The sequence below is a fragment of the Coloeus monedula genome (genome assembly GCF_965178545.1).
Source record: "Coloeus monedula genome assembly, chromosome: 5".
NCBI lineage: Eukaryota > Metazoa > Chordata > Aves > Passeriformes > Corvidae > Coloeus > Coloeus monedula.
The window spans coordinates 72696255-72767505 of record NC_138785.1 but is presented as its reverse complement, the minus strand read 5'-3'; the positions used below and the strand labels follow the sequence as shown (position 1 = coordinate 72767505).

The 71251-nt window shown below is 47.7% G+C and overlaps 1 protein-coding gene across 1 annotated transcript; it reads left to right on the top strand.

Moving 5' to 3' along the window:
• Window positions 1–29237: 29237 nt before the first annotated feature.
• Window positions 29238–63434, top strand: DDRGK1 (DDRGK domain containing 1; the record flags this gene model as incomplete). The annotated part of the gene is given in 10 exon segments (XM_082281298.1): window positions 29238–29258; window positions 29260–29350; window positions 36160–36318; window positions 45322–45428; window positions 46992–47093; window positions 54304–54426; window positions 56471–56509; window positions 59634–59690; window positions 60370–60418; window positions 61915–63434. Coding segments are annotated over 10 exon segments (921 nt in total). The 3' UTR covers window positions 62088–63434.
• Between the last annotated feature and the right edge of the window lie 7817 nt (window positions 63435–71251).

Here is a 71251-nt window from a genome sequence, read left to right as displayed (position 1 = left end):
GAGGGTGCTGAGGCCCTGGCACAGGGTGCCCAGAGAAGCTGTGGCTGCCCCTGGATCCCTGGAAGGGTCCAAGGCCAGGTTGGACAGGGCTTGGAGCAGCCTGGGATAGTGGAAGGTGTCCCTGCCCATGGCAGGGAGTGGCTCTGGATGATCCTTAAGGTCCTTTCCACCCAAACCATTCTGTGATTCTCTTTCTCCCTTTGATGGGTTTTACAGGGAAATATTTGCCCTTTCCCCTGCTTGGTGCAAAGGAACTCAGGAACTAAAATTCATAATTTCTGGAAACCAAAAGCTACAAACTCTTCTGTTTATCCTTCATTATAATCTCCCATCTATTATCCTTTTTATCTACTGTCCATTTTCTTTAATATCCCTTTTTTCCCCTTTCCCACCATGATCCCAATTAGGAGCTCCTCCACTGATCCCAATTACCTGCTTCTCCAGAGGCACAAACCTCTCCCCAGACAAACAGCCTCCGTTTGGAGATTGGCTGGTTCCATTTCAAACCCCAACATTTACCCTAAAACCTGTCTGATTTCTTTCCCAGTTGGTTTAATAGAAGATTCTACCTCTACCTACAAACCTTGACCAGCAGAGAGAGATCTAAAAATCGGAAAAATTAGGGATTCTCCACGCTGCTGTCCAAGCTGAGCAATTCAAGATGAAAGCACTGAAATTCCCATCCTCCTCCACCCCAAACCTCACCCTAAAGCTTAAAGGCACATTTCAGGCCTGGAAGTGCCTCTGTGTGACCAGGGAGCAGCTGAGAACCAAGGGGAAGGTGCCAGGATCTCCTGCCAGTGGTGGCTTTATTTGCTCCATCATTCCCAGCTGCCATCCCACATCCCAACTCTCCAGGGCTGAATGAGCCCAGCTCTGGACTTTTGCATGCCCAGGCCAAAACATCATTTTCCTGTTTAAAAAGGCCTTGATTACATTAAAAGACCCTTTGAGGATGGAGACTCCCTAGGCAGGAGGGAGCCAGAATTCCCGGGTTCCTCTCTAATCACTGTGCAGTGCTAAATCAAGGTTTTCCAGCCTCTTGGAGAAATTTGTAGGCGAGGCACCGGAAAGGCTCCGGAGGCTGCCGTTGAATTTTGATGCTGTTCATCCATTATGGATGAAGAGGTTTATGTAAGAGTCTTTCCCTGGCGTTCATCTGAGGCCAGGCTGTCCCAGGCTGCAGATGGCAATTCACAGAGCACGGGAAGCAGGAGCAGGGACAGGAGGAGGGAGAAGGGACATGGAGCTGGGATCGCTGCTTTTCTCCTGACAATTGGGAGCACTCAGCTTCCCAGAAACATAAAAAACCCCTCCAGCACTTAATAAAACCTTGTCCTCCCTGCAAGGTACATCCTTCTGTGTGAAATATGCATAAAGCCTCTGTTTGGACATGCATCAGGCTGTGTTTTTTGGATGCAAGAACACCTCTCTCTGTCAGCTTTGCACCTGGTGGATAGAGGGACTTTCCATGGAAGTATTTCCCTGCCATCCTCTTGGATAATGCTCTGACCGCATTTCCCCTGTGGCTGACGAGCCAGCCAAGCCTTGCTTGCTCTGCTGTCTTTAAACAGAAGGATTAATTAAGCTGGAGAATTTGCTAATGCACTGTTAGATCTGTCCACAGACAAGGCAGGGAAATGAACCACAGTTAATGAGCAAAGGTATTATTAATAAAACAACCGGATCCGAACCCGCCTGGATGGATAATCTCTGACTCTCCCTCAGCTCAGCCCTAGAAAGCTCGTTAGAGTGACTTTGGACATCTCTTTTATTTTCTCCTCTTCACTCTGCTATCCAGCACGAAGGACTTCCACATATTTGTTCACTCTCCTGCAGGGACATCAAACAGACAAGGGAATGCTGACCATGCCCTGCTGACACCGTGCCTGTGTTTGCAGAGCCCACTCGGCCCGGCTGCTGGAGAGGCCGGCGTGTTTCCATGTCTCCATGCTTTTGGATAGGCCATGGGAAGTGTTCAAAGCCCTGGCAGGGTCTTCTCACTCTGCACAACTCCCTGACAGGAGGGTGGAGACAGGTGGGGGTTGGGCTCTGCTCCCAGGAAATGAGGGACAGGATGAGAGGGAATGGCCTCAAGTTGTGCCAGGGGAGGATTAGGTTGGATATTAGGGAAATTTCTTCATGGGAAGGGCTGTCCAGCCCTGGCACAGCTGCCCCTGGAGGGATTTAAAAGCCATGTGCATGTGGCACTTGGGGACATGGGTCAGTGGTGGCCTTGGCAGTGCTGGGGGAATGATTGTCTCTGATTCTACAGTGGGATGAGATGAGCCACAGAGAGAGAGGCCACTACTTTTTAGTGGATCTGCCCACAGACAAAGCCCTTCACAGTCAAAGAGCTTCAAAGTCAACAGGATGTCTCATCATCCTTAAAAAAGCCAAGAATTGGTATAAAACCACACAACAGGGGTGTCACTGCAAGGTATCCCCTGAGGAGCCCCATCACAGCTGGGCCAGATCACAGAGACTTTACACTCTCCTGGTGCTCAGTAATTCCCATCTCCAGCCTTCCTTCCTGTAACACCTCACCCATGCAGGAACAAGCCCTTTCCAGCCCCTCTAAAGCCCATTTCCATGGGAAGAATTATTATTCCAGGTGAAGCTGCCCCTCAGTGAGTAGAGGACCTTGTGCTGCCCGTCCTGTGCTCTGTGGCTGCTCCCTCATGCCACCACTGTGACTCTGAGCACTGCTGCAGATCAAAACATCTTCACTGTGCACAGCAGCAGCTGTGTCTTTGCCTTCCCTTCCCCCCTCAGAGCTTTCACTGCTTCCAGAAGTTCTCCATGGGTAGAAGTGTGTCAATTTGCATCACCTTCCACCCAATTTGAGGCTCCCAGCACATCTCTCAGAGTGGGTATTCCCAAAGTACGTGGCACTCACTGAAGCAAGAGCAAAGCAGACACGGCAGAACAGCTCCTGTGCTTTCCAGGATTTTCTCATCTTCCTCACAAATTTCACCAAGTGGCCTTGAAATATCACAAAACTGCAAATAAAAGAATTGAGGATGAAACCTCAGCCTAGGGAGAAAGTGGCTGCTCATTTCTCCTCCTCGTTTGCTCCTCCCATGAGTTGTTTTGTCTTTGCTCTGGGATTTCCTGTACTTTCCTGTATACAGGAATTTCCTGTACCAACCTATAGGTTTGTCTACGCCTTCTTCAGATTCCAGGACAGCCTGTTTATATCCACTGGGACATCCAAAAATTCAGCTGGAGTTTTAGCCCCCCTCAGCTAAGCTGAGTTTGTGTCTCAACATCCCCCTGACACCTCTGGGCAGGTAAACCTGACTTTTAACACTTCTGCTGTCTGAAAATTGTCCTGAATGCACAATGCCTTATTCATCCCAAGGGAACCCCAAGGGAATCTGGGGTAGCCAGAGTCAAAGGATCAAACTGCCAAAGGAAGGGACTGGCCCCACTGCATCCACGCTGCAGGCAGAGGAAAACAGGCAGAAGGGACCCCTGCAATTCCCTGCTCCTGGATTTTGCTCTTATCTGAGCATCTGCTCTTCCTTCCTCCCACACTGGTGTGAGGACCAGCCTGATATGGGAGGTGAGCTTCCTTAAAACCCACTCCAGGAAAAACTAACTCCTATCAGATAAGAAAGAGAAGGTGGGGAGCTTTGGGATGAGCTGCAGGACATGAGCAGGGTGGAGGTAGGGCCAAGGCAGTGATGGCAATAAAACCACAGAATTCCAGAATGGTTTGGGTTGGAACGGACCTTCAAGACATTCCAGTTCCAAGCCTCCTCTCCTTGGGCAGGGGCACCTTCCACTATCCCAGGTGGCTCCAGCCTGGCCTTAGACACTTCCAGGGATCCAGGGGCAGCCACAGCTTCTCTGTACCAGGGCCTCCCCACCCTCACAGGGAAGAATTCCATCCCAATATCCCATCTAACCCATTCTCTTTCAGTTTAAACCCAGACTGACTTCAGGACAGGACAGATCCGTGGTAAACATTCGAGATAATGTCAGTGTGTGATCAGAACTTGTTTTCTTGTACCTGTGGCTGTTTTCAGCATCCAGCACCTGCTGTCTGGCAAGATCCATGAGTCCAGGGAGCAGGGAAGGGAGAACCACCACGCAGGGAGACACATTCCCATCTGCTTGTCTCCAGCAACAGGCAGAAACAGGTGGAAGAAAGCAACATTTTTAGCTGAGGTGATGAGTTGTTTCGTAGGACATCACAACCAGGCACAGCCAGCTCTTCTGGGCTCAACCTCAACCAGCTCTTCTGCTCTGACCTCAACAAACTCCGTGGGGAAGTCACCAGAATCCCAGTGGAGAGGATGAAAGTTTATGGCTCGAGCGCTGCAGCCACTAAAGGACTCATGATCTCCCAGCTGGAGGATGAAGTCAGCCCAGGGATGGCAAAAAGAAGGTTAAAGATGCAATTCCCTGCAAGTCCTCTTCCTAGGTATTTACACAGCTGCTCTGCTCTGGTGCCTGGCAAGTTCAGAGGAACCTTTTCACCTCCAGGTGTGGAGCCTGCAATAAATAAATCTCCTGTTATTCCACGAGCGTGGAGCCACCCTCCAGCTTTGGAGAGTGTTTCCAGCAACAGTGTGAGCATTTAAAAATTCAATTTAAAAAATTTCAAATGGACTTTTAAAATGAACATCAAATTAAAATAAACATTTTGAAAATGAAAATAGGCATTAAGGTTTCAAGTGTGAAAAACCAGGGACACAAATGACTGTGATTGAGGTGTAATTACGCCACTGGTGAGAATCTTTTGGGTTGGAGGAGGCTCAGGTCCCCCAGCACAACACGGAGCATTGTCAGAAGTAGGCAGCTGGCAAGAGAGGCAGGTATTTTTTTTCCCCCTGTCACGAAGCCAGCAAGTCTCCTCTTCCACAGCAATTATTTGCCTCAGATGCCTAAAAATACAATGCTCTGGGATTTGGAAAACTTTTCTTTTTGAAAACAAAGGGAATGCTTTGAACTCTTTTGTCGTGAAGCAAATCAGAGCTTGCGTGGATTTCGTCTCAGCTCCATCCCAAAGCCCTGTTTCAGATTTAAGTCTGTTGTGGATTGTTTTAGGCAATCCCATCACTTTGGAGGTGTTAAATCCGAGTTTTTGTTAACCTTGGCTTTGCTGCCACCACATCCCGAGCACAGGTGACGAGGGAAGGGGAGGCAGCGGAGCCCCTGTGCTCACTGAACGCCACATCTCGACGCACTCACAGCCAGTCTCCACTTGTCACCGAAAATATCCCCGTGGCAGCAGCTGCAGAGCTCGTTTTAGCTCCAGGCATGCCTCCAGCCCACACGAGCCGATGCCTCTCGCAGGATGCAGGCTGGGTGCTCTCCTGCTGGGTGCTGACAGCAGGGCTAATGATCATTAATCCCCGCTTTATTATCATTTAATCTTTTTTATTTTCCGGGTTCCTAAGGGAAGGAGAGCTGTCTGTGTCACTCCCCTCTCCTCTGCTTTGATCTTCAGCACTTGTTGACCACTTTTCAATGGAATGGAGTGAAAATATCCAGCAAAGGGATGATCTTAAGGAGATCAGAGCCCTTTCAGGCATCACCACTTACAGGGGATGATCACTGTGAGCCAGACCCCACTTTATGAAGAGCATTCATGTTTCTCATGTTCCCCAGTGGAAGATTTACATTTTCCCCCTCAAAAGCCTCTCCAGCAATCAGAGAGTCACAGAATCATAAAATCATGGAGTCATGGAATGGTTTGGGTTGGAAGAGACTTTAAAGCTCATCTTGTTCCACTCCCCCTGCCATGGGCAGACACACCTTCCACTCTCCCAGGTTGCTCCAAGTCTCATCCAACCTGACCTGGAATGTTCCCAGAGATGGGAATTTCTCTGGGCAACCTGTGCCAGTGTTTTACCATCATCATTGTAAAAAATCTCATCCTAATATCTCATCTAAATCTCTCCTCTTCTTAGTTTAAAACCATCAGCCCTCATCCTATTGCTACAGACTCAGCTAAAGGTCTGTCCCCATCTTTGCCAGGAGCCCCCTTTAAGTGTTGAAAGGCCACAAAATTTGGTCTCCCCGGAGCCACCCTTCCTCTGCATTCACAGGTACCACGTGTCCCCAAGGAGGGAGGGGTGGCCACAGGTTTGTTTTTCGGTGTTGTTTGGAGATCCCAAAGCTTCGGATGCGTGAGTCATTCCCAGCACCAAACCCACCCGTGCCATTTCAGAAGCTCTTCCCCGGGAGTTTGTTCGGCTGCTTGGCTTCCAGCTCCCGATCCGCCGCTCCCAGGCATGTGCTCTGCAATCCGTGGGAGGAAATACTTTCCCAGATCCTCCTGGGTTTGCCCTGAACTCCTCAAGAAACTGGGAAAGGGATGAAACAGAGCATTTCCTGCCAGCAGAGGGGATTTGACCTGGCATTAAACCCATCGCCTGCAGAACAGTCGCTGGAGAGGAAAGAAAGGACAGAGGGGAAACGCACAAGTCCTTCTGCATTCTGTAAGCCCGGGCTCCCAGCGAGGAAACCCAGTGCCAATGAATTATACAAATGCTTATGCAATTAGAAGGAGCTACAGTCAGTCCTCCTGCAGCCAAAAATAGCTGTGTGCACCAGCAAAGGGCCTGCCTGCCTTCACATCTCGTTAGGAAGAGAAAACACTCGGGGCTGCTGAGTGGGAGAAGCTTCAGACAGAACAAAATATCCCTGGCTGGGAACACTGGAGGGCAACGAGACACAGGGGTGGAACACACAGCTGCCCCCACGTGTCCTCCTTCCCAACGGGTGTCTTGGAATCATGGAATCATGGAATGGCTTTGGTAGAAAGTGACCTTAAAGACCAACTAGTCCAACCCCCGCCATAGGCAGGGACACCTTCCACTAGCCCAGGCTGCTCCAAGCCCCATCCAACCTGGCCTTGGACACTTCTTTTCTGGGCACCCTGTGCCAGGGCCTCATCAACCTTAAATTCAGGTCACTGGATGATCTTTAATGTCCCTTCCAACCCAAACCACTCTGGGATTCCATGAGAGATGGCCCTGAAATTCTCCCCGAAGTATCTACACTCCCAAGTGGGAGAAGGTTTCCTCCAGCAATCAGACATGGAGGAAATGTGCACACTGATGGGAAAGGGGACACAGGATTGCCGTGGGACAGGACTGAACACAGCTCTAAGCCCTGCTGGCCTTTGGGCAGAAAGATGTGGAGGTTTAGCCTGAATCCACAGTAATCTTCAAACTGGGATTTGGAGACACCCACCCTGTGTGCTGGCCAGGGCATGGAGAGGAGCCTGAAGGAGAAGGGAAGCAGGAGTGCCATCTGGGCTTGGCAGAAATGCTCCTGAGATCCCTCTTCTTGGCAAATCCCAGCACTGCCAAGGCCTTCCAGGATAAAGTGGCAACAGACCAAAGATGCCAACTCAGCTGTACTTGGCCCAAGGTGCAGAGAGGGTGGAAGGGGGCCAGGAGTGCTCGGGGAGTCCATGGAAGTCACTGGAGATGTTATATCCTTCCTGGCAGCAGCGCTGCTGCCGGGGGGGAGGCAGATGGCTGCGAGTCCCAGAAATGCCACCGTGGCAGGAAGATGATGAGGTGGGAAGATGTTGAGGTGGTACACACCGTTCCTGAACAATTTTGTAGAAAAGAAGGTGGAAAGACAAGTGATCGGCAAGCTGGTCTTCTTCTGGTGGTCCATCCCAGGGTGGGAAATAACCCAGGGCCACACCTGCATCCACAGAGGCTGAAAATCACTGACTAAAAATTGGCCAACAGCAAGGCTTGGAGATGGCAACTGGGCCTGGATTTGCAATCAGAGCTGGAAACCTGCACTTTTCCCACCTGTGTCACACCTCACAGCCTGTCATATTCCTGAGGGCACCTCAGGTGGCTTCTGGCACAATGATCAGGCCACCAAACCACACCCCTGCACTGTGGACATTGGTGTGGGTGTCTCAACGTTGGTGAGACCCCGCACTGGTGATGGTGGCGGTGGTGACACTGAAAGAAACCACCCTGTCCCCAGAGCCTACACCAAAGAGGGACCACCAGGATTCCTGGGATTTATGGCACAGTCCAAGGGTGGTCACTTGGTGCAAGATTTCACATCTCAGTTTGTCTGGGAATGGCAGAGAGGCTCCAAGCCCTGTGTCTGGGAGCATGTTTACTATCTGGGAGCGGGAGGTGTTGCATGCAGCGGGACCTCTCCAGCCTGCCAGGGAATTGATGTCGAAGTTTTGCTCATGGAAAAAACACATTGGGGTAGATAATGTTCTTGCTGACAAGCCGGATGTCAAAACACGGCAGGATAATGTTACTGAAAGCCTCAGCTGCTCTAAAAGGGAAGGGAAGAGATGATTGTTGCTTCGTTAGACATCAAAATTTGATGGCATATCACTACGACTGAAAGGCTCATGAATGCTTAAAATAAAACAGGGCTGAAAGTTGCCTGGGATATCGGCTGGGGAGTTTCCTGCGAGAGGCTGACCACGTTTGGTCTCTCTTGTGTGCATGCTCAGAGCCAGGAGATTGGCAGGGCTGTTGGGAGCTCTGCGCACCTCTGGAAGAGCTGATCCACACCAGGCGGGTCCAGACAACAGAATCAGAGATTCATTTAGGCTGGAAAAGCCCTCTAAGATCATCCAGTCCAATCAGCACTGCCAAGGTCACCATTAAACCCTGTCCCCAAGTGCCACACCCTCACATCTTTTAAATCCCTCCAGGGACGGTGACTCCACCACTGCCCTGGACAGCCTGCACCTTTCCAGTGAAGAAGTTCTTCCTAATATCCAACCTAACCCTCCCCTGTGCAAACAAAGGTCTGTCTAAACCCATGGGGGACAGTAGCCCACAGTGGGTGGCTTCAGGACCATGTAAGAGCTGCAAAGTTTGGGGCAGTGACTTTCCCAGGACACACCACTGTGGTCACTCACTGGAGTTGCCACGGCAGAGCTCTCTCAGCCCACTTCTTGTCCTGTCCCCTGGGCTCCTGAATGTCCTCAAGGAAGGCTGGTGAGTAGCTTTGCTCATAGAAGGTCCCAGGGTGCCTCTAGAAGATGAATTTGACTTTGACACCAATTTTTTTTTGTTCCCAATATCTAATCTAAATCTTCCCTCTGTCAGTGTGAAGCCATTCCCCCTGTCCTGTCACTCCATGTCCTTGCCCAAAGTCCCTCTCTGGCTCTCTTGGAGTCCCTTTAGGTATCGGAAGGACCAACAGCAGCTCAGTCAAAGGAGTCACTGATTTTGTGACACCTCCATGACCCTGGTCCTGTGACAGAGCTGCTGTGCTGGGAGCACCAGAGAGCTCTGAATCATCAGCTGGATCATATCTTGCTGTCCTGCCAAGCTTGTAAGGAAGTGAGAATCCTGAAAAACATAAAAATTAGAGGGTTTGGGTTGGTTGTTGGCTTTTTTTCCCTGAACAAGCGTTGTACTATTTTAATTTTACACGCATGGAATCACGGAATGGTTTGGGTTGGAAGGGACATTAAAGACCACCCAGTTCCAACCCCTGCCACGGGCAGGGACACCTCCCACTATCCCAGGGTGCTCCAAGCCGTGTCTGACCTGGCCTTGGACACTTCCAGGGACACTTAGCAAGGATTTCACAAGGGAAGGTCTCCCACGTCCTTTGGTTAACAAACCTGTTTGCAAACCAAAACACAGAGGGTGCTGCAAGTTGATGGGAAGTTACTGGGAATGGAGGGAATTGCCCGCCTGCTTTGGCTGGGAGAATCCTTTGCTCTGTGCAAGTTCAAAGGCCTGGAAAGCCCAAGTCTGCTGCACAAGGTCGGTTGCCCTCTTGTGCCACGTCGCTCCTAGACTGGTGTCTGAACAAGCTCGATGGATCATACCAGGATAATACTGGACAGATGGACATAAACCTACTGAATCTTGCCCAAAACAACAGGCAGAAATATCTCCTATGATTTACAGGCAGAGCCCTGTAAATCCTGCCCACAGAGGGGCTCAGGTTAGATCAACACCAAGGACCAGGGGACGGCTGCCCAGTTGCCCATCATTTCCTGCCCACACCAATGTGCCAAACACCAGCCTGAGCCCTGCCATGGCAAATGCGACTCCGGGGTACCATCCAGAGGAATCACCATCTTCATTATGAGCCACAGGACAAGCAGAAACTGTTGAGGCTGCTTTTCAACTTTGCTGGTATCATTTATCGACATTCGGTGCTCCAAGCCCCATCTGTCTCGCAAAGATTTTCTCTTGACATCAGCTCTTCGTGGAATTTCTTTATCAACTTCACTGCATCTTTCAGCACAAAGGCAACCTGCCACGACTCTTCCAGGAGGCTTTGTAGCAAAACAAAATGGAAATGATCCTGTTCATAATGCTTTACCTACCTTGGGAGTGATTTATGTGTGTTGCTGAATGCACTCAGAGATAAATCTCAGTTGGTTACGCCTGGCTCATCTCCTCAACACCTTTGAAGTAAAGAAGGAGAAAAAGAATCCAAACATAAAACTACAGCAAAGACCAGCCCAGAAAAAAGGGGGATTCTTAGGGTAACACAGATCTGCAGGATCTCAAGACCTGTGAGGGAAGCTGTCGGTGCCATCTCCCCATTTTAGAGATAAGCAAACAGAGGAAATGCTGTTCCCACTTGTTTATGAAAGGGCTAATGGATTTGAATAAATAAATAAATAAATAAATAATAACGCTTGCTGCCACGTTTCCTCAGCGTTCGAAATTCCTTCACTCTGCAAAACCAAAAGCAACAGGACTGTGCACTTGGGTACAAGTTTCAGCTCAAGCTCCCACTTCTTCCCAATCCCAAACAATTTCCTTTTCATTAAAAAGGGATAAAAAATTACCAGATCACACATTTATAGCACAGCAGTTCTGACTTCCTCCAGCACTGGCTGCCCTGTGCACCCCAGAAAAGCTCCCTCGATGACAAGCAGCTCTTTTGGCCAACACTGGTGCTCCCAGGACCGGTGCAGCCACACAAACCCTGGCTATTCCCTGTGCTTGGGGTTGTCCCCACACAAACACCAGTCTGGAAGCCCAGAGCCACAGCAGATCTGAGCATGCTGAGCACATCTGCCCAGAAAATATGGAGCAGAGCAGCCACACTGTGCACACACAACAAAACGCAGCTGGAGATGGAGGGAGGATGGGATGTGGGGCTGGAGGCTCCTCAGCCTTGGTGTGTTCCTCCCTGGGAGCTCAGCCCCAGGGCCTGCAGGAGCCGTCAGCAGCCCCACGTCCCTGTTAATGGTTAAACAGAATTCGTTAAAACATGAAAAAGGAGGTCCTAACACAACTGAGAGGGCCTTCAAATCCCTTTTGCTCGCCTGGGAGCAGCACTGATACGAACCTCACATCCTTAATTTCATGTTAAGGAGCATTTTGATGCTGATCAGAAAACAAAGCCGGGAGCGGAGCTGGTGCACAAAGAAGCATTCAGTGGGTTTGTTCCCAAAATGATCTGTTTTTGAACACCTCACAGAGATGCAGCCCCCACAACCTTCTTCCAAATGCTTTTTACATGAAAGCCCTAAAACAGCAGGCAGAGCATTTTCTCCGTTTCCCAGTGATGAGGAGCAGTTTATTCATCAGCTGTCGATTTTCACCACTTCCTTTCAGGGTGTTTTAGACACCTTTTCAGGAAAAGAAATCTGGGAGTGCTCTTAATCACCCTCATGCTTCATTAGAGGCTTTCACACTGAGCCGGGAAGGCAACACCCTGTTACATCCTCGCTGTGTCTGGGGACCAAGAGGAGAAGGGATTGCTGCAAGGCCACCCAGGTTGGCACTGGAGGGAGCAGGATGCAAGGCCAGATCCTTGGAAGCTGTGAGGATGATTTAATTACAGACTCTTCTACACCACTGCCCTGGGCAGACTGTGCCAGAGCTGGACAACGATTTCCGTAAAGAATTTTTCCCTAATATCCAACTTAAACCTGCCCTGGCACAGCTTGAGGTTCCAGAATTCATGTCCTTGGGTGTCCCACACACGTGGATCAGGCAGCATCAACTGGCCAAAAACACAGCTGAAGCTTCCTGAGGGCAGCTGGGGATCTTCTGGCCATGTTACCCCCACTCATCCCGGATAAATACCAGAGCCAGGCTGAGCACTGACGTGGAGAAGAGTGGATGGAGGTCCAGGAGGGGCAGGGAGTGAGAAATGGTGACTCCCATCCCACCCAGCCCTGATTTTTGGATAGTGTTCTTCATCACACCTCACTCCTCACCCACACAGCCCAGAAGAAAAGAGCAAATTAACCACGTCACACCAAAAAAACCCCTTCCTCTGCTTTCAGCCTCAAAAAATGAAAAGCTCCTTGGCCTCTGAGTGAAAGGAAGTTTTCCCACACAATAGCTCAGATCCCATTAAAGCATTGACAAGCAACCACTTTGTGCTTCACTTAAAATTTAGCCGGGAGGGAAAATATTACTTTGGATGGCAAGAAGAGATTGCTTTTAATTGAAACTCTTTCTGCGCTGAACTGCTGTTGACACTCAGTTTTCAATTAACAGTTCCACGGGTTTTAGTTCAGTTCAAGTCAAGGCTGTAAAGTGAGAAAAAAAAAGAAGTAAAATCAAATCAGATCAGAGCTTCTGGCTGATCTTGGAGAAGTTCAAAGGGATTTAAATTCAAGTCTGTGTGGGTTTTTTTCCTTCATGTCCTTGAAGGGGTGTTCTTCTATTTCTACCACAAACATTGAAGGACTGAGTTTGGGAGGGACCTCTGAGGTCTTTAGTCCAACCCTTTGGGTCAGCTTGAAGGTCAGAGCTGGCTGTCCAGAGCCTTTTCCAGGTGGGATGAATATCTCCAGCAGAGCTGGCGGCACCTTTAGGGGGAGGTTTGGGACATCCAGGTTTGGCTGCAGCTGGGATGTGCCCACCCTTGGTGCGGGAGCTATGGCCACACATCCATACAGCACAACAGCCTGGGGCAGGGTGGGGAAAAACCATTTCTGACAATGGAGAAAGGTGCAAATCAGGTGCAATCACTGCAGACACAGATTTAACAGAATTGCACTAAAAATACTTTATATGGGCAAAGTGGAAACACCCCTTATTTTTATGTCTAGAGATGTGTTTAAGTGGTGGTGATGCCTTAGGTTTTAACTTTGATATTTTTCAAACCCTGCACTGCCCAGTGTGTAGCTCTGAAGTTTCGTGTGGCCCGTCAGCTGCTGTTCTCCCATGCTGGGTAGACATAACAAACTTCTCTAGCTTTGCTCTTCAAGGACACCTTGATTGTCCCAGGCCCCAAAATGTGTAAACTAAAACCTAGAGGAGGGGCGAACTTGGGGTAATGACATCATGAATTGAGGTTATAACTGGAGAATTAACCCTGGTATGCAAATGGACCAAACTTATAAAAGTGTGAAGAACGCGTGACCCAAGGTCCATCTTGGGTGTGGCCTTTGAAGGCCCTTCAAATAAATACCTACTTTTATTCTCTTATTCTTGTCCAGTCTCTGTTTATAGGTGGCCACCTCAATGCATCAGTAGCCTTGGCAGTGCTGGGTTAATGCTTGGACTCAATGATCTTTGCCAACTAACTGATTCTCTTCTGTACATAAAGTCAAGGATTTACTGTTGGTATAACTGGAACCACAAGTGTGCATTCACGAAAATTATAAAAATATTTTTAAAAAGGAAACAAATTGAAAATTAAAAAATCAAAGCTGTTTTCTGGCTGTTTCCTCCAGCATTCTTACACATGAAAAAAAATCTCTCTTTACTCACCAGCACAGCCAGGGAGGTTATTTCAAGTGGAATTGCTCCAGCCAAGAGCAGGAGGATGCTGGAAGACGTTTGCTCCCGGCAAAGCCTCTCCATGGGAAAACCATTTGGAGAGGAGCAGCCCTGGCAAAGCCCAGCCCTTAAAGCCAGCTCCTGGCAGAGTGGTCCAAGCTGCAGTCAGCAAGTCTTCCCAAAAACATCAATCTTCACATTCCAGCCTGATTCAAGCACTGGAGCTTTCATTGTCTTCGGTCCCCAGAGGTCGATAGAAAGCACGTCCTGATGGTTGGGCAATTTATTTGAGTCGATGTAATGACTCTGCAATGGGCCGTGAAGGCAAAACAAGATGCTCCATGCTTGAGTCTATCCAGAGACTGCGTTTGTCCCTTTTCCCTTTCATCCCTGGTGATAAAAGTGTAACTCTCCCAGGTCCTCCAAGCTATTTGCTCTTGTTTATTACCCACAAACCCAGAGAGAAGTGCAGCTCCACCTCTTAAATTCTGTGCGGATTGTTCGTTATCATTTTGGTGAGGCTTCTTTGGGAGGGGTGAAAAAGGAAAAGTTGATTTTATTTGTGGATTTTTGTTTCTCTTTAGTAAAAAAGGATGATTTTTAAATTGTGCCACAGAGGTTTATGTACCACAGGCACTTTTATGGTCTTAAAACTGGCCTTGCTTTTGATCTAAATTGTCTATCCTACAGCACATCCAGGTGGAATTTCAGCCCTCTGGAATTCAGATGCCTGGATTCCATGGCCAGCCCTGCCAGAAACTCACCCCATGCCCCGGAGAAGATCACCCAGGCTTAGATTTGGGTGGGAAAACTCACCATGGAGGCACAGAATGACACAACCATTAAGGCTGGTAAAGATCTCTAAGATCTCCAAGCCACCCCAGCACCACCACCATGTTCACCACTAATCCACATCCTCAAGTGCCACATCCACATGTTTTTGGAACACTTCCTGGGCTGCTGACTCCATTGCTGCCTTGGGCAGCCTGTTCCAGTGCTGGACAACCCTTTCTCTGTCTTGCTTTGCAAGCAGTTTGATGTGAATAATTTCACGTGCCTGCATCTGTTCCATGTGTCAATACTGCAGAATAATTGAGGTGGGAGGACAGTTTTGGAGGCCTCCAGTTCAACCTCTGGATCAAAGATGAGTCCTCTTCTAACACCAGTTTATTGCCCTTGGTTATGTCCAGCAGAATTTTGAATATCTCCAAGGATGGAGAATCCACAGCCTCTCTGATCCCCCTTGTCCTATGTTCCACTCTCACAGTGGAAACTTTTGCATCTCACTGGATTTGTCACCTCCTGTCTTTCCCTGTGCACTTCCAAGAGTCCATCTTCCCTAAAACCCTCCTTTAGGGGTTGTAGACACAATTTGGATCCACCTTAGACTTTCACCTTTTCCCTACCAGTTTGCCACCTCTCCTGCAGCCAGAGGGGACACTGGCTGGGTTTTGGGACACAGCTGCACTTCCCACGGGCACTCCACCACTCAGATGACCTCACAGATCCCAGAAGATTGGGTCTAGGCTGGTCTGCGTGAGCTACAGGAACATTTGGACTCCTCTGGCCTGAATATTTCTGGAACTGTCAAAAGCAGCTCTGCAGCATATGGTGAGGTTATGAAGAGCTGGTATTTCACACTGAAAACAGGTAGGTTTAGCTTGGATACAGGGAAGAAATTCTTCCCTGTGAGAGTGGGGAGGCCCTGGCACAGAGTGCCCAGAGAAGCTGTGGCTGCCCCTGGATCCCTGGAAGTGTCCAAGGCCAGGTTGGATGGGGCTTGGAGCAATGTGGGTTAGTGGGAGGTGTCCCTGTCCATGGCAGGGGTTGGGATTGGATGATCTTTAGGGTCCCCTCCAACCCAAACCATTCCAGGACTCTGTGATTACGTGGTCTGGGAAGTGGTGGCTTCCCAAGTAATGAAGTTCAGTCCACCTGATTTATTCTCTGGATCAGGATGTGCAGCAAGAAAAAAAAAAAACAGAAAGGGAGGAGAAAAAGGGGGAAGAAAGGGAGATGTGAATCCAGCATGGAAAGCTGATGTAGGGTGGCAAAATGTGTCTGCTCAGCTCTTCACAGGATTTCTTCCACTTGAATTTGAATGGAGAAGGATGTAATTCACTGTGATATCGTAGTTCTGGTGTCCAGCGTGGGTGGAAGAAGATGTGCATGATAAGAGAACTCCAAAGATAACAGCAAATTTTTGAAAGAATTTTTTAAAATGCCATTAGAAGTGGAGGTGGCCATGCAAGCCCTGGAAACAAGCCGTGGGGATGGGTGAGTATCCAAGGTGAGGCACGGCTGGAAGTTCCTCCTGTCAGTCTTCCAGAGCTTCCCATCCACACATCCTTGGCAGGACCAGATCACTGCTGCTCTGCTGCTCTCCAAGAGTGTGCCTGTACTTTTCCCCATTCCTGGCATAACTTCCATTTTTATTAAAAAAAAAAAAAAAAAAAAGTAAAAAAAGTTTTGTTTTGCTGATTTTGTTTTTTAACAGAGCCTAACAAAACTCCAGATAATGACAAACAAGTGAGCAAGACTCTGGCACAAGCAAACGAGATTTAATCTGTCAGCCCGTGGGTGGCTGGAGCAGGATAGTGCTGGCTTATTTTCTTAAGGTGGCTCTTTCCATCCCTGGAGCTGCTTAAAATAAAGCAGATGGGAATACAGAATTATCTTCGATGCTGAAATGTGGTGCTGCATGCAGGAAATGTTGCTTTTTGTGGAGTCTCTGCTCTGACACACTAAATCCACACCAGCCACTCAAGCACTGACTGGAAAATGATTGCCCAGACACTTCAGTGGCAGCGCTGGAGCCAGGGAATCAGAAACCCCAGGATGTTTCAGCCTGATTTAGGGGTTCAGGGGGTTGAAATGTATGAGGAAGGGTCACCTGGACTCAGTGAAAAGAAGAAGCCTAAGATAGTTCACTGATAGTTAGAACCCAGAAAGCCCTCACTCGGCATGGGTTGCACAGGGAGGTTGGGTGTGAGAGCTCCTGGTCCATGCTGGGATCCAGCCAAGAGCTCATTTAAGGAACCTGGACCAAAACTATGGAGCTGTTTAAGTCACTCCATGAGCCAGGAGGTGGCAGTGGCTTTTCTCCTCCAGGTCCCGGTACATTTTTTGCTTCCCTCTGATCCAGACTGTGTTGAGGAGATAAAGGTCAGCTTGGTTCACATCAAAGACCTGATGCATTAAAGCAGTGGGTCACACCAGGGTGGGCAGACAAGACAGAACCACTACACCACAGAATCCCAGAACCATACAATCACAGAATCCTGTCGCGGTATCCTGCAGTGGTAGGGTGGAGAAGAGAGATCCAGCAGGCAGGAATTGTGCAGCAAGATTGATTTATTTAATTATTTTACAACTCTTTTATAGACTTTTTTTCTTCATAGTCTAATTGATCAAAGGATCAGCCACCCCTTGGGGTGATTGGCTAAAATCCTAAAATATCCATTGTCGAAATATTTTTCTACTGTACTATAAACAAAGCTTTGCATGGTCACAGGTGTTCATAGCTTATAGAACTCTACTAACATCTTCCGTGAGAGAGAAAAATATCTCACAGGACTGGAAAGGAGCAAGAAAAATTCTTACTAGCAGCATATTTGTATCCACAGAATCCCAGAACCACAGAATCCCTGAAGTGTTTGGGTTGGAAAAGCCTTCTAAGATCAACAAATCCAACTGCTTCCCCAGCACTGCCCAGGCCACCACTGACCCCTGTCCCCAGGTGCCACAGCCACACGGCTTTTAAATCCCTCCAGGGATGGGGACTCCACCACTGCCCTGGGCAGCTGTGCCAGGGCTGGACAGCCCTTTCCGTGAAGAAGTTTCCCTGAATATCCAATCTAAACCTCCCCTGGCCCAGCCTGAGGCCGTTCCCTCTCCTCCTGTCCCTGTTCCCTGGGAGCAGAGCCCGACCCCCCCGGCTGCCCCCTCCTGTCAGGGACTTGTGCAGAGCCACAAGGTCCCCCCTGAGCCTCCTTTGCTCCAGCCTGAGCCCCTTTCCCAGCTCCCTCAGCCACTCCTGGTGCTCCAGACCCTTCCCTATCTCCATTCCCTTCTCTGGACACTCTCCAGCCCCTCAATGTCTTCTTTGTTGGGAAGGGATAAAACTAAACCCAGGATGTTTGTCCTCTCTGCAGGCAAAGGAAAAGTCAGGAAAGGTTACGTGACTTGGGAGCGCCATGGGAGAAAAGGATGAGCACAACTCCATCACTGACAGGACCCTGAAAGGACAACACTCTCAGGCACAGGGTGGGATTGTTGGGGTGCCCTGTGCAGGGCCAGGAGTTGGACTCAATGATCTTTGTGGGTCCCTTCCACCTCAGGAGATTCCATGGGTCTATGATCCTTTAAAAATTTAGGGATATATACAGATGAAAATAGGATCCCGTGGGCATTCTCATGCCTAAAGGTGATTAAAGCACCTTTTCAGCATCTCCTCCTACACATTCTGTCCTGAGGACAAATCCCTGTCCCTGTCTCTTGGCTTTCACCCCTCTCTGCTGGCTCGGTGGGAGCTTGTCAAGCTCCTCTTTTTGGGGTGTCACTGCCAGGCTGATGTAGCCCATCAAGCCCCTCCCTTGAGACCAGTCCAGTGGCTTCAACGGGCAGTGCCCATGGGATGGCAGCAAAATCCATCACTGGGGAAATCTCCAAGCCCAGTTTTCCCGGTCCCTCTTGGCTGGGTACCACTGCTGGCACCAGGACACAGCAGGGCTGGGGCTGGCAGCACAGAGCCCAAACCGAGGCTGCAAAAGAACAGGGATGAGGGGAGGTTCAATGGTCTTTTTTCTCAGGGCTAGTTTTGCTTCTCTGTTGAAAAGCAATCCCTAAAAAAACCCCAAAAACAAACCAAAGAAGAAAAAACAATATAACTGCAAAGCATACCATTCTTTTTGGATGAATCCTCCAGGCCTGGATGCTTTCTGTGGATGGGGAAGAAGGTGGATGGCAGGGGTGAAAAATTAAAAAACTTTGCCAAAAACCCAGCTTTTTTTTTTTCCCCCCCCCACACAAATCCATATAAATATCTCAGGGTAGGATTCCAAGGCTGTCCCTCTCCAAGCAGGAACCTCTGTGGATGCTGGGAGAGCAGAAGGCACTCAGGGCATGCAGAACAGGCTGTTCTGCTCAGGGATGAGGAGATCTCTGCCTAATGAATTGGCCCTGTTTCCGGAATGACTGCCAGGATGAAATGGGGTCTCTCCTCCACTTATTCATGGGAATTGGCTGCTTCCAACCTCTCTGCCTGTGTAATTTCTGGGATGGAAAAAAGTGAAATGGGAAGGAAAGGAATGAGTTCATATTTATGTCCTGGTAGGAATTTTGGCTGAACCCCATTAAAACCAAGGTAAATTAGGCTTTTTATCAGGGCTTTCTAAAGTAACACCTACCTGGCATCCTTTTCCTTGCTCCTCTCTTTTTTTTTGAAGCAGATAAAAATTGCAGGAGGGAGGAAAACTAAATCTGTGGGGTTTGGGATTTTTTTTAAACTATGAAGTTTTGGGAATTAATTTTTTTTTAATTATGAATTTTGGGATTTTTTTTTTTTTTTTTAATACAGTAAACATGTCCTGATTGACTTTCCCTATCCTCCTTTTTAACCTCCATCACAGAATCACGGAATGGTTTTGGTTGGAGAGGACTTTAAATATCACCTTGTTCCATGCCCTGCCATGGGCAGGGACACCTTCCACTAGCCCAGGTTGCTCCAAGCCCTGTCCAACCTGGCCTTGGACACTTCCAGGGATCCAGGGGCAGCCACAGCTTTTCTGAGAAACTTTTGCACGGCCTCACCACCCTCACAAGAAAGAATTTCTTCCCAATATCCAATCTGGACACTCTCCAGCCCCTCAATGTCTTCTTTGTTGGGAAGGGATAAAACTAAACCCAGGATGTTTGTCCTCTCTGCAGGCAAAGGAAAAGTCAGGAAAGGTTACGTGACTTGGGAGCGCCATGGGAGAAATGGATGAGCACAACTCCATCACTCTCTTTCAGTTTCAAGCCATTCTCCCTTGTCCTGTCACTCCATCCCTTGTCCAAAGTCCCTCTCCAGCTCTCTTGGAGCACCTTCAGGTACTGGAAGGCTGCAATGAGGTCACCCCAAAGCCTTCTCTTCTCCAGGCTGAACAGTCCCAATTCTCCCAGCCTTTCTTTATGGACAGATGCTTCACCCCTCCTTTCCCTCCAGCTCAGAACAGGAGCAAAGCACCCTCCTCCTCCCTTTTCCACCTGTAGCAATTATCCAGCACCTCAGACCCGAGAGCACTGACAGAGGGGAACCTCCCCACCCATCCCACTTCCTGAAAAGGATGGGGTCATGTAATCATCTTTCCCAGCAGATTTAATTGGGAATCCGCCCCACCGACAGAGGATGGATTCACTCCATCACTTTGAGGTCAGTGCGCATACAAATTAAATTCCTGTGCCTCCAGTGTAAAGAGTCTCTTAGGACTGTAGGATTAGGATTGAAGAGTCTAATAAGGGGAGAGAATTAAGCCTGCAATCACTTGGACTGATTTAAATTAGGGTTGGTTTTTTTCCCCTCTCGCTTTGATTAAAATAAGCCGATTTTCCCTTCCACCTGTGTTTCTTATGCAGGCAGAATTTCCATTAACTTCAGTCAAAGCTTTTTTTAACTTCTTCAAGCTAAAACTTCACGGCATCCCTTCCTCCTGGTTGCCAGGATTTTCCTTAGCACATTCCCACCCTTGTGATATTAATTATAACATCTCCCTGCTTTATGTACCAGTCACCTCTGTTATTAAATGGACCTCCTGTGTGCCTTTCTTCTCTCTTATTAAAGAACACTGACCTTCATTATGTGTTACAGAATATGATGAATATTCATTATGGGATGGGGATGATCTTGGGCTTACATTGTCTGCAGGAAGATTTAGGTCAGGAATAAAGGAAACCCTTGCTGTGACAGGGACAGTGATGAACTGGAAGGGTTTGGAGGTGGGATAGGGCACGTGGCTTTCAAGCATTCAGCCAGATATTAGGGATGCAGCATAGAGGTGATGCTGATTTGGGGTGAATATGTGGGATCCTGGGCAGCCCTCGTCCTTTTGCACACTTCCTATGGAAACAGGAGTACTGGAAGTCTTCCAGTAAGTTCTCCCAGTAGCCATCCATTAAAAGGGAGAGCACAATGTTTAATAGCATAATTTTCAAGCTCTGCACTAATTGTACAGTGCTTAAATCAAAGAGAAGACAAAGTAACCTGGGCACTCTTCTCTGGCCATCAATTCATCCTCCAGCCCTCTGTTAATGACACTAAAGACAGTGCCTGTCCCCATCCCCAACCCCCAGATGTATTCATCAATACCCAGGAAATCCTCCAGCAGCCACACTGAGCTCATCTCACCACTTTTCACCGGGCTTGGAGTTGAGATAATGCCCAGCAATGGGATGGGAAGTGCCTGAGGAGCATGGAGAAGGCTATGGGAGCCCTGGGAGCCCTGGCTGGAATCCACTTTCCTGAGTGCCATGATATTCACAAGGTATCCACACCCTCCTCTTGACTTACAGGAAGCATTCCATTAAACTCCTTGGATGGGGGCAATCCTGAGCACAAACATAGGCTGAGTGGAGAATGGACTTAAATGGATTAGAATGATTTAAATCCTGGCTGTGAGGGTGGGGAAGCCCTGGCACAGGGTGCCCAGAGAAGCTGTGGCTGCCCCTGGAAGTGTCCAAGGCCAGGTTGGACAGGGCTTGGAGCCAGCTGGGATAGGGGAAGGTGTCCCTGACCATGGCAGGGGATTGGAATTAGATGGTCTTTAAGGTCCCTTCCTACCCAAACCAGTCTGGGATTCAATTATTGGGTTGCTACTGGCAGATAAAATCCAGTGAATCTCATTTATGACGTTCCTGGGTTTGCACCTCTCTCCCAGTTTAGCCACTTTAGGACCTGCAACCCAGAGCAAAGATCATTTCTGAGCATCTTGACCTGTGCTGGAGACAGATCCTGCAGAAAGAGACTCCTGAAAAAAAAGATTTTCCCTCTGAAACTTTCTGTTCTGCTTTTAAAATGACTCCTGGAAACCTGCTGTGCTGGTCATCGAAGAAAGCAAGGAACTGGATTACCTGTGCCTTGAGCCTAATCCAACCTGACAGTCCTCACAATTCCGTGTTCCCTCAGTTATCCACAGAGCAGGGGCAGCACACACAGCTCTGTTCCCTTTTCCCCCACCACCCAACCGCTAGGTAGGAGCACCCCCATTTGCGGGAAGACCAGGCAATTCAGTCCAGACATTTAACACAGGCAATAAATTCAGCACCAGCAAGGACTGGTGCTTCCTGATCCTGCTGAACCCCTGCTAAATGCTTTCATTTTAAGGATTTCTTTAATTTATTTTTAAATAAAGATACTCTGTCTTCTCCTGCTCTCCCCTGACTTCCCCCAGCAACGTGATCCATTTGGATTAGCTCCAGGAAGATGAAAGCAGCCTTGCTGCTCCCAGAGTTATCTGTGTACTCCACGCAGTCCGAGGAGAAAAGCGAATATTCCTGGTCGCTGATGCAGCTCTTGGCCTGCTGTCAGCGCGGAGCTGCTGAACGGAGCAGTGGTATTTCAAAGACAGATAAGGAGACTCTGCAGGCTGCATCCACGCTCATCTCTGCTTGGACATGCAATTCCTTCTGTTCTGTTTCATGGGCGTTTGCAGAACTGCATCAAAATTCAGGCTGAGCGGTGCCTTGTCCAGCTGAATGTGGGACACCTCCAAGGGAAGCAATGTCCCCAGCCCCTCTGGGCTCGTGGTCTAGCATTTCACCATCCTCACAGTGAAAACATTGTTCCTTGCCTCTCAGGATGGAATTGCCCTTGCCGCAAATCCCTGTTGCTTCTCATCCTTTTATCACACCCCTCTGAGGGGAGTCAGGCTCTCCACTCTCTATAATCTTAATTTATGAAGCTGAAAAAGAAATTAGATGTCACAAGGCAAGACCACAACTGGCCAATTGTTTGTATGCAAGACTGAAAGATGGACAGACACAGGAAGTGTGGAGAAGTCTGCCACCACTAGGGCAGGGAGCACGAGGACCTGGGCTTGTCACTGCAGAAGTCTGAAAGGGAGATGAATACAGGCAGATGAACATCAGCCCTTGGGTTACACCAAGGTGCTGTTGTGACACAGACACATGTTTTGCTGATAACAAGGTTATCAGAAGCCAGGATCCATCCCCTGGCCAATCCCACCACATACTCAGGAGCACAGAGGGAAGGCAGAGGCAAAGGGATGCTGAGAGCGGTGGGGAAAAGCCTTTAGAGGAGGGGAGGCTTTGCCCCAAAGACAACAGGCACCCCACAGTTTAGTCGCCAGCCAAGCCAAAATAAAAGTGCTTTCTTCTGTGCTGCATCCAGAAAGAGAAATGCAGCCCATGACTCAAGCTGCTCGTGCCAAAACCAGGATGTGAAATGGTGAGCAACGTTCCTGTTAAGCAGAGTCTGCAATCCAACTGAGCACCCTGGATTTATGGGAGTTGGCTGGAAAGGTGGATTTTTGTAGCTAAAAGCCTCCCCTCATGCAGCAAACCCTCAGACAGCTGCAAGTCCCCGTGGTCCCTGGGGACAACCTGAGGGAGGTACTGCTTGGGCACAAGTGCTCCCCTTTTCTTCACCTGCAGCAAAGAAACCAAATTCCATTTTGGCATCTCTGGTTTTCTTTCCCCTTCGTGCTGGTGGATTTTTGGAGACAGGAGAACAGTTCTTTGTTAGTTTGTGCTGGAAATCCTGATCATCCAGGTCTTGGTCACTGCTCGGGTGTTGTCAGCTGAGTCACAGACTTTGAGGGACATTTATTACAAACGGAGCTGACGCCCGGAGAAAGAGATAGGATTGTAATTAAATGGGGTTTAATGGAAACATGGAAGGGACAGGTGAAATTAAAGCGGGGCTGCAGTGACCGGCTTCTTAACTAACGACTTGCAAATTGGTAACAATTTACATTTTGAAAAGATACAGGAAACTCATTAAGGCTCTAGACAAACAGCTCGATGGGCATGAGCAGAGAGGACAGAGCTCTGCAGTGGGAGCAGCTCTGAGTGACAAAGAGCCAAAACAGCAGCGACCTCTGAACGTTTCCACCACTCCTGTATCTGTGATGGCTGCCCTCCCCAGGAGTGACTTTAGGAAGAAAAGTATTTTAATCTTTGATTTTCAGCTACAAAATGCCAGAGGAGTAGCCTGCTCAGTGCTGGGACCATGCTCAGATAATACAGCTGGAGCTAAGTCTTGGAAAAGACCTCCAAGATCAAGTCCAACTTTTGGCCCATCACCACCTTGTCAACCAGCCCAGAGCAGTGAGTGTCACCTCCAAATGTTCCTTGAACACCTCCAGGGATGGGGACTCCAACAGGTCTTTTCTATGAATGTGCCCATTCCCAGGAAACACTGGTTAAGAGTCATATGGAATAGTTTATAGTCCAAACAGATGAAGAAAAAGATTGTAGATGGATAGCTGGAAAGACATTCACAGATGCAGGTACAGCCACACAAGGTGTGGTCAGGGACATCCAAAACCACCACCTGTGTGGCTGCACTGTTCACCAGAGCCTTTGAAAAGTTTGGGTTCTGTGCCCACAGGAAGGAAAGCATCTGAATTTCAGTCGCAGGGATTTCACTTCACCACTATTTTTTCCTTTAATCCCCTGTTAGCACAACAATCTTGATCTTCAAATATTTTTGAAGACCTACTCAAAGAAATCCTTAGCCTGGCTGAATTTCTTTTAGACTGATATCTTTACTAGCATTATTTGTTTCAAATCCTCCCCCAGCTTTTAAGGCAAAAGAGGCCTTTATCTGATCAAGTCTCACTCTCTGCAGCTCTCAGACATCCTGGCCCAGAAGCAGCTGTAGCTGAACTAGACCAGACACTCAAACCTTCAGAGCAGAAATGAGCTGCCATGAAACACAACACAGAGGGAATCACCTCACAATGATTTCAAGCCTTCAAATTTTCATGCATTTCTTAATTTTGTAATGTTGTTTTCAAGAACTGGGATTCTATTTCGATTATGACCATTACTTGCATTTAAATTTCACTGTTCAAGGTAGATTTGGAAGGTATCTCAAGCAACAATAAACCATCTTACTTCTCCTGAAACCAATGACACAAGTAGAGCAGGGAGAAGGAAGCAGCAGGGCCTCAACAGACCAAGACAGAAGCTTCTTCAGAGGCTTTGGGGAGGTGCTGAGCTCCAGATGGTGCAGGAAGGTCCTGGGTGGAGCTCACTACCCTGCAATTATAGAATACACCACCAGCAGCTCTTTGGCACCCTGATGCAGACACTTCCCAGAGTGTGATCCTGCAATCCAGAGCGCTTCCTGGAAGGTGCTGTGTTCCACTGGCACAAAGGAGTGACACAGAAACGCTCCCCTCCATCAGCACATTTAGAGAGGAGTTGGAAGAATAGCCGAGGTCCACATCCAAGTGCGAGGGAGGCAGCACTTGTAGCGTTTCTCCGTGTAAATAAATTCTCCTGCACGAAGGTTGCATCCCTGCTGGAAAATAAGGCGTGTCCAGGCACTGGGAAGTACATCCATGGGAGAAAATTGTTAGAAAGTCCCGCTGCACAAACTTGGGTGCCAAGCTACATTTTCCTAGATAATTCCCGGTTCAAGGCACAGAGCAGTCCAGGAACACCTCCCAGCAGGCATTTTGCATCCAGCCACTCTCTCCTGGAAGGCGAGGCAAGCTGACAAGTGTGGAAGAGGGCGTTTTGTGCCAGTTGGCCCCAGGGCCCGGGATACACCGAGTTCCTGGATGCACTTTAGTTTATTAGCACGGAATTGCCTCTCCTCAGAGCCTCATTAGCGGCCATCGATACCTGACGGCCCCGCGCGTCACCGGATCAAAGCCTCGGGGCTGCTCTGCCAGCTGGGCGAGTTCTCCCGGCTGCTACGAAGAAGGGACGAGCGCTCACACGTGGATGTGCCTCCTGCCCGGCAGGGATTTAAATTTAAAGGGAGTTTAAGTGTAGAGGTGGAACTGCGGGGTGGTTTAGTGGGGCTTTGGCAGTGGGGGAATGGTTGGACTTGATGATCCAAGAGGGCTTTTCTCACCTCAATGATTCTGTGATTTTATATAATTTCTATATACAGTGAGGTGTTTGAGAGGGGAATGTACTATTTGACCTTTTGTTAAAATAAAGAATAAATTGAAAAGATAGCTATTTTCCCCCAAAACTGCCTGTACTGGGACCAGGTGCTGCCCCCACGCTGGGTGAGGAAATTCCATAGGTCGGCATAAATACTGGATTGTTGTGATACAGGATTTCCAACTGCTGAGACAAGGAGAAACGCTTTTAAACTAAATGAGGGCAGATTTAGATTGGATATTATGGAAGAAATTCTTCCCTGTGAGGGTGGGGAGGTCCTGGCACAGCTTTCCCAGAGAAGCTGTGGCTGCCCCTGGATCCCTGGAAGTGTCCAAGGCCAGGTTGGATGGGGCTTGGAGCAACCTGGGACAGTGGAAGGCGTCCCTGCCCATGGCAGGGGGTGGAATGAGATGGTCTCTGAGGTTCCTCCCAACCTATATCATTCCATGATATTCTTGCAGTATTTGCATGACTGAGTGGAACAAGTCACGCTCCAGCAGCAGTCACCAAACTCCATCACCACCCACAGCTCATCAACAGCCTTCACACATTCTCCCAGTGTCCTGGTAGAAAGCCAGCCTCAAAATCCTCTGGAATTTACATGGCTATTAAAGAAACCAGAGGGATTTTTCCAGACCTAATTTAGGAAAAATATAAAAAGGTTTCTGTAAAACACAACCCAAGGGATGTCAAATATTCCAGAAGACTGGTGTCCTATCAAACTGACCTAAGCATCCCTTGCTCCGTCCTTCCTCGGGAGTTTAAGCTCAGTTTCTACACGGGGCATTGGTGACACCTACAGGAAAAACTCCTCTGCTCCCTCTGCAGCCCAGAGAGGAGCGGGTGACATCCCATCGTTAACATCATCTCCTTATAAAGGCTGTAGGGACCATGCAGGGAAATAAAGCACTCGGCACTGGAACAAGTGTGTGCTGCCTGCAGGGCTGGGACACAAACAGGGGCTGGGAACCTCCAGCTTCCCCACATCTGCTTTAGCCAAAACTGAACATGAGCGAGTGCTGGGGGTGGATGAGAAGCTCACACGGCCCAGCCAGATCCCTCCGTGCCCTGGACTGATCCCCCAGCGTGGGCAGCAGGGGAGGGGGGATTCTGCCCCTGTGCCCTGCTCAAGTGGGACTCCCCCTGCAGAGCTGCCCCAGCCCTGGCGTCCAGCATAAGGAGGCCAGAGGAGGCCACGGAGCTGCTCCAAGGGCTGGAGCCCCTCTGCTCTGGAGCCAGGCTGGGAGAGCTGGGAATGTTCACCTGGAGAAGAGAAGGCTCCGGGGAGAGCTGCGAGCCCCTTGCAGGGCCTGAAGGGACTCCAGGAGAGCTGCAGAGGGACTGGGGCCAAGGCATGGAGGGACAGGACAAGAGGGAATGGCTTCCCACTGCCAGAGGGCAGGGTTAGATGGGATATTGGGAAGAAATTCTTCCCTGTGAGGGTGGGGAGGGGCTGGCACAGGGTACCCAAGGAATGGTGGCTGCCCCTGGATCCCTTAAGTGTCCAAGGCCAGGCTGGACGGGGCTTGGAGCAACCTGGGATAGAGGAAGGTGTCCCTGCCTATGGCAGGGCATGGAATGAGATGGGCTTTAAGGCTCCTTCTAACCCAAACCATTCTACAATTCTATGAATGATTCCCAAAATAAGATCTGAAAGACTATTACAAAAATAAAACTTTGACATGAAACACTCAGGCTGTAGTTCAGTTCCTTTTTGAGGACTTCCCACCATGTTGCTGGTTCTACATTGCTAAAATTCAGCAAATCCCTCAGCAGAAGCTGCTTTTCATGTGCTGCCAGATCTGAACTCATCTCGAGCTCGTGACAGGGACACAGGCAGCTGTGGAGGCCACAGCAATGACTAATTAGCTAAAACAGTGCTTTTGATCACCTTTAGATGTCCCATAGCCTCTAATTTGCATTTTCAATTTATTAAAACACTTCCCACACCAAGAGTGCTTTAAAAAGCCATACTGAAGGCATTTCTGAAGCAAGAAATGATCAGCCAGAACTTCACAACTACAAAGCCAGTGAAAATGGGTAGAGCTTAAAACACTTCCCTTCCTCCCAGGATTGGGGCAGAGCCTGACAAACAGCTTCAGATCTAACAGTGGGTGACCATCCAAAGAGGGGAAATTTGTTCTCCATCTCTAGTGCAAGTTACTGCATCTTTTTGGGCTGAGACTTGTCCTGATCTAAAACCGAATCCAGAAAAAAATAAAGAATGAATTAGTTGCCTGCTCTGTCCTGTTGCATGGAGCACTGCTGCCTGCACAAGGGAGAGACAGAAGACAAAAATCCTCATTCGGCTGGACACCAGCATCAGGCCAGCCTGAAACATTATCTGCAGCCAAAGCCCGCCCACCCGTCCTGGCTCTGTACACAAAAATGCAAACCCGAGTTTTAAACAAATCACGCAGAACCAAAGACCTCCAAGGTCATCACGTCCAACCTGCGAGTGATCCCCACCTTGTCACCAGCCCAGAGCACTGTGTGCCCCGTCCAGGCGTTCCTTGGACACCTCCAGGGATGGAGACTCCACCACCTCCCTGGGCAGCCACTTCCAGTGCCTGACCACCCCTTCCGTGAAGAAATTCCTGCTGGTGTCCGACCTGACCGTCCCTGACACAATCTGAGGCCGTTCCCTCTCCTCCTGTCCCTGTTCCCTGGGAGCAGAGCCCGACCCTCCCGGCTGCCCCCTCCTGTTAGGGACTTGTGCAGAGCCAGAAATTGCCCCCGAGCCTCCTTTTTCTGCCAGCTGGGAGCCCTCTTTGAGTAGCTTTGTTTCCTCCGTTTTTACCAAGTTAAGCCAGATGACTGCATCAGACAGCTGGTTTTGGGCCAGCTCAATGTCAGCCCGCCTAATTTTGCCAGGGGCACGTTTGGTTCAGACCAAGTCAGGACATAGCTCCTGACACGCTGGTGAGCCAGGCAGCTCCAGCTTCATCCCATTCCCAGAGACCTAAAAGGCAGAAGACAGAAATTACTCGGAGGTGTAACTTAAGTTTCACCATTGCCAGGGACACCCCGACAGCTGTCAAGGCCTGCCTGCGGTGGAGCCGGTGCGGGGTCACGGCTGACGATGTGCCCAGCCTGGGCCCACCCGCCGTGTGTGGACGGACGCGTCACCAGCCGCCCGCAGCACCCGTGCCCTGCGGCCAGGCCCGCGGGCGCCGCGCTCACGCCTGGTTTTGGCTCAGAGTTTTTAATTTCTCTTTTAACTCCGGCTTTAATTCCGCCTTTAATTCCTTTTTCCGCGCCCTCCCTCAACGCCCGCCTCAGGGACACGCCAAGACCCTTCCCGCGGGCTGCCCGTACCGCGCCTGCCCGAGCGCAGCGCGCCCGCACGCGCCGCGCCGCCACAGGCACCCCGCGGGGCAGCCCGCGCGCGGGGGGCCTTGCGGCAGGGGAAGGGGATGGGGCGTACCAAGGGTGATGTGGGCGGGGCCGCCGCTGCGGGATGGACGCGGTTCTGCTCGCCGCCGCTGCCGTGCTGCTCGCCGTCCTTCTCTTCTTCGCCACCCGCCTCCGCGGCCAAGCCAGGGCAGGTGGGTCGCGGAGCCGAACGGACTGGCCGGGCCTCCCTCGCCCCCCCGCGGCCCGTTCCGGTGGGCGCGGCCCTGCTCTCAACCGGGTCCGCACGCGCGGGGGGGTTGGGGGGGGCGCGTTTTTGAGCAGCCGCCAGGGGGCGCCGTGCCTCGGGCGGCCCCCGAGGGGGACCCGCCATGTTGGGGGGAAGCGCGGATTTTGGGACGTCCCGAGGGGTTTTGGGGTGTCCCGGGGAGGGTTCCGGGGGTGTCCCGGGGTCTTAATCCTGCCCTCCGTCCGGGTTGCCCCGCAGGCCGTGGGGTGGGAGCGCTGAGGCCTGGTGCCGCTGGTGCGGGGGGCTGGGGGTTCCCGGCCTGAGGCGGCCGCAGGGTGAGGGACGCCGGGTTCGGAAGTCTGAGTTCTCTCTCGGGGGTTTTCTCAGGGGCTCTGGGACTGGGAAGGTGTCCCTGAGGTTCCTGCAAACGGGGAGGGGAATGGAGAACAGGTCCAGAGAGTCGGTGTCAGGGGCACAGTGTGTAGTGGGAGGCCTGTCACTGGTGGTGTCCTCCAGGGTTCTGTACTGAGTCCAGTGTTTGTAACTTGTTCAGCAGTGACTCTGACAAAGGAGTTGATTCTCCTTGAATAAGTTCGCTGATGGTACAAAACAAGGAATGGCCGATGCCTCAGAGGGTTGTGCAGCCCTTCTGAGGCACCTCGAAGGGCCGGAGAGAAGATCCGAGAAAAACCTTCTGAAATTAAGCACAGACAAGTTCAGGGTCTTGCACGGGCGCAGGAACAACCCTGAGCACTGACAGAGACTGGGGTCTGCTTTCATGGGAAGGACGTGGCTGTTCTGGTGGACAACGAGCTGTCCCTGAGGCAGCAGTGTTTCCTTGTGCCAGGAAGGCCAGGGGGATCCTGGGGTGCATCAGGAAGAGCATTTCCAGCAGGTCAGGGGGTGATCCTGCCCCTCTGCTCAGCACCTGGGGGTGCTGTGTCCAGCTCTGGGCTCCTCAGGATAGGAGGGACCTGGAGTGGCTCCAGCAGAGGCTGTGAGGATGATGGAGAGGCTGCAGCATTTCCTGATGAGGAAAGGCTGAGGGAACCGAGGCTGTTCAACCTGGAGAAGAGACAACTGAGAGGGGACTTCATCCATGTCTGTCAGTATCTGCAGGGAGGGCTCCAGGCATGGCCCAGGCTCTGCTCCCTGGGGCCCAGCAATGGCACAACAGAAACAGGCAGGAACTGATCCCAGGAAGCTCCACCTGAACATGAGGAAGAATTTCTTTACTGAGAGCGCTGGAAACGATTGCCCAGAGAGGGAGGGTGTGGAGTCTCCCCCATTGGAGATATTCCAGAGCCATCTGGATTCAATCCTGAGCCATGTCCCACTTCTCCACCTCTCCCAGTGCTGGCCATGGCAGTTCAGGTGTTGTGGGAAGCAGGTGGATGATGCAGCACTTCCAGCCCTGTGTCACTGCTGACCAGTGTTAGATCAGAGAATCATCTGGGTTGGAAAAAACCTTTAAAATCACCGAGTCCAACCATAATCAGCACTGCCAATTCCACTGTGCTGGAAGTGGCCTTGTGTGGGTGGGAGCTGAGTGTTGTGGGAAGGAGTCAGATGTGGCTGTGAACTCGCTGACCTGGTTGTGTTCTCACAGTGGAAGGAGCGAGGTTGTTTGGCTGCCAGGTGTCACATTAAGATGTTTAGTCAGGACAAACTCTGAACTCCTGGTCAATACCTCCACAGATTTTGGGGATGTGGGGTGTTTGGGGTTAGAATTTGTATTATTTTTCTTGTGGGGGAGTAGCTTTGATAATTTTTAATGAAGAGGAAAATAACCCCACACCTTTATTATAAACACAGTCACTTAGTGCAACACTGCTGGTAAGGAATCTGTGTCAAAAGCAGGTTTTGCTGATAATAATTAAATTTTCCAACACATTTCTCACACACCTCTGCTTCCACAAACCTGGTCTAAATCTTTCTCTTGGAAAGGTTTGGAAACTGATGTCATTTCATTAGATTCTTGTGAATGAAGAGGTGAACTTCTGGTAAAAGTGAGGGATGCATGTCCTGGAAAAACCTTATCATTTCCTGAGCTTGACTCCTGTCATGATTTAAATAAATCAGGGGCTGTGGGGCTGGGGAGGATTTATTTTCTCTTTAAGCATTCAAAGTTCTAAATTGAAGCCGAAGCATTTGTTTTAAATAGTGGGAATTATTTTTTTAAGAAAGTTTTAATACTGATTTTGAGTACGTTGGTTGAAGTTAATTTACATTCAGGATAATTTAATCATGTTGAAGCCGTTTATTGTGGCAACTTTTTGACATTTCCAAATTGATCTTGCTTTTTTTACTGTGGTTTCAAGATATTTTTTACTTTAATATATTGGTTTCTGTCATGATAAAGCCCTTCACAGGATTTCAGCTGCTGAGGATGACTTTGTTCTCTGTACACAACAGAAATTATTTTTCAGAACCACTGGGACTGTGGTGTGTTTAATAGCTACAAAATTTAGTTTTAAGCAGGAATTTGCTTTCCTATTCAATTTTCTTAGGTGGAAAATGGAATCTGCCACAATTCTGCCAATAAATCTGTGTTGCCACAAGGAAAGGACTTGAAACCAGGGACATTTGTCTTAAAGAAGTGGTGGGAGATCTCACGTTTCCTCATAAACATGCAGGGATTGGGGCAGCAGCTTCCTTTCATGTTTTCTCTTGGAAATTGCTTTTTAAAAATGTTCAAGACTTGCATGCTTTAGGGAGCTAAGGATCAGGAGAGGTAAATCCTGTACCTTTGTAGTCCTTAGAAAGGTCACTTGGAGCAGCACAGTGTTTCCAGCAGGATCATGCCTGGACTTGTTCTGCTGAAAATGAAAAAAAGATAGTATTTTTGGTTTTTCTTGTGGTTGCCACATCTCTTTGTGATAAACTGCACTGGGCTAAAGCACCTTGCTGGGAGGCTTCCACCTGTTACATTTTGAATCCCTTTCTGAATTTCACAGGTTTTGCATGGAGGCAGAAGGTGCTGGATGGTGCCACCAGCGTGGTGGGAAGTGCCACCACGTGTGAGGGTGCAGCAGGTGGAGCTCTGTCCCTTTCTGAACACCCTCCAGACCTGCCAGCCCAGGTGTCACCTGCTTGTCTGATGGAACTGAGAGGAAGGGGCTGTCATAGGCAGGGGGTTCCTTCTCAAGAAAAGCAGCTTTGCTGTAAGCAGAAGTTTGCACGATTTTGTGAAGGGGCAGATTTCTACCTGGAGAGTGTAAAACCAGGTCCTGATCTGGGCTCTGAAAGATTCCATGGTGTTTTTTGCAGTGGTGCTTCACGTCCAGTTCAGGAAATATTTCTGCTTTCAGAGCACAGTTCGGTTCTCTCTCCCTTTGGGAAGCAGACACAACCAGAGTCTCCAAGCTGCTGCTGTGCCCTGGCTGACAAGTCAGCTGAAATAATCTCTTGACTGCACTGATGCTTCCTGAACACCGAGGTGGAGCTGCTGTGCCCAGCACAGAGCTGTTCCTGGGCTTTGGGGGCTGAGTCAGACCCTGGACAACACAGCTTAAAATACAAACTGAGCCCATGTCCATTCCCCAGACAGCTGATGAGTGTTTTGTTTGTATTACCTGCTAATTTGAGGGGTTTATCTCATTAATTTAGGCTGGCCTGCCATTCTGCAAAGCTTGTGGATCACTTGTCTCACCTCTTTAATGCTGGCCATTAATTTTCACTCAGATGGCTCTGGATCAAGGCTAATTAGTGCTTGTGTGACTAATCTCTGCATGATCTGACTAGCCTGGGGTGCCACTTCTGAGACCTCTGCAGCTACAGGAAAATGAAGAGATGTGTTGAGATAAGTGCAGCAGCCAAACCCTGCCCTGTGCTGCAGGAGGGGGTGAAAAAAAACCCCAGCAGGGACAGACCCCAGAGCAAATCATTCTTGAGCTCAGATCTGATGGTCAGTCCAGTTCCAAGAAAAAGCAAAAGTGATTTTTAAGTGTGTCCTCTATGCTGTGGAGCCTTCCTTCTGTGTGCCATCAGTGGCATGGGGGGAGAGAGAGCACAGCTTAACTTTCAGCGTTCTGCAGCAAAGGCTGTGTCTGGAGTCACGTCGGCAAATCCCTGACCCCTGAGGGACCAGGTCCAGGTGTGTTACAGCAGAGCAAACGAGGGTTTGCTCTTCCTCCTGAGAAGGACAGGAAGAAATGCGATGAGTAATATTCATGTTTTCCAAATGACTGCCCAGCTGAGTGCCTGGCAAACAGAAGCTGTAGAATGCTCAAGTCAGAAAGGATGGAGAAGCTCTCTAAGATCATCCAGTACCAACCATTCCCCCAGCACTGCCCAGGCCACCACTGACCCATGTCCCCACATGGCTTTTAAATCCTTCCAAGGATGAGGACTCCAACACTGCCCTGGGCAGCTGTGCCAGGGCTGGGCAACCCTCTTGGTGAAGAAATTTTCATTGATATCCAACCTAAACCTCCCTGGCTCAGCCTGAGGCCGTTTCCTCTCCTCCTGTCCCTGTTCCCTGCAAGCAGAGCCCGACCCCCCCAGCTGCCCCCTCCTGTCAGGGACTTGTGCAGAGCCACAAGGTCCCCCCTGAGCCTCCTTTGCTCCAGCCTGAGCCCCTTTCCCAGCTCTTTCAGCCTCTCCTGGTGCTCCAGACCCTTCCCCAGCTCTGTTCCCTTGTCTGGACACGCTCCAGCCCCTCAGAGTCTTTCTGTGAGGGGCTCAGAGCTGCCCTCAGGACTGGAGGTGCCCCAGCAGTGCCAGCACAGGGGACGGGCACTGCCCTGGCCCTGCTGCCACACCAGTGCTGGCACAAGCCAGGTGCCACTGGCTCATGTTCAGCCAGCTGTGTGCTGCTGAAAAAGAAACTGCAGTCAGGAAAAATATTTTAGGGACTGGAAGGAAGAAAAAAGCTTCATTAAAACATTTGTTTTCCTACTAAATGACAGTCCATAGTGGCTGGGTGTCTTCTGCTGTTAATGTGGATGTTGTGGAGATGTGACAGATACTCTCCAACAAGTGCTTTGTGTGTTTGACTGTGATATGGGTCAGGTTTGGTGGGGTTTACTGCATCCTGAGCCCACTCTACGCTGGTCACCTTGAGGAATTACTGAGTCTCCTGTAGAGAATTTAATGGAGAAGAGAGCTTCGTTCATACATTTTTATCTGTGAGGGTTGAGCTCCTTGGTTTGAAATAAATGCATGACTTATAAATAGATTCCTCTTTCATAAAATGCAAAGCAGTCTCTGTTTCACAGGACAACAGGAACCAAAACCAGAATGAATGAGTGCTGGAACTGCACAGCTCATCTGCTGGGCAGGAGCATCTTTGGAATTACTGAGGGACAGTGAAGCTTGCCAGGTGGAAGGATGCTGAGGTTTGAATTGCAGCCTATCTCAAGAACTTAGGAAGAGAAATATAGCATTTGTATAAAAAGCTTTTTGCAGTTTTTGGCATTTATCAGTGTCCAAGAAGGGATCTGCTGCTCTGCCTCTGCAGGAAAATGTTTCCTGTAGCATTCCAAACAAGCATTATCATGCCATGAATAGCACTGGGCAAGCCTTGAAGCGGAATGATGGCGTCTGGAGCTTGCACTCGGTGCTTTCTCACAGCCCTGTTTTGTCTGCAGAGGTGGATGGGACCGGGAGGGTGACAGCAGTGTGACAGTTCAGTGACTCACTTCCAAATGTCACGGCGTGCTGGGGCTGGAGTTTGTGGGGGGCCTGTGACATCTCTGCTGCAGCAGCCTGAGCTGCTGAGGGCTCTGCTGGCCAAACCCTGCCCCAGGTGGCTCTGCTCTGCAGTCCTCCTGAGCTGGGGGCTGCAGCTGTGTCCTTATCAGTCCCAAAGTCGGTGCTTTGAAGACTGAGATTACTGAGGTGAGCTGCAGGCACACCTTTGGCCGCTGCATAGATTCAGTCATAATGAACCTCATTTTCTGATCAGAGATATGCTAATAGGAGTTTTTTTAGGAAGGCATTGTTTGGATCAGGGGATGCTGGAGACTTGGCACGGTGTGCAAAGCGTTTTGTGCTCCTGCTGGGACACATCATAATGCAGCAGATCACAAAATAAATGTGTCCTGAGTTGAAGTAAGTGAGTAGTTCTTACTGCACTTTTCCATGAGACTATTTGAATATTTGCCTGAATTAAGGCTTCAGAGTTCATACTTTGCAGGATGGAGCAGGTAACATTGTACACAATATTGATTAGGCTTATCAACGGAATATGCAAAGCAGGTATCAAGCATGATGATATTTTACCATTATCTGATTTTTTTTTTTTGCATGACTGCCGTAGTTAATAGCAACAGGAGGCCTCAAAAAAAAAATCTGACCGTTTTCTCTGGACAATTTCTGGAATGAACCCACTGGTCAGTTCTGTCCTCCCAGCTGCTCCTGTTAGGATATTCTTCATTTGCCAGATCTTAATTAGTGACTGCAGCATATGCCAAGAGGATGGCAGTGAGAGCTGCAGTGACCCTTGGTGTCCTGTGTGTACCTACCTGTGTTTTGGGGAGTTGGAATGAATGAAGTTACCCTGTAACTGTGTTTATTTCAGCTGTAATTTGTGATCCTTGTTTGCTCTTCAGGTTTTGTTTTGTGTGTAATGATTTACATATTCCTCTCTGAAACATTCATACTCCGAGTTTTCAGTCAGACGAACCTAAGTTACACAAGTACGAAATAAAAATAAATCTGAATACTTTAGAAAGAAAAATGCCCTTTTGGATCCTTGCTGTTTGATAACTCAGAACTGGAGGCAGAAGGGAAAGTCAGATTTAATAGGAATATTTTATTTCCTTCTTGCAGCTGACGAGGAGCACCAGCAGAATGTGGCAGCAGCAGCAGGGGCCAGGCCCCGGCCCCACGGGGAGGAACGAGGAGAGGGGATGCCCAGGCGCCGCAGGAACATGGGGAACAGGCTGATGGCCCAGAGGAGAGCCCAGCAGGCAGAGGAGTGGCTGGAAGGTAACACCGGCTTCAGCTCGTCTTGCAAACACTGAAACAAACCTTCACAGCAGAGGCTGAGGTTGGGGAAGGGGTGCAGCTGCCTCCTGGAGGAAGTTGTTGAGTTTTTCTGATGGATTAGTTACAGTTTGACTATAATCTGTCTTCTCTCCCTACTTCATCCCCTTTCTCGAAATACTCCTTACATTTAACCTCTGCCTCCTCCTGAGGTGAATCCTGGCTATTTGTGGTGCCACTCTTCCCCTCCTTCCTAAAATCTGCCTTTTGTATTTCTTGCTCAGCCATGCAGGGAATTAAATTAAATTTGGGAAAACAGAATCCACACCTTGCACTGAATAACAAGCTGTAGTAAAATACTGATTTCCTGCAAATTGGTGGGAAGCATTAATTCCCTAATGTAATGTCTGCAAAATGTGGAGTTGTCTCTCCGAGGAGCCATCCAGGTGGGTGATCAGGATCATTTAGATTACCTGGAGATCACCACAGACTGCAGCATTTTGCCAGCAGGTTGTTGGCAATTTACAGTTTGCAGCTACATTTCTGTGGTGTGGTTGTAGACAAAAATATGGTGATAAATAACGTCTTTCTACACCCTGTAAGTATAACTCCCTTTTCTGGTGAAGCTTCACACGTTATTATCTTTATTGCTGGAGAGATGATATCACCATGATTCACCCCCCTGGATTCTTTCTACTTTCAGATCGTGGGTGAAGTGTTCAGGCTTTCTGCTCAAGTGGGCTCTGCTGCACTTGAGTTTGCAGTGGAGATCAGGGTGTCTTTGTGGTGTGCAGGAGGTGCAAGCACTGAGCACACACCTCTGTGATGCCTTCATTAGGGACTATTTGCCCTTTGTTCAGCTCTTCTTGCCCTGCAGTTTGCAGAAAGCCTCACGTTGGCAGGTGAACGTGCTTTTCCAGCTAATTATGCTCAGCACTTTCACAGATGGAGAATGGACAGGTGTGAACTTTTCAACTTTGGTTATTTCTTCTCATGTGATAACATCCTGGAAAGAAAATGGAGTCTAAAAATATTTGGTTTTCAACTCCATACATCAAAAGTTTGAATGCTGAAGGCCGACAGCGAAGCTGTCAAAGCAAACGGCTCATCTTATCTTATCTTATCTTTGTCACTTTAGCAATAGAAGAATCTGTGTCATTGGGCTTTATAAATAATTCTTTTGCAGCTTTCTGTACATCACATGCAAGTGCTGCTGCTTTTGCATGAAGTTCCCTTTGAAATGACATGCCTCCTTTTATTTGTTTTCTCTAATTTCTTACCCAAATTAAAACGGCTTCTTGCTCTTTGCTTCTGTTTTGTGCTGCTTCTCTGGGTGGTTTTATTCGTATTTTGGGATGGTTTTTCCAAGTGGCTGAGCACAGGTGCACAGCAGCAACACCAAAGCCTTTGGAGACTGAGCACAGACTTGAGCAGAGGAGCTGTGGAGAGAAGCATCTGTCCCTGGTTCCCCAGCACTGAGGTGCCCGGTGACCAGTGGCCATTATTGATTGGGATTAGCCACCCTCTGTGCTGCAAATCCTTCAGCCTGGCCCTGAGCTACCTGTCTTACTGTGGGGTTTGGGTTTTCCCCTTACAAAATGATGTGTTACATGATTTAAAGCCCTCTCTGTGGACATGTGGCATAAGCCTGGAATCACTCTTGGATTTATCCTCTTTTTTTTGCATTTTCTCTGTGTCACTGCAGTGTAGAGCAGTTTTGCCTAATTGCTGCCTGCATTTGAACCAGCTGGAATAGCAAGTTCTCTCCACAGCAGAGTTTTGTGCTAAAGAATTCATTGACTCCATGGGAAGAGAGCCCAGTGCAGTGCAGGCAGTGCAGGACAGGGCTGAAGAGCAAAGTTATTTGGCAATTTAGACAGAAACGCCAAACCCAAGCCAGTCTGCTTTCTCCACTCTTATCTTGTAAATGCTCTGAAAACTTCTGAACATCTGCAACTGAAGCAGATTTTTTTTGTTTGTTTGTTTGAATGTGTTGCAATACTTTACTGGTAAGTTTCTGTTCCGTGCGTGGAATTTCCACTCTGGGCCTGTGCTGAACTTTGGGCGAAGCTGCTTGATCCTACTCTGTCGCTCTGATTCACTCCAATAAGTGATTTCTTCACCAACCCCTCACAGCAAGATACCAAGCACTGACCTCAGGAAGGGTGTGAGGATGCCCTGACCATCCCTGTGTCCCTGTAATAGTCACAGGGTGGAGTCAGGTGGGAAGTGCTGTTGCCACCCAAGAGTTCTGCCTGTTGGGAGCCAGTTCTGCTGACTCTAGGGAATGTCCCCAAAGCAGCACTTGCAGACTTTGGAGTTGTGGTTAGCACGAGGGTTTTCTGTTTTCCATCTAACAATCAGATTTCAATTCCAGAATGAGAAAGAAGCTTCAAGGGTAAAGTCGTAGGCCATGGTTTCTGCTGCCTGTGCTGAGCTGCTGCATTTTTGCCAGGACTCAGATCTCTCACAGAGTAATGGGGAAGGAAAAACAACCCCAAACCCTGGGCATGAAGATTGAAAACTTCTAATTGTCCCTTCTGTAGCTGAAATCTTACTTGCAGGTCTGGATAAGCAGTTATTTAATACGGACAGGGATAGTAAATGATTATTTTCAGTATTCAAATCCACACCCATTGCCAGTGGAGCTAAACCAAGTTGTAATTCTTCCTTCAGCTTGCTGGGGTAGGGAAAGACCTCTAAATTAATGATAGATTGTCACAGACAGAAAACAGCGCAGCACTAAATATCTTGACTTTCCTGCCAGAAGGAAAACCCAGACAGGTGCTGGGCTCCCGATTCCTGAGTTCCATGTGGGCTGTGCTGTGGGACGGGCCCAGTCAGGTGCCCACCCTGCCTCAGTTCACTGAGCTGTGTTTCTCAGTGGGGCTTGAGTGCTCCAGGGAGGTCACCTGTCAGGAGAACATCAGCACCTGCAAATACCCTCTGATAACCAAAGATTGCTGGGAGATGGTTCTCCTTGGTGACAAAGTAATTCTCAAAATGACTGAGACCCCTGAGCCGTTCCACCAGCGTGACTTTCAGGCTGGCTTTATGGCTGAAAAATGGTCTTGATTGCCTTAAATTGCTCAATTTAATTCCAGCCACAACAGTCCTGCCTTTCCTGCAGCCCTCTGCAATCTGGGTGACTTGTTAAAAAAAAGCCTCTGTGCTCTGCACATTGGAGCAGGGTGCTGCTCCTCTCCCTGTGGAAAAGGAGTCTGGAAGGAGAGTTGTGTATTCATGTGGTGAGGTTGAGATCCCAGCTAGCAGACTTAATTAACTCTGTGTGACTTAATTTAAATTGAACCCAGACAGAGGTGGCTTTGTGGACTGGCTACAGCCAAGATGAAATGCTGCAAGGCATAAATGGGTGAGGATTTCAGGCATTAATCATTTAGGGCAAGAGAGGCCAAGCTAAGCAGTGGGAAAAGGGGGTAAATTGGAGTTGGACTGAGGGTTGTTTGGGGCATGGGGTAGTGTAAATAAATAGCATTACCCATTTCTAATTTCAAATTCCTTTTATTTACCATCCAAGGAGGGTGTGCTTGGCTCTTGTTTTGCCTGACTGATGCTCTGAGTGCATCCACTTGAACCCTGCTCACCTCTGGGTGGACATAAGGGTGTTTTGTTGAGTGCTTTTACTTGGTTGCTGATCATGTGCAGAAAAAACACTTGTCCAGCTCTCAAACTGAGCTTGTCCCTCCAAACCTGCCCGTTGTCCTTGAACACGGCAAAGAGCTCAGAGGTGAAGAAGTTGCTTCTCTTGAGACTGCATTTTGGGGCAGAAAATGACCCATCCATCCCATATTTACATCAAAAATGTCGTTTCCTATGAAGTAACAGGAAACTCGTGAGGATGAAATAATGACAGGTACGGTTGGGTCATCTTGATCCTGCCGTGGTAAAAATGACAGGAGTGAGGATGTGAGGCAAATGTGTTTGCTTGGAGGACTGTTGGACATTATTTCTGACAGTGGCTTTGTAAAAACATGCAGGGAGGGAGCCTGCCTGCCTTGGCACTCTGTGCAAGGGCTTTGTGGAGAGGCAGAGGCACAGAGCCTGTCCCAGGCTTGGGAGTGGGACACAGGTCTTGCAGTCTGAGTTTTCTGTCACTTGGAGGGATGTCTGGGCTAAAACTTGCTGCTGTTGATGTGAGGGAGAGAGAAACTCGTGAGTGTAACTGCCCTAAATCATGGTGTGGTGAGCAAGAAATAGACTTGTCTAAGAAATGACAGCACTTTCCAAAGTGTCCAACACAACAGGGACCACTGGGCAGCGCACTGGGCCTGGCGGGGGTGTGGGTGAAGAGAAGAGGCAAAAGGGAGGCACGTGCCAGAAGAGCCTCAGCAGCCCAGTCCTTTTCCAGGGAGTACTTTTGAGGGTTTAATTTTGAAAGACACTCATTTTCACATCCTCAAAATGACCTCTCTGACTTGTTGCAAAAAGCGTTGCCGAAAAATGGGACTTTGTGTGGATCGTTACGTTTTGCTTTGGTTTTTTAACAAACAGAAAGTAAGGGCTCCCTCAAAAATAATCTGGTTTTGGCAGGTTGCTTTTATTATTTACCCCAAACTGATACAAACTGTGGGCTCTCTACTTCTGGCAGCAACATAAAACTCCAAAAGGTTAAATATCCCAGCATCTGCATGGCTTTTCTCTGAGCTTTTAGCATTGTACATCTGAGCACAGGTGTTGGAATCTCCACTACAGTGAACATCTGGTTAAATTATTTTACTTCCACAGCATCAGTAATGATAAATCCAACAGCTTTTGACAGTCTGAGTGCTTGAGCTTGTAAAATAAAACATGATAAAGAAAAGTTAATGAGTGCAACTTAAATGAAATCATAATTTCCTCTCTTGCATGGCAAGACTTGGAGATCAGAATCTCACATTTTTCTTTGTGTTAATCACTATTGAGAAAGAAAGCACAAAAGAAAGAATGTTTTTAAAGTTTTTAAAATTATAATAATTGGGCATTTTAAAATGCCCTTTATTGCTTTGTGTAGCATTTAAGATCAGCATTCAGATCTTGCAGCTAAAAAAAAATCTTGTATGAGTGTTTTCTGCTGGTTTTGGGGGGAAAATAATATAAAAATAATTTTTCACCCCCATTGAGTGATGGATATTGTGCATAAGTTCAAGAAGAATGTGTTTGTGCTGAAATCTCTTAAAATAAGCACTTTTTCTGAGTGCTGAAAGATCTGGAAAATGTGTAAATTTAGAACCGGTGATGTGGTCCCACGCTGTTCTTGTGAAATGGAGCCGCGTTAATTGGCGTAGTAGTTGAAATTATTTTAATGCTTAATCAGTAGGAAAACCTTTCTAGTACAGTTAAACTTTGACTAATATCCCAACTAGTGAATCAAAAGTCAATTTTGACTTGGTACCACTCATCCCGTGAGTTTGGTGTTCTCGGAGTGCCCCCAGTGAGTGTCTGATCCAGTCCAGGCACAGACAGGGTGTGGAAAGGGGAGGTGTGTGGTTTCTCACTTCTGCCAAAGGGCTTCAGCTGAGAATAAACTTTACATTCTGCTCTAAAGGTCTGCTGTCCTTTGTGTCTGCTGCACTTTTCTGTCCTAAATGTGGCCTGCTTTTTGTGGCTTCAGATTAATAAACCAGTTTCTTGTTCAGGTTCTAAAGTGGATAGCTACCAAATTAAATTTAAAATTAAAAAACATAGAAATTAAGACTAGTTACTAGACTATAATTAATCCCACCACAGGGTCATGTTACTCAGGAATGGCCACACCTTCCCAGTGGCTGGTGTCACACATCTGCTGGATATTAATTACATGCTGTTAATAACATCTTCTGCTTTCAGGACGAACTTTTTTGCCTGGCATCTTCCCCCCCCTCTTTCTTTCACTCCTTTTGTTAGGTGCTGCATAAATAATAAATAAGGCAGCTGGCTGTGCCCCAAGGACTTTCTGTGAGTAACCACATGTGCAGCTCTCATTCTTTTTCATGGATGGGAATCCATTTGCTTCACCCAGAACTTAGAAATAAACAAGACAACTAGATCAGGTTGGATGGGGCTTGGAAAAACCTGGTCTAGTGGAAGGTGGGTGTGGCAGTGGGGTTGGAGTAAGATGATCTTTAAGGTCCTTTCCAATCCAAAGCATTCTGTGATTCTGGGATAACTGAAATACCTGATGCTGGTTGTTGATTTTGGAGGGTTTTGTCTGTTCTGTACACAGTACAGAATTCTGCTCAATTTCTGTCCTTACAGAGAACATCAGCACTCCAGCACTTTTTCTAATGGTACTGGCAAGCATTTTTAAAAAGAACTCTGTATATTTCAAGAAATTCAGACACCTGTGTGACTGATAACTATTGCCTGTTGTGCTGCCTCTCAGTATGTTCAAAATATTAAGGAAAAGCAGAGATCCCCTGAAGCCACCTCTCAGCTGGGCAGCTGAGCAACCCCACGTTTGTGTAAAGCAGGATATGTCTCACTGGTTGTGCTTTCTGACTCTCGAGATGGGAACTGGTGGGAATGCTGTGCAAGCTCTGGAAATCACAGAATGGGTGGGGTTGGAAGGAATCTTAAAGATCATCCAGTCTCACCTCCTGCCATGGGCAGGGACACCTTCCACTATCCCAGGTTGCTCCAAGCCCTGTCCAAGCTGGCCTTGGACACTTGCAGGGATCCAGGGGCAGCCCCAGCTTCTCTGGGCACCCTGTGCCAGGGCCTCAGCACTTTCACAGGGATGAATTCCTTCCCAGTATCCCATCTAACCCTGCCCTCTTTCAGTTTTAGTGATGTCAGTGTCGTGGGGTTTCCCAGCTGGGCACAAACAGAGGCTGCCCCAGCGCAGCACTTGGGGGATGCCAAACTGCTTTCACACACCATTAACTGGACATCTTGCATCACACCCAAGGCTCAGGGACAGATGGAGTGCAAGTTCCTATGGACTCACCCCCCATGGAGTCTCCAAGTGTTGTCACAGCCACGAGTGTGTGAGAAGTGATTGTTAAAAGCTGCTGAAACAATCAGTGCTTTATTAAAATGAAATAAAGAATTGCTGGCTGTGTGTGCAGCACCCTCCCTGCTTTTGGTGGAGCTATTCTGCTGTAACAACAAATTGATTCAGCAAATACTTTGACCATGTGTTTATGTTGCTGTCAGCATGTTCAGGTTTATTTAGTACATATTAGTTGCTGCCAGGTTTGTGCACTGGTGACCTTTCCAGCTCTGCTGAATCACGTGCTGTGTCTGCATCACCATCTCTATCTGTTGTTAGCTGTAACTCCATGCACTGGAGAAAGCTTGGAGGAAGTGGTGCTTAAGGGGTCACATCAGATACTTCAAACAGGAGGAAAGCAAATGCTGAACAACAAAGGCACATTTGATCCGGGACTGGAAAAAAAAGCTTTAAAAGCAAGCCTTCCTTAGATTTCTGCTTAACCTCTGGCTCAGGTAATCTTAATATAGATGAAATTTGAGAAGCCCTCAGGTGGAATAGTGTCATAGGTGGGGTTTTATACTTGAGGTGTTTGCAAGAAATAATTTTCTAAACAATTAATTTTGGAGTAATAACTGCCAGTGCTGGGTGTGCTCACTCATTGTGTTTGGAACTCCCCTTGATGCTGTATTTAAAATACAAATAAAGTTATTTTAAGCATCATTAAAATTACAGAAGCAACTGTGTCAGGTCTGAGTATCCCTCCTTGCTCTGTGTGGTGCAGGAAGGGGAACCCTTTTGATCATCTCAGTAATCAGACTCCAGGAATTCTCTGAAGCCCAACTCAGCAACCAGGCTCATCTTAATTCCATCTCCTGAAAACAGCTCAGTTATTTGAGAGCCACCTACACAGCTCTCAGATAGATTTATTTCTCATGATGTCTCGGTGGTTTAACCATAGTCCCATTCTGTGTCTTGGAATTAGTAAAACAAGAGTGTTTCCAACCTAATTCTGCATGTAAAAGAAGGGGGAGTGTCATTCCTCCATATGCTCCTTTCATAGCAGCTTTTTGGGTTCCCAAAAAAGGGGACCAGGTGCTCTGGAGAGAGCTCCCTCCAGAAAACATCCTGGCACCAGCCCTGCCAAATCTGTTGCAGTTTGGATCTGAAGTCAGCATCGAGCAGAACAGCACTGGGGATGCTCAAAGGATCAGTTATTTTACCCAAAAACGGGATCCGTGTGTGAGGCTCCTTCATTTTGATCCTGCCGTGACTGTGAATGTGTTGGGTGGTGTTTGTGCAGTGAGCTGAGGATTTCTCTTGGAGTGTTGAGGTCAGTCCCCAGCACTCTGGTGGGATCAAGGACTGATTTAGACCAGCAAATAAAGTGGCCAAATGTTCCTGAGCTTTGGGCAGGGAGGAAGTGGTTGCCTTTGAAAGCTCTTCTTCCTCAGCCCCTGAGCGAGCAGAAACCCTCATTTGCACAGCCTTTGAGCAAAACTCTTTCATATTTCCCTGCTGCAGAAATCACCTCTCTAAACAACCATTTGTCATACAACAGGCAGATATTTACATGTCGTTTTTTTGCAGGCAGACCCAAGATTTGCATTTCAAGGGTTTTTTTCCCCTCATCCACTGGTTAGTTCTGTCAGGCTAGAATCAGTGGATGAGGGGGGTGCCCCTGAATCCCACTTTTTCAAGGGATGTCTGCTGTGCAGAGGGTAACTGGGAAGAAAGTCTCTGCAGGCCAGTGTTGAGCAGATAAACAATGACAACCATTAGCACAATTTCTGTATCAGAGAAAGTCTCTCTTTTAATTGTGGAAAGCAAGAAATATTTATGAAAAGCATTCCTTCAAAGGATCAAGGAAATTTTTACTTCTGTCTTCACTTGAGTGTGTGTTTGCCTTGTTACTTCTGCTCTGTGGCTTTGGCAGTCGCCTGTGATTTTTTTTTTTCCTTTTTCCATCTAAAAGGTCTTGTCTGAAGTGCATGTGTGTCTCCTTTTCATCTGCTGCTGCTTTAGGCAGCACTGAAGTTTCTCCAAGGGACTTTTTTACAGATGATTTAAAATTTGTCATTTATGCCATGTTGCAGAGGAAGAGGATGCTGAGGAGGTGCCAGAATTTCAGGTGTCTGGGAAAATTGGAGCAAAGAAGCAGAGGAAACTAGAAGAGAAACAAGCCAGGAAAGCACAGAGAGAGGTGAGTATTTCCTGCCACGTATTGAGCAGAGCCTGAACAGCTCAGCAGAGAACTGGGGATGAGACAGCCCAGAAAGGCAATGGCAGTGTCATCACTAAATGGTTGTTTTATTTTAAAATTGTAAATTCAGCTTTTGCTGGCCCAAGAGGGCTATGGAAAACAGTGTCTTATTTTCTTTCCATTCAGACTTGTGGGGAGGAAGGGAGTTAAACTCTTGAATAGTTAAACTCTTGAATGCTCTTTCTTGGATGTTTCCACTGCCTTCAGCTTAATGTCGGCACTGTCTCCCCTTAAATACGCTCCAACCCCCCTGGTGGTGTTGTAACACCCTGGGCAGTTGTGAGGAGTGGTTCAGGTGCTCTCAGAGTGCAGAAATTTGGTTTGGTTTTATGTGCTTAGCCAGATTTATTGTTTTTACAGATTGGAGGATATGAAAAGCATTTTGCTTTTGTTAATTTCAGTGAGGCTTTTCAGCCTTCTGAGCTGTGCTTGTGGAAGGCAGCAGTTTGTGCATTAGGTCCTTGGAATTGTTCTATATATTTTTTGCAGACTCTGTATTGTTCTGTATGAACATTACTAAAGCTTGTGAAATCCCAGGTTGGGGATTTTAGTGTCACCTGAGGTTTAAATCCAGTGTAGTAGATGGAGCAGTTGGTAATAAACTTAATTATTGGTTAAATATAAACTTCCATTATGAACCTTTTCTCACTCAGTGCTTTCATGATTTTGTTGTTACTTTCCATACACATTGTATTTCATTTTCCTTTTTTTGTTGTGGAAAATCTGAGAAAAGTTGGATGAATGAAGTTGGATAAGCATCAGCTGGTGGAGTGAGGAATCTGTTTCATTTTAAAACACGCTGATTTTTATTTTCCCATGTAGACAGATGGGGCTTTTTCTTGGATGGGGCTTTTTCTCTGGAACACTCAAAGCCAAATCCTCCACTGGAATATTTTCTGCTTGTCCTCTTAATATATTTTCAAATTTAAGTATCCCAAAGAGCCTGAAAAAAAAAATCTTTAAAAAATACACTAAACACCCTTCTTATTTTTCCCTCATTTTGCAGCAATCTCTTTGGCTTAAAAACAAAAATAAAATTATTTCAAGAGACCATTTCAGCTTTTTCTGTAAGAGATTCTGCCCAGGTTAGTGATACATTTGAATGCATTTATTTTTACAGTTTGTATTCCAAGTCCTCTTTTTTTCTTCCTTGGAATCCATTCTAACTAAACTTCAAATGAGGAGAAATGGAATGCCATGACACAACATTGCTTAGTATCACTGTAGTAATAAGCTCATAAGCACATTCAAAGTTAAACTGTTACTGAGATATGGATAAGACAAGCGAGGAGGGTAATTTCTAAATTTACCACAATGTCGAGTGTGCTGAAGGGGAGGGGAAGTGAAATGAGAATGACTTTTTCTGATTATTCTTTTTGATGTTTCTTTCTGAGCAGGCATCTAAAAGGTGGTGAGAAACCCCCCTGTGGTATCACAGTATGAAATTTTAAAATGTGTGTATTAAAAAAGAGTAAGGCTTGGCTTGCATGATGTTTGTTTTAGGCTGAAGAAGCAGAGAGAGAAGAACGGAGAAAGCTCGAGTCAAAAAGAGAGGAGGAAAGGCGGAAAGAAGAGGAGAGAATTCGTCTGGAGGAGGAACGACAGGTGGGAATAATTGTATTTACATATGGAAATACTGAGCCAGGTTTGGTTTTGGGATTGCTTCTGGGGGACTTCTGTGACCAGGGACCTGCAGGGACCACAGGGTCTGTCCTGCTCCATCCACAGCCAGCATTTGGAGCTCAGGGCTTTGACCAGCCCAGCTCTGAGTGTCTCCTAAGGATGGAGATGTCACAACTTCCCCTGTTCCCTTTGAGCTGCCAGCTGTAACCAGCAGGGCAGAAAGTGAAAGGCAGCAGCAACTGATTTTGCAAGTGTTGTGTGAAATTGTGTGATTTCATTCTAACTGTATATTTGCATGTGCTTCCCAATTAAAGATCCCTAAGCTATGCGTGTGTTAGCAGGAGTGACCCAGAAAAACAGGTACTGCTCAGCTGAAATGCTTTTGTTGAATAACTTTTCATTAGTGAGGGAGACAAACTTGAGTTCAGAGCTGCTTTTTGTACTCAGGCCATCAGTGCTGCTGGCTGAGAACTTCATGCTCTGGTGCTGCTTCAAGTTGTGTGGTGGCTTTTCTTCTGGAGGAAAGGACAGAGGTGTTCTGCACAGTCCTGAGATGAAAAATTGCAGCCCTCAGCTCTCACTGTGAATTTTTTTGGATTTTTTGCAAATTTATGTCTCTGCTTTGTAGAGATTTATTTTGATTTGTTCCAAGTGCAGGTTGTGTAAGTGGGGTGTGTTGCTGATGATATTTTTAAAAGGAAGAGACAATTTTTCCTTTCCTTTGTCAAGGGCATGAAGGCAGGATAAAGAAATTGAAAATCAAATAATCTATACATTACACATACAGATTTTATCCATGAGATCTTTATGTGAATGTCCATTTAGCTCTGGGCTTGTCCCCCCAAATCCTTTCCCTTCTGAGCTCTCATTTCCTTTCCATCAGTAGAAGTCTTGAATTTCAGAAATTGAAAGGAGAGAATGTCAGTACTACAACGTCAGGATGTGTAGAATAGTCTGAGACTTCGTAAAGCAGCTTGACCAAACTTCCAGAGGACCAATAATTCCACAGCCTCCCTTCCAAGAGAGATTTACAAATGTATTTTTTTAATATTTTCCTAAAGTTCTGGGAATTTCATCTTCTTGAAACCCCGAATAATGGGCTGGCCTGCTCAGAAGGGGCTGTAGCACAGGACTGAGATTTTCTCCTGGGATTTTACCTGGGCTTTAGCAATTCAGCTGCATCATCAGGATCACTCAGGCATTGTTGAAAAGTTGAGTAGAAAATAAGGGTGAAATTCTAACCAGAGATCTCTTCACACAGACTTACTTAGTTTTTTGGGTTTTTTTTTAAATTTTGTTTCTGTTCAGTTGAGGGGCTGAAGAATTAATATTTGGTTGAATGAAGGAACTCTTATTTGTTTCTGTTTTAATTTACAGTATTCCTAGTAAAGACTGCACTACAGCACTTCTGTTTCACCAGGCTCAGTGAAAAAGAGGAATAGAAACTGAGGCTCTGATATCATTTATTTATTTATTTATAAATTTTGTGCCCAGCAATCCACAGGGTACTTCCTCGAACTTGGAAAATTGCTCAAATGCCTGAATCCAGCTTGATGGTTACTTTAGCCAGTACCTTCCTCAGCTACTGAAGTTCTGTAAATTTTAAGCTGTTTTAGTTTGGTTTAATTATTTGTTTTCCCAGTATTTATCAGGACAGCAAGCCCACCCACCAGGCTACATCTGGAATATTATTCTGCCTCTCAGAGGAAAGTGCTTTCAATTATTTAATTTTTTTGCTTGTGTTTTAAGTTGATAATCCAGTAACTGCTGAACATTTGGAGCGTGGATCAAAGTAAATGTGTCTGACATCATTTAATGTCCATGTTCAAGTGTTTTCTTGTAATTTTAAATCTCTCTTCATCAGAGTCTTTAACAGGAAACAGATCAATTGAAGAGCTGTCCATGTTTAGGTTCCAGTTCCTGCAAAGACAGCAGCAGCATGGGGAGTGTGGTAACAACAAACCTTCAGTGATTGAGCCTTGACAGGGGGATGGGAGGGGAAACAAATTGAGTGGATATTTGATTGCTGTGCCTGTAAGCAGAGCCTGTCCTTAGGCTCAGAACATCTTATCTTTCCAATCTTGTTATAGATTCAGGATGTGATGGAAAAGGACCAGCCGCTGTGAGCAGTGAGAGGATCATTGGGTTATAGAATACATAGGATAAAATGTCATTTATTTTCCTCTAGAGGAGGAATTCTTCATTGCCACAAGTGAGGAATTCTTCATTGCCACGAGTAATGTTTTGGCACCTTGTGGACTTCACACATGATGAAACCATCCCTCCATCTAAGTTAGGAGGTGGAAAGGCAGAATTCTGAAAGGTAGCTCAGGTAGTGACTGATAGTCAGGAGATGAAAACTGGGGGGAGCTGGTTTTTTTAGAGGCATTTTGGTCACTGACATTGCTGAAGTTTATGTAATCCCACGAGGCACAAAAAATTCCGTGTTTGTCACTGAAGTTTGCCTGAGAAATGTTACAGTTGTCAGATACCTCATTTTCCCCTTCCTTTCCCAGTATCTGAGAGTATTTCTGCAGGTACACTGACAGTGGCAACTCCCCAAACAAGCACAGCCAGCTTTGGTAGCTAAATTCCACTTTGAACCTTTTTTTTTCAGTCTCTCTCCCAAGAAGTGCTACTAAAATTGTGCTGACAGGTGGGAGCTGTACCTTGAGGGAGTTCTGGGAGCTAAAATTTTGCCTAGTCTTGAGAAAAATACCCTCTGCTTCTATTCCAATGTATTTGTATGCACTTATAAATAAAATGTGGTTGCCCCTTGGCTTGAGTGTTGCAAACCAGATTATGTATTTTTAAATTCAAGTTTCCTTTCCAGTGTTCTGCTGACCTGATTGGCTACAGGCCTGAGGAGGCTCCTTTGTAATTGGCATTTGCTTCAGCTCTGCTTTACCCTGGGGATTTCCCTTTCACTCTTGGAGTTTTTTGGTGGTGAGCTGGGTTTACCAACCGACACCTTATCAATGAGAGTGAACTTCCTCTGATGTTGCAAAACAGAGTCCTCAGCCAAAACCTTGCAGATCGCTCACATTAAAGGCTCTTTTTCCTTTGCCTGTGCACAGAGATTTTGGTAAATTTGCATTTAAGTGCCTAAATAAAAATGGTCTGGATCTGCAGAGCTCTAGAAGTGGAGGGTCAGCAGGATCACAAGGAGCCTCTGCAAGGTTTGACCCTAAAGTTTTGCCTCTTTGATATTTGATCACATGAGCAGAGGCACCAAGTTTTAGTTGGTTTATGATGTGAACATCAAAATTCGTGTGTTTCTCAGCAGAGCTGTTCATTATCTGTTTGATATTTATATCCATTTTTCCTACATAAACAGTGCGTTTCTGGGGGCTGATGGAGAACCACTTTAATTTCAGTTGAAGCATCAGTTTTCAAGTGTGTATACTTCCCTCAAAATTAATTTCTCCTAAGGGAGTACGAGCTGAAAAGCTTGCAATAAACCTCATTCTCCTGTGATTTTGAAGGGATAAGGACACTTGCTCTGTCTAAGCAGTGAGGGGGACAGGAGTCCTACAGATCATCTGCTCTGTGCCACATTTTCACTGCAAAGTCGCTTTTGGCTTCCTGCAGAACCTGCACTGACAATACAAAAGCTGGATGCTGTACAAGGAAGGTTTCTGTGGTCCTTGACCCTCAAAACAATCAGGATGCTCTTCCTCATCCTACAAATTAAGGAAACAGCCACAAATAAAGGAATGACAGGGAGCAGGTGGTGGCTGAAGAGTGTCCAGTGTTTGCTCTGCCTTCCTCACTACCAGTGAGACCTTTTCCACCCAAGCAGCATCCCAGAACTCCTGAGCACTTTTCAGTGATCCCAGAAATCAAGTTGTGCCTCCAGCTGTAAGCCATAGAGAATTTTTGGGATGCTGTGGGTTTCACTTGGTAAAAGGTTGGGCTCTTGTGCAGCTGGCACAAGGAATGTGTTTGGCAATAATCCCTGGGACCAAGGTAAGAGGCAAACAGAGGGTAATGATCAGAAAGGAGCCTCACAGCAAATCCAAGTCCTCTGTGGGCAGGGGGGACTGGGTGAGAAAAAGAACAGAAGGAACAAAGGTTTGAGCGACTAATTTATTTATTTGTTCAATAAAAATGTGGTCAAAGTGGGGTAGTTTGTTCTTCACATGCAGTGGAATAAACTGATCAAAAAGAAATCTTTACACTGTTCAAGCCCCCAGTGTGGGTCACATGTAGATGGGTGAGGAGAGAGGCAAACCTGCTTCAAAAAAACCCACAGAATAAAAGCAGGCAGTTGAAGATGAGCATCTGCAGATACCAAATTTCCATCTGCTGGGATTTCCCCAGCACCCCACCCATGGCTGCGGGGTGGCCCAGCCGCTCTCTGATCTGAGCCACGAGCTCAGAAGGCAGCTGAGTGCCACAGATGTGGGGTTTGAAATGTGGGTTTGAGCCCAGTGCCCTCCGTGTGATGCACGGAATCCTGGCCTCAGTTCTGTGAGGAGATCCCGAGGGGCTGGGGGTGTTTCCGTGCCTGGGTTCTTTGTATGGACACACTGGGCTTTGTGGGAATGCTGCTGCCTGAGTTTCACCCTGCAGCTCCCATGCAGCTGCTGCATGAGCATGTGAGAGAGGAGGGTTAGAGAGATGGTGGAACAGAAAAAGCTGGGAATAAATATTCCCAGGAATCCTGACTCTGCCAGGGCTCCCCAGCTCAGCCTCCACGTTGCCTCTCCGTGGGCACTTGTGCAAAGTTGTCTCTCCTCTTGCTCTGAACCAAGCTACAGTTTGGATAAATCCTTTTTTCCTCCAGATTCAATCATAGGTGAATTTAGGTTGTAAAGCATGTGAGGCTCTGCATGAATTTTTAATTTTTAGATGAAAAAAGCAGCTGGAAATACTTAATGTCATGGAGGAAGCTACAACCACCAGGAAGCTTTGAGGGTTGACACACTTTAGCAACCAAAGCAGTGGCTCAGAGCACCTGGAAATGCTCTGCTGATCAAAATTTAGCATCTGGAAAACGAACTCCTGTTGGCAAAGGAGGGGCTGGTAGCTGAGTGCTTTGCCAGTCTCGTGGCAGAGCTGCTTTTCTGTGTGTCTTGGGAGTGGAAGTGCTGATAGGAACGCACTGGGATGCCTCCAGAAAATGCAAGGTGCTGTTTGTCAGGTAGGGAGGCACCACAGGAAGGAGCCTTGCTCGTTTGTGGGACCTTCCAGAAGCAGGAAAATACATTTTAATTATTGTTGCTCTCAATTACAAATGGGACACTCTTCTGATCTTTTCTTGGTTTTTTGCAGAACCATCTAGAAATTATTTACCAGAGCAGTTTTGAGGCTTTTTGATTGTTTTTTTTTTTCCCCCTCATTTCAAATCCTGCTGAATTACAACGTCTCTAATAGACAAGGGGAAGAACATTATTTTTGTCTTTCCAGGATCAAGATTAAATTTAATGCACTTAAAAGAAAAGAACAATTTGCTGTTGCTTCCAAATGAAATATGGTTATGTTGGTCTTGGCATCTGAAGTGCATATAAGGAAAAAAATCTGCTGTTGGATTAATTGTTGTGGTGATGAATGACCCAAAAAATGATCTTGTTTTGTCTCAAGAGCTTCCTCAGATCTGTAGATTTTTCATGAGATAGCAGTTTAAAAAAATGGATTTGGCTTTGCAGATGCACTAAGATCCGTTCAGTCCTGTTTTTCTCATTCTTGGATGTTGGCAGGATTCTTCCTCCTGACTTTCTGGGAATTTGATGGAAAAAAAAAAAAAGAGACCAAATACTCTTTGTGTTTTATCAAAGGGCAGCTCTCCCATCCCCATCTCTGGTACCTTGCTGGTTTTGGCCTTACGTGGCATCTTTTATAATATGGATATTTTTCTCGGTACTGAATGACCTGTTCCTGTCTCTTCCTGTTTTAATGGAACAAATATTTACACCCCAGCTATTTAAGGAAGCAATTACCATATTACTGTCACAGATGTAGCATGGCAAGCATTTAGAAATCAATATCATTGTTCTTTAAAAGATCAATTCCCCTGCTAATGATAGAGGAGTGTCCTGGGCTTGTCACTGAAATTTGAAGAACTCCTCTGTTTGTTTTAATCAGCCTCTGGAATGTGATGGAGGCAGAGGCCAGATCCTTTTGGAATTTCTTTGTACCAGGTGCTGCACAAACATAAATTTCTCTGTAGAAGAAACTGTCCTGTAAGGAAACATTTTTGTTCTCTGTGAGCCATGGAATCTTTTAGATTGGAAAAGGCCTCCGAGATCATCAAGTCCAACCTTCAAAGTTAATCCAACCTCCTCTTGGAGAAGAGCAAAACGAATTTTAAATTAAAATAATAGAAAACTGCAAATTTAGGAGTTCCTGGTAAAAAACTGTTGTTATTTGAAACATTTTCTAAGTAATCTGTCATGTTCCCAAACCTTTAATCACCGTTTTGCTTTGTGAAGGTGTGAATTCTACAGAACCAGGCATCACCATGCTGGGCTTGGAGTTTTCTGGGTCAGCTTTATGGCAGGCTTTAAGGCTTTAAGATTTATTTCAGGGGTAGGCAATGAAGGGTTTTTTTATTGCAGATAACTAAAAGCAAAGCTTGAAGCTTTTGTTTAACAATCAAATGTGTAAAAACCCCTTGTGTTAATATAATCATGCCTTGCCTCCTGTGCCTAAAACACTTTATACAGTCCTTTTCATTCCATGGAGGCACGGCTTGCTGGAGGAAAGTTTTCATAAGAAAAGAGATTTTCCTTGAAAATTTTGATTTTACTTGAAACTTTTGCAGGCCAGCTTTTCCTCTCCACTGTGTAACTCCACTGTACTTGTGAGCACTCCCAATGTCCTGTAGTGGCAGAGCAGAATTGGGGCCAGTAACCAAAAGTGTGGATGTTGCATCAAAGTGCAGGGAGGGGCAGGGACTTCCTGTCAGAAGCAGCAGATTCATGCAAATGAAGCAGGCAGGTTGGTATTTAAGAGTGGTTTTCTGCACTCTGTCAGCTCTGGTAAGAAGCAACCTTGGTGTGGGAACCAGCACTGGGTGTGAGATGGTCACTGCCTCGGGGGTGGCTTGTGACACTCGTGCCATCAAGGGAGAGCTTGGACTCAGTTTAAAAACTTTTTATGTGCTGGCTGCAGATAAAGAAGATGCTGCTTCACTTAAAACCTTACTTGGGAAAGAGCAAACTGACCACTTGTCATCTTTTCTGTCCAGGAAGAGGAAAAAAGGAAGGCAAAGGAAGAAGAGGAGAAGAGAGAGTATGAAGAGTACCTGAAGCTGAAGGAGAGTTTTGTAGTTGAAGAGGAAGGGGTTGAAGAATCAATGACAGAGGAACAGGTATGTGAGGCTGGTTCTGCAGTTCCCTTTCTCTTTGTTAGACTTGCTGCATTCTGTCTCGTGTAAAATGAACTCAAGAGCAGGAGTCAGGCAAAGGTTTTTCCTTGTGAAAGCTAAATTGTGTCCGTGGCACAGGTTAACCTGGAATATTCCCTGGGGAATGCTGCAGTTCCTCATACCAGTCTCCTATGGGTTATTTTAGAGTTCTGAGGGAAATGTCTCTTGCTGGAAATGAGTTCTGTCCTCCCTGTGTCTAAGAGCTGAAATAAAACTCATTCTGGAATTCAGATAATCTCACCATCAGCAGCTCTGCCTTACCCACAGAGCCTGAGCCAGCAAAGCTGAATTTGAAGTTTGAAAGTGCCCTCAGACCTTGGGGGCAATTTCTTGAGTTTGGGTTTATTTTCTACACCAAGAGAGCTGCTGTGAAATCAAATTAAAAACCAAGCTCTTGTCTCAAAAGGCTTCTGATGAGGGAATTCTCAGGACAAACCCACACTGCTGCTCCTGTGGCTGCCTGCGGAGCTGCTGCGGATGGAGGTTGAAATGTGATACTTGATATAATATCACAGCAAACCTGAAAAAGGTTTCCTGTCGTGGGAGGCAGAGTTCTTGTTTCGTCTGCTCAAAACCTGTTAGACACAATTTATTTGCTATCACATCCTGAAATTGCTCTTGGGTTGTAGCTGCCAATTTGAGCTGTCCAGTGCATTTCTGGGGAAGGAATTATTTCAGGGCCATGTGTGCATTTGCTCCTCTGCTAAAGAGACTCTGGAATTAAATGGATTTGCTTTAGTGTGACTGAGGGTGGCTTTGAGCACAGCAGATTGTGCCTAGTGTCAAGCAGCATTGACTCATTACAGACTCTTCACTGTGGACCCCTTGCCATCAAGAAAAATTCCTCCACCACACCAGGATTAACACGAAGAGAAGTTGTATCTGGTGATGGGGAATTCCTTAAGATGCAGGGAACAGCAAAATGCACACTTTTATTGACAGTTCCTTCAAAAATCTGTGCCTGTCCTGTTAGGAGATGAGATTATCCCTGAATTTTGATGTGTTCCACTTCAAACACCCATTAAAGCTGGAATGTGTTGATTGTCCATGTTCCTACAGCTGCCTGTCAAAGAGAAATTAATCTTTCTGGATGTCAGAACAGAGAAGGGTGTTCCTCACCTAGAAGAGCTTGGCAGGCAGTTGATGATGCCTGGATCTCAACCCGAAATAACTTCGGTAGGGGTGGGGAGTTAGAACTTGAATTGCAGGTGATTTAAAAGTCATACTCAGAAATTATAACAGGTACAGAGTTATTTGGAGACAGCAGAAACGAGAAAGAAATTAAGTAGCCACCTTGGCCTCGTGGTTCCTGAAGTACTGAAGCATTTCAGGATCCTGTTCGAAAAGCTGACTCTGCCTTGTGCTGTTGGAGCTGCTGTGCCAAAATGCTGTGCTGAAAATCCACCTCCTGAGTCCAGGGCTAAGCAGATAATTAATTAAGGCTGATTGACTTCCAGGGTTGCAGAGTAAGCTGATCTCCTGTTAACTTCAATGCACATTGTTTGCATTGCCTCTGCAGTGGAGCTGCTGCCGTTAATGCGCTGCATTCCAGGTGCATCCCTTTGAAATGCTTGAGCCTCCCCAGCTGTTGTGCAGCTGTGCTGCACTTGGCCATCTGCAGGAGCTGTGTCCTGAGTCACTCTGGGTTTACCTCTGCACAGAATGTCCTCGGTGTGTGACTTAACCATGCTCAAACTCACTCAGGTGTGGTTATTTTGGGGAAGAATAAAAAATTTTATGATAACCTTTCAGAAAATGCTTAAATTGTACCTGAGCCACATTCTGTCTGAGAAAATACCTGTCAGAAATCCCTCGTTAAGATTAAATCTGGATTATTTTTCTTCACAGTTCAACATCTCAGTGTGTGTAGTTAAAATTTAGGAATTATGCAATCTAAACACTTTTATAGTATTCAAACTCAGCAAGTTTTTGATGCATTTAATGCTCATGAATTTGAAATAACAATTGTTTTCCTTGCTGTCTCCAGTCTCGCAGCTTTCTTATGGAATTCCTGGAATATGTTAAGGTAAGGTGCCATTGGTTTTTCTCCTTAGATTATGTCAAATCCCTTTTGTCAAAGAGGGACATCTTTACTTCCTCTTTCATTTACTTAAATATTCAACGAGTAACAAGAGTGATACCTTCACTAAGTGTTATTTACGGAACCAGCACGAGCACATCCAGCATTGCTAAAATTGTTTCATTCCAGCTGGGTCTTGGCTTTTGGAGCAGGATGTGGCTCTTGCCCTGTGTTATAAAGACAGCCCGGTGGATTTCCCTCAGAGTTTATGGAAACAATGTTTGCTGTGGATTGAGATTTGGGACGTTCAGGTTTTTTTGTTTGTGAACATCGGCCATGGTTTTAAAAACCTGTCTCTCCATGTGAGCTCAGCAGTAAGGAGAGTTGCTGTACCAGGAGGGTGTTTCTGGGCCTCCAACACTGGCATTGGAAAGCTCAGTCCCGACTTTTCCTGTGATTCCTTCACTTTTTTCTATCCCTGCAGCTTGCATAATGTTCGGCAGGGCAGTTGAAGAAGCAGCTCACTTGTTTTAAACAGGGTGTGTCAGTCTCCCTTTCATCCCGTTGTATGGTTGGGTATTTAAAACCTGAGGTGTGTCCATGAGGATTTGTGCTTTCGATGGGTGAGGACAAACACTCTCCACTCTTGCTATAGATAGCAAAGGTCAGATGCATTTTTCTCCTCTCACTCTAACAGTGTCATGCAAATCTTTTTTTCCTAATGAATCCCTTTCTTCCCTTACTGGAATCTGAACTCTCAGGATGTGTGAGAGGTGTGTGGAAGGCTTCTCTAGCAAGCAAATCACTTGGATATACTTAGTGAGCCCCTAATCATTTTGTATTCCCAAATCTCATGCTTTGGGCTGGTTTTGCATGTCCATTATCCCAGCAAAACCCTGGACTTAGAGCTGATTTATCTCCTGGACTCACAGATTGGCCTCATGGATAACTCTCCTTAGGGAGTCCTTTGGAGTGATTGCCAGGCAGCTCTGGACAAGAGCTCAGTGCAGAGCCCCTCCAAAGCTCTGCAGGGCTGCTCTCTGCCTCTGTTCTACCTCTGTAGGTAAAAAAGGAGATTCCAGTGTCCCTTGGGATCTTCCACAAACACTGGGAGTTTTCCAAGGGATGACATGGCCGGGGCAGACTCTGCCCATTGGCCTGGGGGTTGTGGTGGATGGACCAGGTTAGTCACAAACTCCCAGTTCAGTGTTGCAGCACTAAGTTTTATATCAGTCACTCCATCTTGACGTCAGAGAAATTAAACTTGGGCTGAAAACTGAAGTCTGAATATTCGACACCTGATTTCCTCTGCAGAGCTGAGGTGCAGAACTGGGGCATCGCTTTCTTTTATGAGTTTTAAGTATTTTTCTTTAATCTTGAAAGTGTGCTTAACATATAGATTACATATTGCCCTCATCTTCTGTTCTGTTCACAGAAACCATTGACAGGAAGCAGTGCTGAGCTGCTCATAGCTGTCTGAAAAAATGTATAAATTAATTGACATTTTTTAAAAAATAAAACTGAATTTAGCTCTTCTGTTGAATAATTTCTTATGCTGGTATCATTGACTGGAGATAGCTCAACCCCATGCTTCATTCTTAAATGTTGGAGTTAAAATGCAGCCTCTTGCTCTGTTTCACCCCTTGCTGAGGACAGCAGCAGCATCACCCCTAAAATGAAATGAATTCAGGAAAATGTGGATGTGTTTTTGTTGCTGAAGGAAAGTTAAACCTGGCTCTAGAACATGATGGATGTGGAGAAGTGTTTCATTCCCTTGGGACCTCACATTGTCACATTCCAGAGCATGCATGTGGGGTGCATCCTAATCCCACCCCACCCCCTCGGGCTCTCATTCCCAGCAGGATCTGTCTTGGGAAGTTTCCACTAAACGTGGTCATTGAGGGGGAACATCTTTAAGTGAAGGTTTAAGTCCTGTTTTTCTTGTTCATGTGGCTTTGCACCAACCCCCTTCCCCCCCCCCCCCAGTCCCTTTAAAAGAAGATGTGACGAATGTTGGCAGTTCCCAGCTCTGAGAACTGAATTCCATGGACTGGTTCCAGTTCCATGTGTTCAGTCCATGGTATTCAGTTCTCTAGCTTGGCTGCATCGAACTTCACAACTGCTAAATCTGTGTGTGGCTTTTTTTTTTCTGTCTGATTTTATTAATGAAAGAGATTAATCTATTTCAGCCTCTCTTTATTTCTTCAGTGGCCTCCCAGTGTATTCTCAAGACCAGAAACAAAGGACTTTATTGTTGGAAGTATTTAATTTGTTAATGGAGATGCAGCTCCTGTGGCTGTACATACATGGATTTTAGGAATGTAGTCCTGAATATCAACTGAGCTGTCCAACAGTTTTATCTTTTCCAAGCTCCTTACAAACACCGCATCCTTTTGCACCTAAACAGTTGAGTTCCTAAAACTTTGGCAGAGAAGAAAACAGGAACCAAGTAGCTCAGACAAGCAGTGCAGGTGTTTTCTCTGGAGCTACAGAGAAGCACAAAACCAGATGTGAGCAGTGGTGGCTGCACCCTGACTGAGAAAAGCTGCAGGAAGAATCTGTCAAAAGCAAAGTGACAATTCGCAGTTCCAACAGTGACAATTTTAATAAGGTGTTGGCTTGCTTAGGAAGATTATTATGGCATTAATACACACGACATCAGTAAAACAGACTAAAGCACTTAATGCTGCCAGTCTTGCCTGGGTTTTATGTAAGTGCTGATGCACACCAGTGAGCGTTTTAAAAGGTGCTTTGAAACATCCCTCGAAGAAAAAAGGGACCTTGATGAAACACGCTGGAAATTAAAGGTAGCAGCTGAGGAACTCAGGAGGTGGGGGAGCAGAGCCATGGCTGTTCCTTGTGCTCATCCTGATGGAAGGAAAAGTCCAGGATCAACGCTGGCAAATGTGTTTGAGTCTTGCCCTAAGTGGGTCAGAGCACTCAGTCTTTCCACAGAGCTCGCTGCTTTAGGTAACTTGAGAGTTTTTTTCATCAGAGGAAAGTGCTTACTAGGAAAAGTTAGTTACAGGGACAGGTTCTGCTTTGTCTGGTTAATGCATTTTTTATTTGAATGGAAAAAAACAATCCCAGCCTTCTCATTCATCAGCTTAACTCTTGTTTGTTTCCACAGAAAACAAAGGTTGTCCAGCTGGAGGACTTGGCTTCACATATGGGTTTAAGGACACAGGTAAGCACTGACTTTTGGGGTGGAAGCACTAATTTTTGCTGGGTCCCTGCCTCCTTCTTAAACCAGAACTCCATTTAAGTGTGCAGTGGGTTACTTAAAGGAATTTATCTGGTTAAAATCTAAATTATAATTTCCTTCTGCAGTCATATAACGACAAGAAAAAGAGAGGTAGAACTGTAGAACCCAGTCTTAAGGTCCAGTGGACCTGCATGCTTGGAGTAACTGTAGAGTAAACCCAGCCATAAATTCAACAAGTTGTTGCTTTGGGTTGGTAGGAGAGGTTTGTTTCTGAAAGGAGCAGGAAAAGATATTTAAAAAATGTGGAATTATTGAGCAAGGACCTTGGAGAAGGACCTCAGTGTGCTTCATGGAACTTCATGGTACTGCACAGCCTTTCCATGGGAAGATTCCTGTAACCCCCTGCTCCTTGAAACAGCCAAGTAATGGAAATAAAAGTCTCATTTAAGGAATAGGGGAATTTAATTTGAACATCCCGAAACGCAAAAGCAATTCATCCCTCTAAGACCAAAGGGCTTACTGCATCTCTCCATGTGGGAGTACTGAATTCCTTAACCCTGAGGGATTTAAATGTAAACCCCTCTGTAGTTTATCTGAACGTGTGAAACGTTTTTTGCTTCCCTTTTGATCAGCCTGTTATTCCTTTTTCTCTTCTGCACAGGATGCAATTAACAGAATCCAGGACCTGATGGCAGATGGCACCCTGACAGGTGACAGCCAAAGCACAAAGGGGATCTTTCTGTAGCTGGTGAAGAGGTGGTGGTGTAGAAAATGCCTGTTGCAGAGAGAGACTTCCAGTGTCATTCCTGTTTTAAGGATCTAGTAGGACTTGATGGCTAGATGTTTCTATTTTATTTGTTTACCCATCTGCTGAAGGCCTCTTGGGGTTGCTGAGCAGCAAATGGTGGCCTCTGAACTCTGAATTTGAGAGGATCACTGGGATGATTCGGGGTGGCTTCCAAGCCTGGTGGCTGAAGCCAGGACTGGGATATGGCATGTGGGAGAGACAAAACATCCCAGAGCACTGCAGGATGCTGGAGTCAGTGAAGTGTTTTTCCCAGCCACGTACCCACCCAGTCCAAGTTGGAATGGCAGCAGAGACTGAGCCTGAACAAGGCTGGTTTATTGCTGGGCAGCCTTGTTCTTTGCAAGGGTGAAGTAGGGGAAGGTGCCAGCACAAACATTTACTGACCTGATCCTGTGCTCATGGCTGGGGAACAACTGTCTCAGCAGGTACATGTGGATGCCCTTTTAAATGCCCTAAAAGTGCTTGGAATAAGGATAAGGATGTGTTCTGTCCTGGCTGGCTGTGGCCCAAAGCCAGGGAGGCTCTGCCTTGGTGTAGTACATAAAAACAGAGTTCTGTTCTCAGTCAGGTTGGAGCAACTGAAATATGGAAAGTGAGCTGCATTCCCTGTCACAGGGGAAGCTGGAAAGGCTGAGCTGGGCCCCACAAGGACTCTCAGTGCCCTCCTGGCCCCTCCTGCTCTGCCCTTCTCCACCAACTGCCTGAGCTGAGAACATGAGCACCAAAAAAGCAGGGCTATGAGGATGGGGAAGGGTCTGGAGAGGAATCCATATGAGGAGCAGCTGAGGGCACTTGGCTTGTTCAGCCTGGAGGAGACGGAGCTCAGACCTCACCATGGTCTGCAGCTCCTCCTGAGGGACAGTGCAGGGGCAGCTCCAATCCCTGGGACAGTGACAGGACCTAGGAGAAATGACTGGAGCTGGGTCAGGGGAGGTTTAGGTCGGATATCAGGGAAAGGTTCTTCCCCCAGAGGGTGCTGGGCACTGCCCAGGCTCCCCAGGGAATGGGCACAGCCCTGAGGCTGCCAGAGCTCCAGGAGCATTTGGCCAGCGTTCCCAGGCACAGGGTGGGATCGTTGGGGTGGCTGGGCAGGGCCCCGGTGGGTTCCTTCCAGCTTAGGACATTCTGTGATTCCATGAAAACGAGGCACCTGTGGAGCTCCCAGCCAGCTGTGCCCAGTGCTCAGAACGTGTTCCTTTGAACAGAATGAGCATTCCCAGGGCCCTGGGCTGCTGGCACAGCCCTGCTCCAGCACCCGGCCGTGGCGAGGAGATAAAAGCCAGCCTGGCCTAGATAGGAAGTGCTGCCTCAGCAGCTGGAACGTCCCTTCCCAAAGCAGTGACTGATGCCTGTGGGGAGCCCAAGTGCTGACTGCAGGGTCCTGTCTTTGCCCTGCAGGTGTGATTGATGACAGGGGAAAGTTCATCTACATCACTGCAGAGGAGATGGCAGCCGTGGCCCAGTACATCAAGCAGCGAGGCCGAGTCTCCATCGCAGAGCTGGCCCGGGCCAGCAACTCCCTCATCAACCTCCAGCCTGACAGCAGAGCTGTGGCTCCAACCGTGGCCTGAGAAAAAGCACTGCAGGAGTTCAACCTCTTAATGAATAAACCACGTAATTAAAAGCAAACAAGAATCTCGCCGGTCCGTTCGTGGTGCCTGAAGGTAGGATGCTCTTGGGAAGCATCAGCTGCAAACTCAGAAGTTTTGCTTTTCCTTCTGTTAGAACTGGTGTTAAATGGGAGAGTTGATTGTACACGAGACTGGCCAGGAACTCAAACACTGATGCACCTGTAGCCCTTGGAGATCAATAATTTATCCCTTGGCAGTCAGTCTCACGTTGCTATAAACAAACCTTTTATCCTTTGCACATTCTGATGTCTGTATCAAATAGATTGGGGGTTGATTGCATTCAGGATTCTCCAGGCTTGCTCTGCACTGTGGAGCTGTTTAACTTCATGATGGACACAGCCATAGGTATGTAGGTTTTGGCTTCTGTACCCACACTGGAAGGAACGAGTAAAAAGAAAATATTCTAAGTTTGTCTTTGTTCTTGCTGAAATATATCCCAAAACTCTGGAAAGAATGGTTGCTCTGTTGTGAAAACTTCCAGGGGCTAATTCAGGAAACCTTTGCTATATAAGTATGTTTTCCTTGGTTTATATAATATAAAAAGTTGGCTTGCAGACAAGCTGCATCATTTCCCTGTAGCCAAGAGACAGAAGCCCCTCCAGGGAAGGGCTAACTCGGCTCATTTATTGTGCAGGCCAGTTCTGCTGATACCAACCAGATCCTGGTGATTCATCCTTTGAAGTCAGAGCCAGCTCAGAGTGTCTGAAGGTCTCAGACACCCCCACCCTGTGGCCTCTGTGTTCTGCAGGTTTGGGGGTTTTAAAATAAAAGCTTCAGACACTCTGAGTCATGCAATTAATGTTCCAAGTTAATGATTATTAATGTATTAATTGTATGGGTCACTGTATTTCCTGCGTAAGAATATTTATTTTTTAGATCATTCCTTCTCCTTTCTGAAATCAGCAGAATCTATGTGGATAAATTGAGGAGGAGAAGAGGCTTTGTCTTTGCCAAAGTTCGAGTTAACTTGAGCAGACTAAAAGCCACGTTAGCAGTGGGATGAGACAGCAATAAAACAATGGAAGGAAGCACTTCCTTTTAATCTCTGCACTGCTGCTGGATGTGAGAGTGCAGGAGAGTGGAGTTCCACCAGCACCACGTGTTGGTGTGAAAGATCAGCACATTCTTAGTGCTGTACAACCACAGCCAGCAAAGAGTTATTTAGCATTTGAGGCTTGTAAAGTCTCTTACTTATGGATTTCATATTAAATTTTAAAAAACATTTGGTTTTGCCATTATTTTTTTGTTCTGTCTTAAACTACTCTTGTAATAAAATCAACAATATTGAAAGAATTGCAGAGGTTTGTGTTAGAAATGGGCAGGGACACAGCTGGGGTAAGACATGACTATGTAGCTCTGCCAGCAGCTGCTCTGCTCTCTTAATCCTCTCCCACCATTTCCATTCCTGTTCTTTTCACCCAGCTGCATCCTCTCAGCACTTAGGAAAACTCCTTTTCCTCTCATTTTGCTGCATGTGAATTGTGAGGCTGGGGACTTCCATGAGCCAGGGGAAAATAATGCAGGTAACAAAAAACATGAGGGGGCTTCTAACTCTGCTGAAAACTCCTGTGGAACAAACTCTGCTCTGCCTTGAAGGAATTCTTCCACTTCTCTGTGTTTCCTGAGTGGCTCTAGGAGGTGAGGACAGGTGACTGTTGGTGCTCTGACCCTGTGCCTTGGGGAACAGCCACCACTCTTCCAGCTGCAGCTCAGTTTTCTGTTAAGGAGCTCTTGGTGTTTTCTAGGAATCCACTTCCAGCGTCCAAGGAGGCAGTTGAAAGTCTGGAACACCATTGCTTCAGGCCATCTGTTTGGATGGTTTATAAATGAGGCAATTCAAACCTACGCTGCTGTTTCAATCTGCGTCTCTGGAAGTGGAGGGGGAAGAAATTCAGGGCTGTGCCCCCAGAATTACTGCACTGACTGAATTCTAAACAGACATTTCATATATCCCAGAGAGACATCTAATGGGAGGAGAGTTGTTCCTTTCCTGCTGGCACTGAAATAGGGAACACTCCTGGGTGTCCTGGCTGAGCTGGGAGTTGTCCCCAGTGTCGTGGGTGAGGATGGTGGCTGTGGGTGCTGGAGGAGAGGTGAAACAGTCTGTGGGTACTGGAGTGTTCCTCTTTCCCCAATGTTTAGGTATTAAACTGTCTTTATCTCCCTCCAGCATTCCAGAGCCTAAAGGGGCTCCAGGAGAGGTGGAGAGGGACTTTGGACAAAGTCCTGGAGTGACAGGACAAGGGGGAATGGCTTCACACTTAACAGAGGGCAGGGTTAGATGAGATATTGGGAAAGAATTCCTCCCTGTGAGAGTGGGGAAGCCCTGGCACAGGGTGCCCAGAGAAGCTGTGGCTGCCCCTGGATCCCTGGAAGTGTCCAAGGCCAAGCTGGACGGGGCTTGGAGCAGCGTGGGATGGTGGAAGGTGTCCCTGCCCATGGCAGGGGGTGGAACTGGATGGGCTTTAAGGTCCCTTCCCACACAATTCCATCATTCTGTGGTCTCAGCCCATGAGTTTTCTTGCTTTTACCCCTCTGATTCCCTCCCTCATCCCATGCCCCTGTGGTTCTGTGAGACTCAGCTGCCAGCTGGGATTAAGCCCTGACAGTCTGGCACAGTCAGCACCAAATACAGGGCAGCAAAACACTGGTAAAATGGTAAATACAGTAAAATTCTGGGCAGGAGATTTTGGGATGATGCATACACAAATGGCTCATCAGGATTATCCTGTGGGCAAGGGCAGCTCCTCCCACTGCCCCTCTTTGCTAGAGGCAGGATGGTGTTGATATTTTGCTTCCTGCTGCTTTGTCCAATCTGCTTTCATCAGTTTTAAAAGGGTGGAACATCCCCCTATTATCTGACTTTCAAAAAACTCCATTCCCTATTTTCTATGAAACTTTGTCCATGCATTATGCAGCATTTTTCCTCATGTTTTCCCTCTGAAGTAGCACAGGACTCCCAGGTACTCTGGCTGTACATGGAAGGAATACTACTACTACTACTACTGCTAAGTACAAGCTCAATTGTCCTAATTTTGCCATTCCACCCAAAGGCAAAGGCCAGGAAAAATGAGATTGGAAACCTTGTCTCCAGAACACACAAGGTGAGATCTCAAGGATCTCATGAGGATCACAAGGAAAACTCCAGCTTCTCTTCCTATGAAATAAATGGAGTTTATGTGAAGTGTTTACAGGTTAGAAAATAAAAGCAACAAATGTCACAACTTTTCATTTTTTACCCATCACCCTCAGGGTCTCTGAGTTTTCTCTGTAGCTATGGATACTAGGAACAGATTTGGGGTTTTTTTTTCTTGTTTGGGGTTCTGTTCTAATTCATGTTGCATGTTCATCATTTTAGGAAAATGTTAAATATCACAAGATGGCAGTGAATTACAAAGCTGCTGTATTCCCCTCTGTGCAGGAACAGCCACGTTCTGCAGTCACAGATTTCTTTCTTTTTAACCCTAAAAGCAAATCCAGATCATTAATACCAATCTGTGGCTGCAGGGATCCCTGCAGAAAAAAGCTGATACCCAGGGAAGTGTTGTGCCTGCAGCACTGCAGGGTTGGGACTTTAATTCTTTTCATCTTCTTTGCTACAAAAGAAAAGCAAAACAAAGGAGGGGGGAACTATCTCCTTCCTGCCCTAAAGACAAAAGAACATTTTGTGATCTCTCTGGGTACATCTGGAGTCATCAAATGTGACATTTTCTGTCCCTGGGGCTGAGGTGGAGCAAAGAGCAGCATCAGCTGGCCTGGGATAAAACCCCCACACCTGGGGTGCCCCAGCCCTTCCCAGCCCACCTGGTCCAGGTACGGCTTTGCCTTCCTCACCCATCCTGGTGTTCCAGGCCAGGCTGGACAGGACCTGGAGCAACCTGGGAGAATGGAACGTGTCCCTGAATGAGATGGGCTTTAAGGTCCCTTCCAACCCAAACCAAAAGGGTTCTTCAAAAGGCGTCTCATACTGGCATGGACTGGTTTGGTGATGACATTAGAGGAGCTCCAGTTTTATTCATTGTCCAGTAACCCAGTTCATTTCCCTCCTAGAGCCAAAGACCTGCCCTTGCCTTTCTGAAGTGAACCAGCTGAGCTGGTTATCCCTGAAGCCCACAGGCCCTGTGCAGACCTGCACTCTGGGATGCAGTCCAGCAGCAGAGGCACAATTCCCTTTGGTGTCTCTTTTTCAGACCTTTTGGTGGCCTGGAAGTTGTTTAAGATGACCAAAAGCAGGGTCAGAATGGTTGCAGAGGGGATCTCGCCCTGTGCTCAAATGTGAACTGCAGGAGGGATGGGCATCTCCTAAAACACCTCCTGGCCAGGTGGATCCAGGGTCCCTGCAGAGGACAGAGATTCCTGGTTTGTCTCAGGGGAAAATTCCTGCCAGCACCAAATTAAGAGCAGGGGACAGAGCAGAACAGTGGCCCTGCTTGAGCCTGGCAGGGGATTCTGGGATCAGGAGTGTGGGTGCCACAGTCACGGAGCAGGACGTGGATATCCTGGTTCTGGTGGTACCTTTGGACCATCTCCCACACCCAGAAGAGCTGGGGGACACTGGTGTGGCTTTGTTCCCCATCCTCCTGCTAGGAAGATGCTCCTCTGGAATGCTGTGTGTGAACTTCTCCCACTTGGCCTGAGCTCTTTGGGAAGGGCAGAGCTCAGGTGTCTGAGGGGATCAGTGGGATCATGGGCCCAGGATGTCCAAGCAAGGAGAAGGCTGGGATAGGACAACCCCTGCAGGACGTGCTGCTGCAGCTGGAGTTGAGCTGGCAGCACCAATAATCCAAATTTCTCTCATCTGCTTCAGGGTGGGATGAGGACATCACACAGGAGCACGGCGGCTCCTGAGGACACCTTTCCCTGGGTGATGGTGACCAAGCACAGGGTCAGGCTACCCCACTGAAAATCATTTAATACCTCAGTGTTTCTGGCCATCAGCACAGGCGATCCCATGTTCCAGCTCCTGTCACCTTGTCCCTAAAATGATCACTCACAGGAATCCAGGCCGTGTCTCCCATCTCCTGCCCCACAGTGTGTCCATGCCATCCAACAGCCTGGCATGTGTCTCACATCACCTTCACGACCAGGAGCCACCCACAGCCGAGGTTTCCATCCTGTGGGCTGGGATCCCTGATCCCCGTGAGCGCCTGCTGACAGGAAGGATGGGAACGGATGGAAAAGTGCAGCAAAGCTGCAGCTCTTGGTTGTAACCCTGAGAAACGAGGCTGAGCTGCAGCTCCAACACGTCCCACGCTCATTGTGGTGCCTCCACACAGGCAGAGGAACCTCACACCCATCCCCTCCCATCTGCACCCTGTGCTGCCACATTTATTTCCTTGCTGCTGCTTCCATCAGTGCACTGAGGGTGGGATTAACTCCTTCAGGGTGTTCTCTTCTAAGGGCAGCCACTCTTCATCCTGGGGCTGACCTCATCAGCCCTTCAGGGTCTTCCCAGGGAGGCCAGTCCAGCATGAGATGTGCCCAAAGCTCCCAAAATACAGCATGGGCAGTTCTGGGCATGATCCTGGTTTGTGCCAGCACTGGTGTGGCAGCAGGGCCAGGGCAGTGCCCGTCCCCTGTGCTGGCACTGCTGGGGCACCTCCAGTCCTGGTGGCACTTCTGGGCCCCTTGTGACCAAAAGGACATTGGGGAAGGGGCTGGAGCACCTGGAGCTGCTGAGGGAGCTGGAAAGGGGCTCAGGCTGGAGCAAAGGAGGCTCAGGGGGAACCTTGTGGCTCTGCACAAGTCCCTGACAGGAGGGGGCAGCTGGGGGGGTCGGGCTCTGCTCGCAGGGAACAGGGACAGGAGGAGAGGGAATGGCCTCAGGCTGGGCCAGGGGAGGTTTAGGTTGGACATTGGGAAAATTTCTTCACAGAAAGGGCTGTCCAGCCCTGGCACAGCTGCCCAGGGCAGTGTTGGAGTCCCCATCCTTGGAAGGATTTAAAAGCCATGTGGGGACATGGGTCAGTGGTGGCCTGGGCAGTGCTGGGTTCATGATTAGACTGGATGATAGAGGGCTTTTCCAACTTTACTGACTTCATGATTTGGGGTCATGGCCACTGGTTAAAGTTTTTCTGGCAGAGCCCGCGGATTCAGGGTGACATTCTTCCAGTATCTGGTGGCCCCAGGTGAGCTCTGCTGTGCCCAGACCACTCGGTACCAATGTCCCTGCCCAGGTTTGCGCTGAGCTCTGCCCGGAACATCTCCGACCTGCCCGTGCTCTTCCTCACCTCCCCTCGCCATCCCGGCTCCTCCAGGAGATGGCAGCAGCAGATCTCGCATCCCCCCCTCCCGCGCAGCATTTCCATGGCAACGGCAGCGAAGCATCCCCTAGAGCCTGGAGGGCGACCACAAGGTTAGGGAAAACCATCGTGTCCCGGCACACAGCCCCTCTCCCGGCTTTCCGGGGCTCGGGAAAGGCTGGAGGAACCCGCTGGTGTTCTGCTCTTCGCCCAGCATTGCGACATTGAGGTGACAACCGGGGATTGGGGTTGAGTTAACCAAGGTTGCCGAGTTTTACTTCTTTTAACAGCACGGAAAAGCCCCCAGAGAAATTACGCAGCTCCTGGATGCACTGAAAAAAGGCAGGACTGACAAAAAGCTTTGCAGCATCTTCAGTGTGTAGCGGCCATCGGCCGGGAGCAGCCGGAGCAGGGAATTATTGGCGAGCTTAGATCCTGCTGCTCCTAAACAGAGGCTCCGGAGTGTTTGGGAAGGTGGCTGCTCCCAGCTTTCCTCCCGGAGTTAGCAGCTTAGCACGTGTGGTGTAATCCACGGCCGCGCTCGTGGCAGGAGCAGCGCGGGGAGCTCATCAGCACTTGGGGATGCTCCTGTTGGCAGCACGGGGAGCGCCGCGGCTCGTCCGGGGATTTGCACGGCGAGTTTTTGGCAATTAGGCACCTCCCTAATTTGAACAGAACGCTGAACTGTCGCCGGGGACGTGTCCCTCCCTCTGTGGCTAATGCCACTCGCAGCGGGGTGAATCCTGGGCAGGTCATGAGCTGAGCTCTGGGATGCAGCTCAGACCTGGGCTGGAAAGCTCCAAGGAAGGGGTTTTCCATAGAATCACGGAATTTGGGTGGGAAAGGACCTTAAAGATCATCCAGTGCCACCCCCTGCCATGGGCAGGGACACCTCCCACTATCCCAGGTTACTCCAAGCCCTGTCCAAGCTGGCCTTGGACCCTTCCAAGGATCCAGGGGCAGCCACAGCTTCTCTGGGCACCCTGTGCCAGGGCCTCAGCACCCTCCCAGGGAACAATTCCTTCCCAATATCCCATCTATCCCTGCCCCCTGTCAGTTTAAAGCCATTCCCACTGTCAGCACAAACGTGCCATCGTTCCGTGGAGTCAGGGCACGGCTCGAAGTGCTGTTCAAGTAGGGCAAAGGCAGTGTTTGGAAGGGGTTGTATCAAGTTCTCAAGGCTGCTCTGTTGTGTCAATAAATTACATTTGATTGCTCAGTTTGATTCTTTCATCCCTGGAAGTGCCCAAGGCCAGGTTGGATGGGGCTTGGAGCAATGTGGGCTAGTGGGAGGTGTCCCAGCCCATGGCAGGGGTGGAACAAGATGGGCTTTAAGATCCCCTCCAACCCAACCCCTTCTGTAATTCCAGTGTTATTCCCCTCAGCACTGGGGGGATAACCCAGCACTCCTGATTTGTTCTCTGTCATGACTCACAAGCTGATCCCTGGAGCTGGTTCATCCCTTTTCCCCCCCGCAGAAAGCAGGAACAACACAGATCCTGTCCCAGGGCCGCTCTCCAGCTGCTGGATCTTTCCCTTTGGGATTCAGCTCCAGCAAGAGGTGCTGACCGTGCTGGTGTCACCCTGCTGGGACCTGACACAGCACAACCAGGCACTGCCCTGCTGCTGTTCCAGCCCTGCTGACCAACTGCTGTGCTTTCCAGTCCCAGAGAAGGACTGACACAGCGGATACGACCCCACAGAAAAACACACATCATCATCATCATCATCATCATCATCATCATCATCATCATGCCTTTGGGATCCTTAGGAATCTGCCAGATGGCTCCTGCTCTTGTGCAGTTTTGGGTTTCCTCTTTGGAAGGATTGCACCTGTTTTCCTTTGGAAGTTTTGTTGGACAGATCCTGACTTGCTTCATTTTATAATTTGAACAGCTCTGAAGGGCTGCAGCTTTTACCAGCTCAGCAGTGGGTGAGGTGCCCTGTCCCAAGCCATGTCCCCACGGTCTGGAGAGTCAGGAGTGGAGGAGGATGGCACAGGGGCAGGACAGGGACCTCAGCTGTGGTGCCCAGCTCCATAGGACCCGGTCAAGGAGAGTGGGAATGGCACAGATCAGCTCTCCTGGGCTGTTTGGTCGCTCTCCAGAGATGCTGCATGACTTTGTCTTCTTTTTCCCCTTGCTAATTTTCCCTGCTGTCATTATTTGCCTGACTGGCAGAAAGGATTCGCACTGAGTTAGCAGTTTATTCACATGCACACTCATCCCAGAGAGCTGCCACTCACCAGCATGCCGAGATATTTTGGGTAAATTGAAATGGAATAGAATAAAGCCAGAATGCAAAGCAAACTGCTTGTGCAGATGGCAGAATGCACCGGTGGTGCTTGCAAAGGACCTTGGTTTTCTCTGCTAGAAGGTTGATTATGCCAGGAAAGTCATCCTGCCCCCTGTCCAAAGCAGTCTGAGCTTTATTTTTAATCTCTGAGGAGCTTCACAAACACCCAGGTCAGCCCAGCTGTTTGTCCTGTTCTGAAAACCCACCCCAGCCTCTGGACCCGAGGGAGCTTTGGCCACTGGCAGTGACCTGATCCATTCCCTCAGCCTGTGGGGCTCCTCTCTGTGTGGAACAGCAGAAAAGGAAAAATTCCCACACAAAAACACCCCCCTAAAAATCTCCCAGAGCTCTGTAATGAGGATGTGGGGTCACCCCACATTTCACATGCCCAGGGATCAGCTGTAGCAAGAGCCAGGGGCTCCCTCCCTCACAGACCACAGGGATTGGGCTTCACCACATCCCCACCCTTCCTCCCAAACCCAACCCCCTGTGTCTACTCCAGACAATAAACTTGGACAGAAACGTGGCAGAAGGATCTTCTCCGGAGGGTTCGACTCGTGCCAGGCG